Raw genomic sequence first — 54,290 nt, 5'->3', positions numbered from 1 at the left:
CGTTTTTGAACTTTTTTTTTTAATTCTCTTGGGGTAGTGGGGAAATGGTGCCAATGAGTGAGAAAACAATCATGACAAAATTTGAGATTCGTAACAAATTGTCTTCAGCCTCCTCATGGGGCCCAAAAATCGAAAAATGGGGTCAAAAACGCAATTTTTTTCAAAAATATTTTTAGTTTGGGTAGATACAATATTGTTTAGATATATCTAAATAACCTAAAAAAAAAAAATTGAAGTCATTTGAACTATTCCTTCAGCTTCCTCACAGCTTCTGAAAATTTTCATTTTGCTGAAAATTCGCATTTTAGTTTGTGGTTACATAACTACAAACTTCGTCAGTGACGTAAATTCAAATAAAAGACGTCACTTTTTCCTACCGAATTAACCCAATTTCATTAAAAAATGACGCAACAGCTCAGGGCAGGTCTATAAAGAGAAATACGATGACGTTTTATAGCTGGCAAAATGTCTAACGCAATTATGTATCATGTAACCACCCACAAAAATGCGAAATTTTCAGCAAAATGGAAATTTTCAGAAGCTGTGAGGAAGCTGAAGGAATAGTTCAAATGACTCCAATTTTTTTCCTTAGGCTAATTAGATATATCTAAACAATATTGTATCTACCCAAACTAAAAATATTTTTGAAAAAAAATGCGTTTTGGACCCCATTTTTCGATTTTTGGGCCCCATGAGGAGGCTGAAGACATTTTTTTACGAATCTCAAATTTTGTCATGAGCATTTTCTCACTCATTGGCACCATTTCCCCACTACCCCGAGAGAATTCAAAAAAAAGTTCAAAAACGAGCCACCCTAGTGCTCATAGATGTGCTATAACGAATGATGTTGAAGTCAGTGGGTAGTTGTTTTATGCGATTTTTTTGTTTGGCTTGAGGCTGCTGTCTGTTGAGTTTCTGTGTTATCAGACGTTATTGCTGAAAACTTTTGTTGAATCAGTTAGTTAATAGATTAAGTGACGTAGTTCTCCCCTTTCGGCACGTTTTTTGATTTTTGGATTCTGTCTACTTATGAAAATGGCCTCTTTGAGCCTAATTGTACCGCGTCGTTTTCTCTGGCAATGATTGTAAATTCAAAGTAGGCGAGGCACTGTTGTTGATGATTAGACAGACCTTTTATCTATGCTGAGGTGTTCTTTCAGGCGGGAGTGCAGTGGGTGGATCCGTTGGATCGTACTGCCAAAGTTGCTTTCTCTGCATTTCTTGCATATGATCTTGTAAACACAGTTCTTGGTGGTACACATGTCGTCGTTCCGTAATGGGCAGTCTTGTAGCCGGCAAGGTTCGCTTTTGTGTCGTTTTTGAAGGGCGCTTCGGAGGGTTCGCGAACGTCGAAAGAGACGGACTGGCAAATGCAGATGTTGAAGACTTTCTTTACGATCCCCGTCATCGTTCATAAAGGAAATTCAAAATTCATTGGGTTATTTGATATTTGGAGGGTTTTGTTTATTTTGCTGGTGTCGTCGTCGTCTGGGTGGTTGTTTAAGAAAGTTGTTGGGGTATCCGTTGTCCTCGATCGTCTTTTCGAATTCCATCTAATGTGGTGTTGCTCTGTTGGGTGCAGAACAGCTATCCTTTCCTCTGTGTATTTCGTTTAGGAATATTGTCTTCTTGGTAGGCTACTTGTGGGTAGGGCCGAGTAGAAGTGTGGAAGTTTTTTTGCCTATGATTTTTTCTGGTAAAACTCGTAGTGGATTGCACCGTTTTTATGGTGAAGTTCGGTACTGAGATGGCGTTGTCTGCTGTTGGTAGTTCTGTTTCGAAGCTAATAGCTGGTTGCGATTGATTGAAGGCGTTTTGCATGGTTAGAGCTTCTCTGTATTTGACTGGCAGCAAGAATGTGTCGTCAACGTATCGTCTGTAGAGGGTGAGGTTTGTCTAATTCAGCGGTGTCTTCTTTTCAAGGGTGTCCATGAAGAGGATGATGAGGATTTCAGATGCGGCGTTTCCCATTAATAGACCGTCAACTTGGCTATATGGATCTTATCCTTAAATGTGAAAATGTTGTTCTGAAGGGTAATTTTGAAAAGGGAACCGATCTTCAAACTGGCGCTGGCTGCAAAGCTATGATCTTTCTGTCGACATTTTTTGAATTACATTGTTTATCGCTTCCCTAGGAGGGACGGAAGAGTACATTGCTGTCACATCCAGGCTAAAGGGGGAGTTAAATTTTCTCATGGTGTCTCGTGGCATGTCTCTGAGTTGGTTGAGTAGCTAAGGTGGTTGACTCAACAAACTCAACTCACTCAACAGACAACAACAAACTCAACAGAAAACAACAAACTCAACAGACAGAAGCCTCAAGTCAAACAAAAAAGTCGCATAAAACAACGACCCACTGACTTTAACATCATTCGTCATAGCACATGACTAGGGAAGTGTGTTCCAAAAGCTAGTGCAAATCGCTATTACCACAGCGAACTCGCAGCATCAGGCTAAAATATGTTGTTAGTATCTACATTTTGAAGTAACATGAGTGGTCCCCTAATCAGTCGTACCCCCCCCTTCGGCTGGGAGGTACGGAGGCAGGTATTCATGTCTCCTGCTAGTTTATGACGTGTTAGAGGCGAAGTATCTAGGCTACGCTGCGCCTAGAGGTTAGATTATGCTTTTATGTATAGCCTACAGTAGGCTGCACCTACTTAACCTTTGCATCATCTGATGTTTAATAGGCATGTCGGCTCAAGCTCTCGTTTACAAACGTGACGGCATTTTTCTTTTTGCTTAAATATTAAACTGGTTAACGAGTAATTAAGAATAGCTACGTAGCTTATGGTAAGAGTAGGTAGAGGTAAGAGGTAAGGGTAAGGTAAGTATAGAAGTAAGAGGTAGAGGTAGCAGGTAGAGATAAAGTGGGTTTATTGAAGAGCTTTCCTGTATCCTCTCCAGCTGTGCCATCCTGGTGGAGGCCATTTATTTACAAGTTTTGTCTCGCATCTTTGAAAATGGTGGACTACTTACGTCTTACTGTGTGAGCACGACAAGTCATGCGTCACCCAACCCCTAATTTTATATGTAGAGTTATACTGTATAGACAATTGTAATTACAAGTATATTAAACTGTAATGATAGTTATTACAAAATAAGTGTAATAAAGACATATAGCCTACACTACAGATCTGAAAAAAGCCTCCAAAGCATTAAATCCAGTTAGATTCATCTCTATTAACAAGGAACAAAAATGCAAAAAATATATCTCAGTAGTTTTTTCTCATTTAGTAAATTCCTACAATTGTCAAAATTTTCTCTTTTGTTAATCAAAACCTCTTATGTTACCTTTCCGGCCACTGTAAGCTTTTGAACATTTGTTATTTCATGTCAGCAATTTGTACAACAGGAGAAGCAAATCATTAACTACCTCAATTACTGACAAGCAGCGTGAACGTCATAAGTTGTAATGATTTACTTATAGAAGTTTCGCTAATACCAAGTAATTCACATTCTTACTCGTGGAGATAGTGCAATATAAAAGTTGCAGCAATGTAATTTATTGGGCTGATGAAATAACTTTGGGTTCTGTAACAATGACAAGCTGCTCCCCAATACAAATATTTCTATAAAAGGGAACAATTGAAGAAGGAAAAATTAGTATGTTAATAAAGAAAAGATATATGTAGCTTACTGCTTTTTATCAAAAAGAAAGAGTTATCTAAAAAAAGAATCTGGGATACATGCAAACGCATTATACCACACAAGATTCAAAGTTTTCTTTAAGTTTTTGGGCTCCCCGAAAAATCTCCGACCCTAAAATTATGCAGGGCTTGGGTATTTTTGGGTTTTTGTTAAGGCTAATATTAATTCATATCAACATAGCACAACAGTCCGCCTCGATAGCTCAATTGGTTAGCGCCTAACTTCATGAACGAAAAAGCTTCAAGATCAAGCGGCGCTGGTTCGAGTTTCGGGGTGTGCGCTTGAGCAACGACATGGATGGAGAGCTTTCTAAGCGGATCCTAATGGATAGAATAATTCCCCACCAATAACACTTCAACAATCGGAAATTTCACTCTGTCAATCTCGGTAATCGGCCTTGCGTCAAAAGCCTCTACAAGTATGCGAAACTACCAGGAATAACCTATCAAGGCTTTGTCAGTCCGAGGAAAAATATTCAAAACCAACGAACCAACCTAGCATCCATTAAACACAATTAACGTTTTCAAGGTTTATGGTAGCTTGCAAAAAATGATGATTATATTGCAATAGTTAAGTTCTGGAAAAAACAACCTTTGTCATTAAAAAGACTATTTGGCTCCACAGTAATATAAAATCTATTCAAGATCACAACGTCTGTTTAAAATCAAAATAAACTTTATTTTATGGAAACTTTAATCAATGTTGTTTATTGAGATAGGCTACAGGATATTTCACAATTTTTTCCGAAACCTTAATAATAATAAATAAATATTAGTTTATCAGTCAGGCGTAAAATAATGTCAATAAATAGCGGTTTCCAGCCAACTGAGATATCATCAGTAAAAAATTTTAATTTTTTTGAAGAGTTTGTTCTGAGCTTTCTTGCTTTCGTTTATCTTGAGCTTTATGGGTTTAGGCAAAACCATGGCCACCTAAAGATACGGCCTGATTTGTCACATTTTGCATAAATTTCCAAGTTTTTCTAACTTTGGATGAACGTTTAAATAATATTTTCCAAAAATTAGATTTTTACGCTTTCTTTATTCTTTTCCCCAGATGACACAATTGGTTTTAACATCCTCACATGTTGAAAAACAAAGAAAATTTGATTTTGTAGATTTTAGTAAGACTGTTACTTTTCAAGAACAGTCTGATTTTGCGTTTTTCAACTTACTTTTTCTCATTTGCCACTGCTTCCCCAAGGCAACAAAAAAGTTTTTTGTCATTGGGAAACCGCAAAAAGTAAAAACATCTCAAAAATGTCAGTCAAGCACTAGCAGTAGCTGTAATCAAAATCTGCAAAATGTGACAAATCAGGCCACATCTCCAGGTGGCCATGGCAAAACAAAGACACACATTTAAAAAAAAAATTAAAACCAAAGTTAGATAAATGATAAAACTATATAAAAGCATAAAACATAAGCGTAAGCCTACTCAATTTGTAATAAAAAACATACACATTTAAAATTTTCGAGAAACCGAAAGATTTCAATACAGGTAAGATTTGTTGAAGGTTTTTAGCCTATAGTGCTGGGTAGGTTTTCAGTAAAATTTCGAAAATCCATCTTTGGTGTCCCAAACGTCCAGTAGTCTATATAGCTTATAGCTTATGCAAGACACATTTCACCATATCCTATTATTACTGAAACAAATCAATTTATTTGTTTCCTAGTTGAGTGAGCAATGCGCTTACTTTAGAGTTTAGACTATTGCATGTTTATGTTAGTTTTTAATGGGCACATAATTTTTTTTTTATTCCTTAAACCCACAACTGAAACCATGCGTTCCAAATGCGAATCACTGGGTTATTGAAGTGGGACGGAGCGAGCTAAACAAAAGAGAAACGTTTCGCAGAAAAGTAGAATGTTTTTTATTTTTTATGTTTAGAGGGCGCGTGACCAAGTGGACAATGGGCAATGAACGTAACAGACAGAAGAAAGATTGACGCATTTGAATTGTGGTGTTGGAGAAAGTTATTGCGTGTTCCTTGGACAGCCAAAGTAACAAATGAGAAAATTCTCGAACAAATTAAACCGGACATATCCCTATAGAAGCTAGAATCGTCAGGCAGAAACTTTCATATTTTGACCACATAATGAGAAGCAAATCAATGGAAAAAGACATCTGCTTGAGGAAGGAAGGAAGAGGAAGGGGGCGCCCAAAAACAAGATGGCTTGACACAATTGTAAATGACAGTGGTATGGGAGTGCATGAATTGAAGAAGGCTGCGTGGGATCGAGAGATGTGGAGAAAGATGACGTATAGAGTGGCCGAGAGTCGTAAACGACTGAACGGATGAAGAAGAAGAAGACCAAGTGCTCTTGGATCCACTACTGGCGACATAACGAAAGACACGCACGATTATTCAGTTTTTAGTTCTGTTGTTTAAATGATCAACGCATCATGCATATTATACATCTGTGTTTTATTTAGTGTGTTTGTTTACTAAACGTTGACCTACAAGAGTTGCGACCAGCCTCTAATTTTTTAAAAAAGTGCATGCATAGAGCCCGCTGCTGAGTCGGAAGAAGTAAAAGCAATCTTTTCCAATGGAAGATGACCCTCGGTCCAATGTGCGACTGTAACTTAACCCTTTATCCTGTGACGTATTTTGGCCAGTTGACTTGCGGACGGGGGGGTCGGTTCGACACTATCACTTTGAGCTCGTGTAACTCAAAAACTACGCAAGATAGATCAATCAAATTTTCACATGGTGTAGATAATTTATCTGACAACATAACATCAAAACTCTTTTGCAATTTGTTCAACAGCGCAACTTGAAAAATCAAATAATTTGATGGTTGGTCATATTTTTTTATTTGACTTGAGAAATTGTTTCGTAATTAACTTATAATTGAGTGTGACGGGTTAATTCCATTGTGTAAATTTTAATCTCTTACGCGGAGACGTCGTCCACGCTTCAATGAAATCGTAGTTGGCGTCCTACTCGCGTTTGCTTGTTGTTTTGCCGGAGGCATTGTAAAAAAAATTTGCTTTGTTTCAACATTTGCAGAGAATGAGACAAAATCACCACAAAAAAACTATTTCAAGTTCTTTTTGAGCCACATGTTTATAGTCTACACTTTTTCAAACGTACTGTCATTACTTGATATTGGAACTAAATCAAGCAAATTTTTTTTCACATTCACACTGTCGAATTTGGTTATGCATGATCAAGAAACACTTTGTATTTCACAGCACATCTCAGGAAGCTATTTATTCGTTTTTAACATTATTTCAACGTCTAAAGACGTTGAATCGATGTAAAAAGTGTCTGATTTGCTGTCTGGGTAGCGGTTGAATACAGAAAAGTAAGGTAGCCTGTGGTGTCACGTGGTATTTGAACAACAACCTATCCAAAGGTAGTGACTTGCTTCGATAGAAGCTTGTTCCATTTTAGGCCATCATGCACTCCAAAAACAAAGAGCGTCTAAAACTCCTGACTGATAAACTATGTCACGATGCATTCCAAAGTGAAATGTTTCAATACTTACCAACAATGATCACTTTGAATGAAACAATTTTGCAAACAGTTGTCACAAAATGTAGTGATAATAATCGTTTAGTCAAATCGTGTTGGTGGGCTATAGAAAAGGTCGTTTGCCAAATGGAACTCCCGTTCTGCGTGACAAACTCAAAGTCGTGGCATAACGATACGAAAAATAGAAAAAAATTATTTTTCAGGCCGAGTGCTATTATCGTAAAAAAACAAAAAATCACTAAAGTGTTGACTTTTTCCTTGGGAAAAATTGAAGGTTATTGATATTTTAAAAATGCCTGTTTGTGTCAATATGATTGAAGTGTTTTTTTTCATGTTGTTAACTAGATTTGCAAAATAACGTTTTCTACATTTTTTTTCTGATTTGTTGGACATGCATTTTGTGTCAAGTTATTTATTACGCATTAGAAGATTTCTTTCTGTTCAAATTTTGAAATAGCATTTTAGATGCAGTTTGCGGTTGATGGCGTTACTGCAAAAACCATCTTTTGTAATTGACACACATCCAAAAACAAAAGACGCATAAACTACTGCTGGCTGATAGACCACGTCACAATACATCATAATGATGTTTTTCCGAACCGAAGACCCAGAAAACCAATTTTGTCGTATATTAGATTAGACGTCTGCAGACGTTGAACCAATGACAAAAAGTGATTTGCTGATTTGAAACAAAGTGATTGCTGTTTCCAATGTGCAAACATTTTGATAAAAAGTAATCAAGTTTTGGCCACAGCATTTTGGTCCATTTAGGCTACTATGGTCAATCAACTCACGTTGCAAATAACTTGTTTTGTGTAAAGTCTTGCTTGTGAAAAAATCGAAGTAAAAACGCAAAAATGAAGTAAGCTATATTTACAAAGTATTATATTCTTGAATGAACCATAGTTTTAAAAAAATAGTTTGAACAGGTTTCATCTGATAGAAACTATAATTGATATCATCGCGAAGGATCAAATAGCTGCAAAAATCACTTCTAGCAATTCTTTGGGGTGATTTTCATTATGCAAACCAAGGTGAACCTCAATATACATATTTTTATGCCAAACGATAAAAATCGTTCTTTATTTTTTTCAAGGACAAGGAAAACGATCCGTATAAAATATAATTCAATTCAACATATTTCCTTCTTTTGTCAGATATGCATTTTGTGTAACAATGCTTTAGAAAAATTGCTGAGTATGGCATAGCGTTTGAGATGCAGTCAGAGAATACAACTCTATGGTTGATGGCGTTATTACAAAAGCCAATCTTTTGTCACGGAAATGTATTCGAAAACAAAAAGGCACAAAAGCGCTGACTGATAGATTACGTTACGATACGTTACACAAACGAGGCATTGATTTTAGATTCTTTCATCCCAACAAACAACTTTGCTCCAAATGACACAAACGTCTAAATTTATGGAGAAAAAGATATAGGCCTACACCGTTTTGTGAAAACAAGCTTTTGAAGACCAACATTTGAATGAAAAGTTTGAAATTATTGAGTTGGTCCTAATAGTGTTTCTGCTGAGATATATCAAAACTTTTCAATCCTCGTATAAAAAAATAATTTTGTAATCTCTCAAGCAACTGCAAAATTACCATTTAGGTAAAGATTCAGTGATGATACAATATGCACAATGCTTGTCAAAGCACAGTAATTTAGCTGAGCGGGTTTTTCCACAAAAGCCAAGCAGTTTAGATAGTCTGTGTCAAGTTCTTTTCAATATCCATCAATCTCTCGTTTTCATAAAACATTTTCACAACATTCATGTGAATATAAGTGTACAGGTACATGGAAAAGTTTATTGGCGGGTCAAGAACGCACTCCTTGCTTTCCGACAAGAAATCAAGAAACTTACCACATCAGTCTGTTTGTTTTATGAGATAAACAGAGTTTTGGCAAGAATTTTCCTACTGCTTCTTGTTATAAGTTAGAAACAAAATGTATTCGCCATAGAAAACAACGTAAAATTACATTTTTTCAGTATAGCTTATCGGATGCTCTCTGATAATTTCAAAGCAACTCAGATGTAATTAAAAGATTAATCAAAGCAACTCAAAACTCGAGTTTGCAAACAAAAGGCGGAATCATTACGGTTGAATGCTTTACAACAAAGCCAACTCATGAGATATCTGCGTCGCAGTTCCACGCAAGGCGGCGCTCAGTAATCCTATTAATCCGTATAATTTGAAAACAAAAGGGCTAGCTAGTAGCTAGCTAAAATATCAGAGTATGTTATGAAAATCATGCCATATTTCTAAAACTATAGACAATAGCAACGTCATTTAAAAGGGAATAAATACTTGAATAATTTTTAGGAAAAGTCAATAAATTTCAAAGCTGTGGATCGCGTAGTTCTTTAATGATATTGCTTTGAAAAGGAGCAAGTCCCCACCGACCCCCCCCCCACAGGAAATAGGACAAAAGACAAAGAAACACATCCTCACCAACTGCGTCCTTGGCCTTTCCTGTGGGGACAACGACTTAATTACTTGATACAATTTAAGAAACAAAGCCCCATGATTGACGGTATCGTAAGCACCGGATAAGTCCACAAACACAATCCCAGTGACCAGTTCCTGTTCGAATCTATCCGCTATGCTGCAGGCTATTGCACTTAGAGCTAAGACTTGTTCACAGTAAGAAGGTTTTAGTTGAAAACCTGCTTCGTCAGGTGTAAGTTGATCATCTATCTATGACATACTAGTACTTGCATTGATATTCTGTAAGTTGATCGTATACTTCATGAGAATGCATAAAATGGATAGGCCTGCCGTATTGATCTATATAGCTCTTTTGGGAAAAGGGATTCTTCTTCAGTTTTAAAAAAAAAGTCACTACTTTTGCTCTTCTCTATATCTTTATGATTGTTGAACAGGAAAGACAGTTGTTGAAGAATTCTAAGAGCAAATATTTTTCTTTTGTATTGAAATGGAGAGTTTATCCACTTATCCAGTAGCTAGTTATTTTGTCTAGGTCAGCTGCTTTGCTACTTTTCAAGTCTTTGAAGGATATTTGAAGGTTTGCTGCCGTAAAAGATTGATCATTAATTTTACCATCTAGCGAGGTGTCATTTTGGTGTTTTGTGTTAATAGTTTTTAGGTTTTATTATTCTCTTTTGAAGAAGTTAATAGATGACTTACTTGGGAGTGACTGCTGCCAAGTTATTTTACGGTTATAAAACATCTACAAAACCGAGTTTATTTGCATTTTTGCTTTGCACCGGTATGGGAGTATTAACATTACAGGAAATTTTGGATGTTTAAACATAAAAGAATACAAATGTTTTCTTTGAATACTTCATATTATTTTATCAACATCCTTCGTTTGTCATTATTTTTTATTTACTTAAATGTTTGTGTAAGTTGCTTCACCATCATAATATTTACAATAAGTTCAAATAAAGGAACACTGCCTTATGATTAAAATTTGAAAAAGGACTTCTATAGGTTATATTTACAATGTGACTTGAAGTTGGCCGCTTGTCAGCCATGGTCAAACTCTTGCAAGCATCCACTCGCAAGGCATTACCACTCTGGACTGCACATAGACAATGGGTATGATAACAAGCGACACCAGTAGCGTACCTAGGGTATGGCAGGCATGGCTCGAGCCATAGGCGTCACATTGATATGGGCGCAAAATCGGTTGGTAAAAATTAAAATTTGTGACTACACTTTCTTCAAAATTTAATTTGCGCCCAATACAATATAAAGATCGAAAAAGAATCTCTCTTTTACTGTATAGCCATTCTTAAACAATGGAATTGTGACGTTGCAAAAGCAACATTGTGCTTCTCTTGGTTCATTTTGCCTCTCTTGGCTCATTTGTCAGCAACAATTGGAAGTTTAGTAAAATCGCTAAGCAGCGATTAGTTGAAGCTTAAGTGTTAAGTGTTGTCCGCCCCGATAGCTCAGTGGTTACGCGCCCTGCTCAAGATCACGCGGCGCAAGTTTGACTCTCGGGGTGTGCGCTTGAGCAACGCATTTCAGGACTGCTCTCCATTCAGCGGCACCTAGTGAATGAAATAATTCCCCGACTGCAATACTTCAACAATCGAAAAACTTCACTCTGCCAATCTCAGTAACCGGCCCTGCGTCAAGAGCCTCTACAACAGCGGTTCCCAACCTTTTTGGTGCCGTGACCCTTTTATAACATGTGCTAAGTTGCGGTGACCCCAAGGATAAAATTAGTTGGGTTGATCTTGCTTCACTGCACTTTTGGAGCTAACTAGTAGGCTACTAGGCTATATATTAAATTCAGTGATGTACGCGCATACAAAAAATATTGACGCCGTCAGCGCAAACGCAAACGTTCGAAAAACTATTCGCCGCATGCGTCAACGCAACTTGTAAAAAAAGTTGGCGGCGTCAGCGTTAGCGCATACACTAGCGCAAACTCATTTTGTTTGCTAGGTGCCAAACATTCACACGGTATAAACCACTCGAAACAAATAAGTTTTATTTTGAATTTCCACGAAGAAACACAAGCATCTGAAAGTGTTCATCTGACATTTTGCTGCGTTTTGGTTTCAATATGTCTTTGCCCATTGAAAACATTCTTTCCACCGCAGCACTGGAAGGTATTGGCGTGTTGTAGCGAAAACAAGTATTTTGGAAATCTTTCGTTGGAAAAGCGCCCACGGTTAATGGTCCTTTGTGTGGCCTCTCTTCCAAGTACGTTTTTACAACCTCGTCTATGCTGTCTTCGCCAGTGTCCTCATAAAGAGCATGGAGTAGCCCACGGGGTTCGTTGTAGCTGGCTTCCTTCGTCTGGTTGCAGTGGCTCTCAGCCTCAGAGTTTTTTAACAACTTTGATATGTGGCGAGTGGCCATTTTTCGAATTTCCACTGGATTGACATCAGGCAACCAATCGAGCCACCGCGAAAGCCTGTAATTCGGATGTGTGGCGCTGGCGAGTATGGAATCCGCATCAGTAAACAACCGTCCAAACCTGTAAAGTCAATGGTAACTTTTTCACAAACGAAACTTGCTTACATTAATTTTACAGTACAGTGTAATTCTGTTTATGCAATTTAATTGTGGATTAAAACTATTGCTCAGTACTCACCTGTTTTTTATACCCTGCACAAGGCTTTTATGAAGCGGAGAACAGTGTTCGAGGCCACTTATTCCAGCAAACGCATTTAGCAGACTTGCTATTGTGGGCAGAAGAAGACCCATATATGCTCTTACTACGCTACATAGCCTACAACAAGAATAACCGGCAAAGGCAAAGTAATGTACTACATATAACATACAGACTACAGAGTACAAAATCATGCAAGCAATCACGGTCGGAGACCAAATATTTGAGTTTGTTTAGATACATAGGCTGCACTGCTTATTGCCTGAGAAGTTTCTGATTTGCCCCAAAATACAAGACTTAACTAATATAAATTAAAGTGCTCACAATTGCTTACAAACGCCTTCAACACTGCTTGACTAAAAATACTTCACACTACGAAGCCAAGTCATTGTTTACATTTTACATGGATGACATTACCAACCTACCTACTTGCTTGCTTACATTACATTCCTGTTCTGACCCGTAATTTACTAACTTCTCAGTAGGCCTAAGTTGTTTTAACTAATTCTTTCTTTTTTTCTGCAAGGCTTCAGTCTCCACGTGGGACTCTAGCGTCAAAGGCAGAAGTGCGATATACAAACAAACTCCAGCTGACTGAACAATAGATGACACTGTGACACAACACTAGAACAATGGGCAATTGCAAGAGTCAACATATCGCAGTTTGACAAAAAAAATTGCAAACAACAACCAAGACATTAAAAAGTATGCGTTGACGCTATGCGCTAAAAAACCGCGAAAACTATACGGCGCAGCCTCAAGCGCAAACTATCCAAAAAAATGTGGCCGCAAGCGTTAGCGCAAACAAAAAGTCTACACCGCAAATATGCGGCGTAGAATTTGCGGCGCATACGTACATCTCTGATTAAATTTGACTTCTAAATAAATAAATAAACAACACAACAAATCAACACAACAATTTGTTCAGTGAGAAGGCTGTGCTTGCTTCTTTTTAGCCAGATTTGAAATCCTTGGAGCAGTCTTTGCCAGAGCACAACGCAGATCATCTTCTGCATCAAGTCTGTTCCTGTATTTAGATTTGATAACCAACAAGCTTGAAAAGCCTGTTTCACAAAGGTATGTTGTTGGAAAAGGAAGAATCAGGCGCAATGCCATCTCAGACAGAACGGGATATGAGCACTGTGCAGCCTCATTTTGCCGCCCCCATGCAGCCTGCCGCCCCTGGCGCAGAGCCAGAACTGCCAAGTGGCTGCTACGTCACTGAGCCTACACTGGCTTGCCTAGGTTATCAACTGATGCAGAAGTAATAGCCTAGCTCTCAACTTGCGTCCTAGCTGCTCAATGTTTGCAAATTTAACTTTTTTCTCACAAATATCAACAAAAATCGCGACCTCAAGTCCAACTTTTGTTTAAAAAATGCATTATTTTTGCCCAGGGTGTTCTGGTTTGTCTAGTTACTAGTAACTAGACAAACCATGGTAAAATGGCGATTTTTACTAGACTCTAGTAAAATCGCGATGCACTCTGTGGTGAGCTGCCCATTGTTAAGAGTTAACTTTCTAAATTTCTGAACTAATAAAATTTTAAACTTCTCAGAAGGCGTCAGGTGACCCCAGGCAAATTGTCAGGCGACCCCAGTTGGGGTCGCGACCCACAGGTTGGGAACCGCTGCTCTACAAGTATGCGAAACTACCAGGAATAACCTATCAAGGCTTTGCCAGTCCGAGGATAAAGATTCAAAACCAAACCAGCTTAGAAGTAAGTTAGCACCAGAACTTACTTATTCATTTTATAAGAATTTATAAATCTAATCCGTTGTATGACTTCAATTTGGCCTGACCAAAGTACTCAGTTTGTTCTAGGAAGAAATTAGCATTAAAGTATTATTGAGCTTATAAGCATGATTATATGAATTTTTGGGACCATGAATTGGGTTAGGTATGCTTTATTTTTACGTGCTGTGCTGGCGCTGCCTAGCACATAGCAGTCTGAAGTTTTGAGGTTCATTTACAACTTCACAAGCTGTGCTTTATGAATATACGGTACCGTACTTTTACCTAACTTCCTCAAGTTATCAAACGGATAAAAAGAACTCAATTCGTTGTAGAACACATCAATGTTGGGATTGGGAATGATTCGCTATTAGTTTCTTCAATCTTTAGTAACCATACAACCCAACAGTCACAAAACCCGTCGACACGCCAACAAATGTCGGCAACAAATTAAATTAGTTAATATTAGTTTTCGAAAAAATCTGCCGGAATTGGGTCGTTTTATTTTTTTATCCACAGTTATCCGACAAAAATACCCGTATCTATAGGTCGGTCACCGCTGGTCGCATCTACATAGCGCTCTATTGAGATGAATTTTAAGTAGGCCTATACATAGGCTAAAAGACTATGAAAACATTTTTTCCATGTAGGCCTATATATTATGATTATAGACCAAGCTTATTTTTTTCATTTAACTTTTATTTGCCCTTTTTAATTCCAAATAATAATTATAAAATAATTATAATTTATAAGACACAAAGCGCAGCATTCTATCAAAATGATTAGCTCCGCAGACAGAACAAAACTTCCACGACGAAACGATCTCACGTGACTGCCTGTGAACTTAACAAAACGGCAATAACACATTTATTTTTTTCGTGATTTGTTCATAAAAGACTTGTATGCAATTTTTAACTTAGATTGTTAAAAAGAGCGCACGTTTAAACTTTGCCATGAGCGCCATTTTGCATAGGTACGCCACTGATTCTATCCACCAGGTTTTGCCAAATGGAAAGCAATCCAGCAATGCGTTGCTCAAGCGCACACACCGGAACCGAACCAGCGCCGTTTGATCTTGAGTTGGGCGCGTTATCACTGAGCTTACGAGACGGACGTACACTAAACAAACAAAAAATAATCCTTTGGAATGACCACTAAATCCCCAATATTTTCTGAAGACTAAATCTGTCTACAGGTCAGATAATTGAAAAAATAAAAAGAAAGCACATTTTTTGTGTAGATTTAACCATGACTTTGGTTGAACAACAAGATTCTGAAAACGACAAACAAGAAAGTCCAAAAGAAGCAGCCTACCCCGAAGTAGCGAGAAACGAACACAACAATGAGTTTGCTACAGCGAATCCGATGATAGCTTCCATTGAAACTCACACCACTTCCGATCATGACAATGGATCTGATGTTTAAAAAAGCAAACCAGCCAAAAACAAAGCCGAAAAGAAGCGTAAAAGCTGTTGTGTTGTCCTGTAAATTATCAATCTTATTAAAAATAGAGTTGGAAAAGATTGTACAAAGAGATAGGCTGGTACAATCGAACCATTTTCTTTAGTTTCATTTGTTTGTTGCAAGCATGTGAAATGCAAAAATCCTTGAAAAGTTTTCTTTTCAACACACGTGCTACTGATTTGCTATGATACATGAGGCTTGTGACTCACGCCATGTATGCCTTCAACTACTGAGAAAATGTAGCCTACTGTAAAACAGCAACATTTGTAACAACCCCATATCATCAGCTACTCATCTTCATAAACACAAACTAATGTGTTAACATAAACTAATGGCTAAACATAAACAGATGTGTTTCATAAACAAATGGGGGCTTAGTGAAAATATTGTTGATGCTCCGGAAATGCATGCGAAGCGTGGCCCAAAGCCTATACACACACAGTGTTGTTATTTCCCCCCGATCTTTTATCAGAATTTTACGATCGGCGATATCGTGTTTGAGATGTTGGATCGTTTTATATATGTCGAAGCTTCCGTAAGCACATCGGACCATACACGATTCACCACAGGATGTTATGACAGCGTCAGATAAAATTACTTAATTTCAGAATGATAAAATATATAAACTGTAGCAGCTGAATTATCTGATTGGTAGAAAAAGTGTTTATGTGGACAAAATCGACTATTTTCATTGGCTGAACCAGACATATAAGCAGGTATTTGCTTGCCAGATGTTAGTGGGGTTTAGTTGGATTTTTGATCTAGACCAGCTCAGATGCGCGGCAGGCATCGACACATGCTTGTATGGCTGGTCCTAACTACTTTGTGTCAGACTATTTCAATGTATTAAAATAATTATAACCAATGTAGGCTATAATATAATATGTGTTGTGGCCTTGTCCAGAAAAGTTTAGCCAGGGCAATAATCAGGACTCGCGAACAATTTGAATAAAGAACTCAAACCCCGACCCTTTAAGGGATATAATATTTCTAAGACAGTTTTTTTCTAAATAAATATGTTTTGTAGTTTAAAATGGCAACTTAAATTGAATTTAAGAATTTTTTTTTAAATTTGTTTGTTTGTTTATTATAAAACGGTATGGTACATATGTGTACCATTGCCCCTTAGGGGAAATTTTATTGATAACTCTTTTGATTATAGTTGTTCCATATTAGGATCCCTATTGTTTTTCATAAGCACTTTCGCTTTACATTCTTGCGATTTCAAAGATTTTACCTACACGACTATTCAATGTTAGGTATGTTGGGGGTCAACCCAGCCCCATATTTGCCCCTTTTATTATAAAAATGTAGTTTCCACGCAATATAACTTGATGATGGAAATAAGAAATTCCCACATTCATACAGAAACATCTTCCAAGTATAATGGTTGCAGTTCAGTAAAGTCAGCCACACTCATGGTACAATGAGAAGAAATTTCTACCATTTACATAGCACAGGTGGACATTGCATTCAACACATATTGGGGGTCAACTCAGCCCCATATTCACCCCTTTTATTATGAAAATGTTGTTTCCATGCAAAATAACTTGATGATGGAAATCAGAAATTACCACAATCATACAGAAACAACTTCCAAGTTTAACGGTGACAGTTCAGTAAAGTCAGCCACACTCATGGTACAATGAGAAGCAATTTCTACCATTTACATAGCACAGGTGACCATTGTACTTAACACATATAGGGGGTCAACTCAGCCCCATATTCACCCCTTTTATTATGAAAGTGTTGTTTCCATGCAAAATAACTTGATGATGGAAATCAGAAATTACCACATTCATACAGAAACAACTTCCAAGTATAATGGTGACAATTCAGTAAATTTAGCCACACTCATGGTACAATGAGAAGCAATTTCTACCATTTACATAGCACAGGTGGACATTACACTCAACACATATATTGTTTGTTCTGTTTTGGAGTGTTTTTCTGGTGCAATGTTTGCATAAATGTACATTGTACATAGGCTATTAACATTCGATAATATTAAACAGCTACAAATCAGCAACAACACGAAAACACACTGCCTACAGGCATCTCAATAAGATCTGAAAAGTTATCTGATATTTCCCCTAAGGGACAATGGTACACATATGTACCATAAAATTTATATGATTTTTTTCAATACTAAAACACTTTCAACTATGGTAAAAACGTTTATATATTACAATACAACAACTATCCTTTATGTTTCGGAATGAAATAGAGCAAACTGCTGCTTGTAATTTCCACAAACATACCGTGAACAGACGTCACCGTGGTACTGCGCTAACTGCTCAAAAACCAAACAATGAAATGTGTGAAAAATGATCCAGAGTTTCAAAATTATAATTTTATATGGAACAATCAATGTAGCAGAATACCATCAAAACGTAAAATTAAAAAACAAAATATTTATTTTGGTTGCGTAAGTCCAAAATGCTTATGGTACACATATGTACCATAGTCCCTTAAAGGGTTTTAAGTCAACTTAACTAAATTACGCTAATCGAACTATACAAGATTCACATGTGCGCTCTAGGCGACATGTGGGTGTCACACATTGACCGAAAAGCTTGAAACGAAAGGAATGATAAAGCCCACGACATTGCTAATTACACTGAAGAAAGTTTTAAACTGTGGCTGGGCTGCAACCAGAGCATTTTGATTGTAAATGTGAAGTAAAAGCTCTTTAGCTTTAAAGTTTTATTGATTTTTTTTTAACCACTGATTGTGTCACAAGGCCCGTTGATAAGATAATTTGGGCCAGGCACCAATGACATTCGCGGTCCCCAAACCAAGACACTTCTAAGAAAAACGCACTATATCCAAAGACTGACCCAGCCAGCAAGCACATATGGGCCCCACATGGGGACCCATATGGGCTGATGTACGGGTCCCATGTGAGCTGCCCATATGCAGCCCATGCACATTGTGTCCGCGGGCATCACATTGAGCCAGTACGGGCTGCCCATATTCATTTATAGGTTTCATGTGGGTTGCTCACATTCAACCACATATTAATGTGGGCTGCCCATATGTATCCCATAAATCTAATACAAGCTGCTCATATGTAACCCATAAATCTAATACAGGCTTCCCATATGTATATATATGTAACCATATATGTAACTACATATATAACTGCAGACAGTTTACACCGTTTCGACCTTTCGGTCTACTCAGTGCAGGTGTTCAACTGTTTTATTCGCATCAACAGCGCACGGGTACAAAGGATTGACACGGCGAGAGAGCACAAACAAACATAGCCAGGTCGAAGACTTTAAAAAACCGGCTTACACTGGAATGGCCATGGAGGTTTTTTTCCATGAGACATTTTCCTATTTGTGGTATGTAAGCACCAGAAATAATACTACTGCCAACCTTGCCAAAGTGCTCAAACTGCAAGCAGTGAGCTTTGCTCAATGCAATGTATATATATATAACTATATACCAAATCAAAACTATACTTAATTGCCTTCAATCAATTTTTTGCTTGTTCAATTTCATTTTGTGTTTGAAAAAAAAAACTCAAATATCTCAAACTCTAGACAAATGCTGATCGAGGTGTATATCATATTAGTATGGTTGCCCACAAACCTTTGAATCACTGTGTGGGTAGCCCATGGTCTGCCCATAAACAAAGTGGGAAGCCCATCAATATTTCATGCTTAGCCCATAATCAATAATTTTATGTGGCTAAATTTATTAAAATGCATTTATATGATTTCGCATTTGAAAATTGGAAGTTTTATATTCCACTTTGTCATTTAGCAACACATTCTGCAAGAAAGCCCATATTGGGCACATATGGCAAAAACACAAAAACCCACATAGAACCCACATGCCCACAAGCCCATTAAAATAGTATATGGGGCCCATATGGGCTTGCTAGTTGGGGAGTGGTAGTTTTTTCAAGTTCCCTGGGCCCTTGGAAAGGTTACAGGCTCCTAAAATCATCACAGGTCCGAGTCCAAAAGTACCTTCTGGACGCCCCTGTCAACGCTACTGTGTGTCACAACGTCAACTTTAAAAGTGGGTTAATTTTCTGTTATGGCTTACACTCGTTTGAGTTTTGAATTCTATGCTTGTACAAAGCAATGCGGCCAATGAATAAATCAATAGCAATGGAAGAATATTTTTCTGCACGTTTGTTCTCAGCTCAAGTGAGTTGTTCTATTGATCTGCATTCCAGAAAAAAATTTAAACGCTTCGTCATTTGTTTTTGCTTTTTTGTGCAAACAATGGCAGCGTTTTTCATGTTGGAAGTTGGTGGCTCTATTTGGTGACATGTGGACAGTTTTGATGGTTGCCTAACTCTCAGTCAGTAAACTAGTGCTCTTTTACATTGATTCAACGTCTGCAGACGTTTAATTCAATACAGAAAAGGACTGTTTGCTGACTGGTTTATTTATTATGTTAGCGATGAGTTTCATATTAATTGGAGCCTATAAGCATGATTATATAAATTTTTGAGACCATAAATTGGGTTAGGTATGATTTATTTTTACGTGCTGTGCTGGCGCTGCCTAGCACATAGCAGTCTGAAGTTTTGAGGTTTATTTACAACTTCACAAGCTGTGCTTTATGAAACTTTGCCATGGGCGCCATTTTGCATAGGTACGCCACTGAGCGACACAAGCAAACTGTCTTTCCAAGCTGCAGTTATTCTCACAGACTCTGTTGTCAGTGGTTCTAATGCAAAGTACACTACTGATGTTAATTATTAACTGCCTAATTTTTACCGCCTTAGTGAGTCTTGCAAAGAAAGTCCTCTACACTGTATAGTACGTCCGAGCTGTAAATTTCTAAAGTTAAAATAAACTTAGCTTTTCCTACTTTTAAGTAATGGATTCATTGGACTTCCGTTCAAAGCATCAGGAGATTTGTGATCAAGCATTTACTAAAGGTCGTTTTCAAGGAAAGGTAGCTGTGGTAGTGGGAGGAGCATCTGGAATAGGCTTCGCTACAGCAGAAAGATTTGCAAATGATGGTGCTGCCGTTGCAATAGTAGACATAGATGAAAAGAATGGAAAACAAGCAGAAAAATACATCAAGGATGAAGGTTTTCAAAGCGTTAAGTACTATTGGGCAGATGTTACGGACAAAAACTCTTGCGAGAAAGCAACCGAAGCTATAGCTGATGAAAATAATGGTGCCATCAATTTTCTTGTCAACAGCGCAGTTTATTTTGGATCACAAGGTAAGTTGCTAATTAGACGCATTAGTTAGCTTTATTTTGTGTTATTGCACAGCCTACAACCACTCCTAATGCAACTGAGCTATCAGTTTCCCATTAATCCAATGTCATTGATCTCACTCGAAAAATATTTTCGAATGTCTTCATGCCATTTTAGATTTTACTATTCTACAAATCCCAGCCAAATATGCTGTTATTTTTGTTCGTCTAAAGTGCGCTGATGGTCGGCTACAAATTTGAGCTGGTCAATTCAATTCAATTTTACTTTTCATTGCTGATGCGCACATGTACGATAAGTAAACAGAGAACGATAAGTAAACACACGAATTCGGGACCAACATAATAAAAAGATGACAAAACCAAGGTTTAAAATATGCATCGATAAAATACTGTTTGGAAAACACCAGTGCACAGTCACCTATCAAAAATAGATCATCAAATTTTACTCGCGTTGCACTGAGTTAGCTTACTTTATCAAATTTAACAAAAGGCTACACACAGGATTTATGTTAAAAAAATAACTATGGAAATATTTTCCTCTCAAAATTTGTTTTTGCTTCCTTAACATTTTATTTTTGACTACTTCAATAAATACATTAATATTGCAGCGAGAAAAGTTTCATGCAAAAGATGTCTTTAAAGTCAATTCCTTTAGCTGCGTTAAAGAATGAACCAGTAAATGGAATTCAAGTCAATCAAGTGTCTCTGTACAATGTATAATTTGACGTCACTGGAACGTTGTGACTTCGCTGCAGAAAAAAACATAAAATTATTAAATGCGGCTTGTAGTCAGAATTTTCACGCCGTGCAGTCAAAGTAAGGTTTAGCATTTTACTGAATGCATATGTGGTCCTCGATAGGGGCGCCGGAAGCGGGGAGGGTGCAGAGAGGACGGATGCCCCCATAACCGCCCTCAAATTTTCTAAGACTTGTAGCCTATACCTTGATTGGCGTTTCTCCAAAATAAGTTTTGCTTTATTCTATACAGAAGACATGGAGGAATGCGAATAGAATGCTCTACGGTTGAAAAACCTTTCTCGAACGAGGTGCACTATGAGAGGGTTGGCTGCAGATGTAATCATTCGGAGGATCCCGAGCTGCAGAAAACGTTGCATGAGATAGCGGGCGACATGAGTGTAAACACAAAATGTCGAGATATATGTAAACACAAAAACCTCGCATATCGTAGACAAATTTGTTATATTCGTTATTGGCGAAGTCGTCGTGTTCTGCTTGTAAAATTTGATGTGCACGTGCAGCTCTTTAAGCTTATAAGAGAGCGTATCCAAATCAACAAAATTGTCTACGATATGCGAGGTTCTAAACCAGCATCAAAGACTGTCTTTCGGAAGTACACAAACTTTTGTGCATTTATCTAACAATCGCGCTCGTCTCGGTCAATGCTGAACGCAGTTTTTGCGTCATGAGGCGAGTAAAAACGTGGCTTCGTACCACAATGACAGACAACAGTTAAAAACAACAGAATGTTTCCGACTATTCACAAACACGTGATGGACACCATTATTGATTTAGAAGCTGTTGCAAATCAGTTCATTCAAGCAACCGACGCGCGTAAAAAGTAGGCTACTTCTGATCGGTTTGATATTTGTCTATATAAGTTACAGTAGGCTATACAAATTATCCCGTGGACACATTTTATACTTTGCAGCAGATTGTGACGCTATGAACGTGAAATTTATCTTTTGTTTCTTCTTGTTCAAGTTATTTCAATATATTTCATTCCTTTATGTTAATCTGTCCCACATTTCGATTTGTATGGCTAATAGCAGTGCGGATTAACCATTAGGCAAAGTAGGCACGTGCCTACAGGCCAGTCAAAAATCCAGGCCACTTTAAAATCTGTAGAAATTTATTCATGTTTTCAAAATAATTATTTTCTAAACTAATAAGTATTTATCTTAATAGCTCTGTTTTTCCAGATGAATTAAAGGTTGCAACTATCGTTAAAAAAAGACGAATTGAAACATGTTGCCTCTTCCTTTTCGATGTTTTTGAAAATTCTCATTTCCGTTGGATGACGCAACGAAGCAAACGTGACGTTGTTGTTGTGTTAAGAAATTACTAATTAGAAATAACTTTTAGTCAGATTCAGAATGATAATCAGATCAGATTGAGTATTTGGACGTAGGTAGTGCAAGATTGAGTCTCGAGTGTATTTATTGTATAGCAGGTCCTAACGATTATATTTGTAATTTTCTATAGACTAGTTTTATAGTGCAATTGAAGCTGTGAGTGTGACTTGTGAACCGTTTCTTATCGGACGTTTTATGCTTCAAATAATCTGAAAGTGAACTGTTTCTTATCGGACGTTTTATGCTTCAAAGAACCTATGCTTCATAAATCTGAAAGTCAACGAGCACCAAAGCGGCAGAAGCATGTCAGCGATAAGCTGCTACAGATGATATGGACAGTGGAAGGAATGTCGGGCCAGCAAAAATTTAAAATCAACACGTTTTATGTGATCATCGACCAACTGAAGAGTGCACTACAAAAACGTATCGCTGCACATTTCATGGTGCTGCAGAGGTTTGGGGTTTTGACGAAGTACGACTCCATGTCTGCTAAAGACATCGATGTTGCTGTTGCAGGTCTGCTTGGTGTGTATTCAAAGGACCTGTCTTCCGACTTCCAATCAGAATTTCGTCAGTTTATGTGCTGGTATAAAGACTATAAAGAGCAAAGACGCGATGAAACAACAGCAAGTGCCCAGAAGATGTTTAAAATGCTGCACACTACTACGGATATTTATAATGCATTTCCGAACACTGAAGTTGCACTTAGAATGTACTTGTCTAATGGCTACGAATTGCTCGGAGGAACGCTCGTTTTCACAACTGAAACGAATTAAAGACGTTAAACGATCAACAATGTGTTAACAACGTCTTGGTACACTGGCACTTTTGTGTATTGAAAGCGATCTACTCCGTAAGGTTGACCTCCAAACACTAGTTAACGCGTTTTCAATCGCAAAAACGCGCAAAGTTGTTATTTAGTTAGGCATATGACCAAGTTTTTGCACGGTACCCTGTGTTATAGTTGCTACAACGATCTTTGTAACAATGATTTGGCAACAATAATAATTCTAATTTTTTAGTTGGTAACCCTGATTTTCGGGCCACTTATAAAATGTGAATACAGGCCAGCAGACCCTTAATCCGGCACTGGTTAATAGGGGGAAAACGATAAACAAACTGCCAGCATTATCGCTATATCTTATCTTAAAACTTAAAAAAATTGGCTTTTCAGCAACAAAAGTGTCCTTTTTCAATAATCTTGCCCCCAGTCAAAAATCGTTCCGGCACCCCTGGTCTTCGACGATAACTCAGTTGGATAAATCTCTGCTTGTGAAAGCGAAAGTACAAAATCTCTAGCATCAGTGGTTCAACTCCCGGTATGAGCAGCTTAATTATGAACAACCCATTTCAAAGACAGCGCGTGCAAGTTAAATCATCACTAGCAATGAACAACTCGCATCCAAAACATCATACTTTTGTACTTCTGCAATCTAAACTGCATTAATGATGTTTACTTCTTAAAATATATTTTTTATGCTATCTTCTATTGGAAGAATACCACGAACAAACGTGACAAAAAACGTTTATACAACGTCCAACAAAAATTATACATCCATAGTTAATGAACACCAAACCAACCTTTGTGAAAAAAATGCATGACATAGAGACTAAATATCACGTTCAGGGCTGCAATTTTTTCTTTCTTGTCAAACGACCAAAAATTCTGCGTTTGTTTGTCGAATAGTAATATGACATTACAAGAGTCAGATAAAGCGTTTGGCCGCGAATTACTGTACAAGTTGTGTGGACGTACGTCAGAGTCACTTAGCCTACTTAAGTTTTTAATCGCACGCTGGTTGAATGATTGCAAAGGAGTAACAAGCACTAAGATAGCTCAATTGGGTAGTGAGTCACTTCTGGAACGAAGAAGCTTCAAGATCAAGCGGCGCTGGTTCGACTCTCAGGGCGTGCGCTTGAGCAACGCACGTTAAGGATTGCTCCCATTCAGCGGCATTTAATGGATGGAATAATTCCCCGGCAACAATCTTCATTCTGTCAATCTCGGTGACCGGGCCTGCGTCAGTGATTCAAAGCCATCTACCAGTATACGAAACTGCCAGGGTTAAGCTCTGCAAGAAGCTTTCCCAGTCCGAGGATAAAGATTCAATCAATCAATCAATCGATATGTATCTACCGGACGTGTATATTACTTGTTTTGCTCTAGGAAAAGAAATGTTGTAAACGCGAAACTGAGGATCGCAAGAAAAAAGCCCTTACGCTATCTTCGTCGTCGTCGGCTCCAGCTCGTGTCCGAGCATGGGTTTTGTCTTTAAATCGAATTTGGCTTTGGACGGTGATGTCGTATGTGGCTGTGGAGGCCCAGTCTATGATGGAAAAAACGTGGGCAAAAGTCACATTGTATGGAGGGTGGGGGATGTGGTAGTTTTAGCTTTTTTAGTGTTTCGTTTTTCTTTGGCTTTTTGTATCCTGTTTTTTTTTTCCCCAAAATTTCCGTGCCTCCCCTAGTTTTTTTTCTCCAAAGTGATCTGTCACTAGCAACTTGTTGCCATGAATACAGATCAATGTTTGCATGGTTGAGGGAAGCTTTTAGCTGATTTTTGCATCTCATTTTTAGTCTTTCGGGGGGGTCTTTTACCTGTCTCTAGTACACCATAAAGCATTATTCGCGGAAACCTCGTTGGGTCCATTCGTATGACATGTCCTGTCCAGCGAAAGCAGTGTTGCAACCTGGCGCGATCAAGGATTGCATCGTTGGTGAGACAAGCTTCCCAACGAGTGCCTTGCATTTGCCTCAGTTTCCTCTGCTGGAAATTTTCAAGACGTTTGATGTCACGGCGGTATAATGTCCCGGTTTCAAAAGCATAGAGAAGGGTGGATAGAACGACTGCCCGGAAGACCATAATTTTTTGCGGATAGATATAGCATGGTTGTTGAAAGCACGATGGTTGAATCTTCCATAGGCACAATGTGCTGCTTTTATACGATGTTCAATATCCTTTACACAACATGTTGGTGCTGTTGAAAGTATGCTACCAAGGTAGGAGAAGTAGTCCACTTAACCTAGAGGTCTTTCTTTGATATTTATCTCTGGGGAGGTGTGATCAGGTGGCGTTTGGTTGAGTATCCTAGTTTTATCAATGTTAACTTTCAAAATGCTTATAAGAGTTGTTGTATACTACTAGTGTAACCTACTGCGAGATTTTTTTCCTTTGTCATCTCTTTAGTCTCGCTTAGTACGTAAATGGTTATGCACGCACTCGCACGCAAACACGGTTAGGAGCGAAATATGCGAGTTACCAAATGTTTGAGATGTGAAAAACTTTCGTAAAAAGCATCCAACAGAGTCATTTTAACAGTGCAATATTGTTAATTGGCGCATATGGCGAAATACAGACTGGCATAGACGATACAACTAAAAGTAGCCTAAGTTATTTAATCTATAAAAGAAACTCATTGTGTCGAATAGCACGAAACGTGTATGGCGAAATGTTTGATGCCAGGCGTTTAGAACTTTGATCAAAGCATTTCCCGCACTGTTCAAAATGGCGGCGCGGATGCCTTGGGAATTTCTCGCGTGAAGCCTCGCTTTTAGGCCTTGCCTTGAAGTACCTGGCGGAAGAAAATTTACGTAAGTGGGCACTCTTATGATTGCATCATGTGATGCTCCCATCCCCCGATTGTACCTCGACCTGACTTGACGTCCTCTCTCAGTTTTACTTCTTTTTTTTAATGTTTTTTTTTCCGTAAGGCTCGGCGTTTGTCGAATAGTGACGGCGCGCGTATCGCAGCCCTGATCACGTTGTTTAGAGAAATACATGTAGCCTATATGTTAATACAACGTCGAACAACAAAGTTACCACATTAGTTACCACATTCATGTAACATGGTCCTAACGTGGTTTTGTTAGATGGGTATCTTCAACAAAGCAACCAAAAGCATCATTTGGGCAGTAGGACTTTAGCCTAAGTGTTCAATATCTAGTCCACAAGAAAGCCCTAGCAAAGCACATTTAACGGCTAGCACATTTAACTGCATGACTATTGTTGCAAACCAGGGTTTAACGTGAGTTGATATTAACGATCTTTATGATTGCAGGCTTAATGAGCGAATATTCTGATTGGAGAAAAACTTCTGATGTCAATATCTACGGCACTGTAGCGATGGTACAAGCATGTCATCCATTTATGACGAAAGGTTTATGATTGAGTTTGTACGCTATTACTTAACTTAATAACTTTCCACCATCACTGGTAGTTGAGAATTGAATTTTTCAACTTTTCTCCCACATGCAACTTGTTCTTGGCACCTGACTAAGATAAACGTAACAATACAGAAAGCTCAAGTGACAAAGCTTAGATTCTTTGCCTCTTTATCATTGAGCTTTCTAGATTTTTACACAGGATGTGAAATCAATTCGGTGGCCTCTGATGCTGTGCTTGTGGATATATTTTGTTTGTTATTTTATTGCTGTTTTTGATAGTGGCTACGGTACCTAAATATATGTCTAATTTCGTTTTTTGTAGGTTATCAACTTTTTTCATTGCAAGTGGAAAGTATCAGTCAAAGTAAATAAAATATAGTTGTGGGCCTATTTAATGATAAACTGGTTTATCGATGTAGTTATTCAGAGCAAAGGTGAGGAATGATGATAAAAAGCTTAGAATCAATGTTTTAGGTTGAAAGGGTAGGGGAGACCGGGGATAGTTCGGACGCGGGGATACCTCGGATAAGGCATTTGACGTCACAGTAGAGTATTGTTAAATCACGTTTACCAAAGCTTTGTGGCTCCATTACAAATCAGGATAAAGTTTGCAAGTATGTCTAGTTTTCTTAGAAAGTTGAGGCTGAAAAAGTAATTTTATCAGTGATATCGATTTTAAAATTGTGCGTGTAAGGTCATAATTCCGTTGCAGTTAACCAAAACAAATTATTTATTGATTGAGGTTGTAGTTAGAAAGCAATACTCAGATAAGCAAGTGATGAATTTGACCAGCAGTTAATCAGGTAGCCAAATTTTCTTCATTTACCTGCAGTCACGTGGTCGGGGATACTTCGGACACAATGGCCGAAGTATCCCCGTGGAAAAAATCAAACTTAAACAAAATCTTATTTTTAGGTCTTTTGAATAATTTATTGGATTTTAAAGACATAATGGTTTGGACATATAAAATAAAAACAAATAAGGCAAACCGGGGTGTGTTGTCACAGGTTTGGGGTTTTTCGATTTGTGCATTTGCTATAAGCCTATACAATGCAAGTGATTTGGTTATATCATTCGTACACTGTCCACTTATACTTCCTTTTGTTACTAGTTAAACTTTTTAACCGCAAAAGGATTTCAAGAAATCAAATTTTTGTAAAAAAAAAAATGTGACAACTGTTCTTTTGCACGTTTGCAGTAACTTAAAACCTGCTAACCAGTGCCGCATCAAGTCCATGTGGGGCCTCCGCCCAAATTCTAGTAAAAAGGGCCCTCTTAAAATTGTGTTAATAATATTTATGGTTTGAAATCCTAAAATGTACTTTTTAACACTTTGGCATTATGTTTTCACTAAAGTTAATAGAAAAATCCGTAAATTAAACAAGGCTTGTGTTGATGGGGGTGAAGTCCCCAGTTTTTGAAATTGTTTGGAATGTTTCAATGAAATTTATTAATATTCTTGTATTAAACTTGTACGTCGGGGCGTTTTGTCACAGCTGTGACAACTAGCCCCGACGTATGCAGTCAGACAAAAGTTTTAATGGTGGCTAGAAAAGGCACGCTATTAACTTCAAAAGTGTCAGCTAAACTCCTAACATAATAAGCTATAAAACTGATTTCATACTTGCGGTCAAACTGCTCTTACGAAAGCGTCACACAATTTTGAAAAGTTAGTGAAATTTACATCGATGAAAATTTTTGATAATAATTTAATTTAAGCTAAACCTGCTGTTTTTTCTTGACTTTGCTAACCTCAAAATGAAGATGTCTCTTAACGAAGCACGTGCTACAAATATAGACTCGAAGCAGTCAGTGCAAGTACAAAAAAAATTGCTGTGACAACACGCCCCTTGTGACAACACGCCCCGGTTTGCCTTATTCTGTATTAACTGTCAAATCAACTCAAACGTCTGCATAAAATTGCTGTCCGAGATGACCCCAGGCATGTCCAAAATTACCCCGGAACCGGGGTGACTTCGGACATTTGAGGACCGTAGAAATTATGCTTTTTACAAGCATTTCCGGTTTGCTGAAACAAACGATACTCCTACCCTTTTTTGGCAAAGCATTAAGGTTTACAACAAAATAACATTTACGAACTTGCTGTGTAATTTAAAAAAAATATGGGCTGTTTTTAAAAAATCGTCCGAGCTATCCCCGGTCTCTTCTATAGCCTTATTTCCTGTGGTAAAATAAATTGTTTTCAGCTGGCGGAGGATCAATTGTAAATGTCTCCAGCATATCAGGGTCAAGGCCTCAACCAAAACGTTGGACATACTCCGCGAGTAAAGCAGCGATAAAAATGATGACAAAAAATATGGCCTTGGATTTAGCAGAGGATGGTATAAGAGTCAATTGTATTTCACCTGGATGGACCTGGACCCCAGAAGTAAGTTCCATTTTCTTCAGTGTTTACATTAGGTAAACAGTCTAATAAAAGTCTATCAACCATCATGATTATTTTCAAATAAATTTGCTTAGAAGGATTTTTTTGACATTTTTAAATAAACACATTTTTAAATAAGAATTTGAGGTCGAAATCAACACATCCTCGACCGTTGCTTATATTTGCTTCAGAAGACACATTCAAATTATTGCTTGAACTCTTGTCTATCTATCGTAAGAGTAACATTTCTTAACAGTTATTAAACAAAATTGTTATGGACTTCAGTCATTTGAGGTCTTGAACAGAGTCACATACCCTATATAGGCTAATCTCCATGTCAAATAAAACAATATTTTTCGATTTAATTCATTGAACCAATATTAAGTTTTGCCTTGATTGAAATATGAAATCAATGTTTTTCTAAAAGTAGGTCTACTGTATCTGTAACCTCCACAATAAATTGTAATTTTGTATTCAAGTTTAGGTTGGCTAATCTAAATCAGTGTTGTATTAGATGGCAAAGGCTTCACCGGATGGCACACTGGAAACTATGCTTCCTCATGTGACCCAGTTCAACATGCTTAAACGGACAGCTGAAACTGCTGAAATAGCAGCAGTGGCAACGTTTTTATGTGCAAGGTTGGTGGTTAAATTAACGCAGTGTTTTAAAGGTACTATTGACTTATTGAAGTGTTGCCCATTCGAGCGACACATTGCAGACACATTCCTGCTCGTGTCCGAGCAGAGCCGGTCTTAGAGTATTTCGGGCCCTGTGCGGAATATGCTTTGCGGGCCCCAATGAAAATGATCCAATTCAATAGCGTAGGTAGGTATTTTGAAAGGAAAGAGGGTGGTTTGACGGTCGGCGGGCGTTGCCTGATGGTGTGTTCGCCGAAGGCGACACCCCGCGGCAGGGGGTCTGGGGGATCTCTCCCAGAAAATTTTGAACAATTACTTTGAATTTGGGGTGTTCTGAGAGCATGTTCAACAAAAATTTGGGTTTGAATATTACTGTAAAATGGTGCTGTCCCGCTGTCAACAAAATCGAATTTCAACCTATTTCGTCCCCTGAAAAGATCAAGGAAATTTTGAAATGTTTGCGGCAACTCCGATTAGCGACTTCGGCTCTGTTCTTTTTTTTCTCTCGATCTTTTCAGGGTACGAAATGATCAGGAGACGAAATTGGTTGTGTCTCTATGTTTTCTTGTTGCTAATTCTTTTGTTGCATTTTTCCATTGGAAATTACAAAAATGATTGCATTTTCTGAGTAAGTTGCGCGTCCTGTGCGATCGCACGGTTTGCACACCTCAAAGACCGGCACTGGTCCGAGCATATTGGTTTCGTCTTCAAATTGAATTTGGTTTTGGATGATGATGTCGTAGGCCTATGTGGCTTTGGAGGCCCAGTATATGATGGAAAAAACGTGGGCAAAAGTCACATTGTATGGAGGGTGGGGAACGTGGTAGTTTTAGCTTTTTTTTTTTAGTGTTTCGTTTTTCTTGGGCATTTTGTATCCTGTTTTTTTTTTTTTTTTTTAAATGTCCGTGCCTTCCCTAATTCTTTTTCTCCAAAGTGATCTGTCACTACAAGTAGTTCTCATGAATCCAGATGAATGTTTGCATGGTTGAGGGAGACTTTCAGCTGATTTTTTTATCTCATTTTTAGTCTTCCCTGGGGTCTTTTTCCTGTTTCTAGTTCACCATAAAGCATTATTCGTGGAAGCCTCGTTGGGTCCATTCGTATGACATGCCCTGTCCAGCGAAGGCGGTGTTGCAATATGGTAGCTTCTAAACTGGGCAACCTAGCGCGATCAAGGATTGCATCGTTGGTAGGACAATCTTCCCAACGAGTAGCCTACCTAGGGATTGTAGATCACAGAGATGCGAAACTTCATCCGCTTTTGGCTTATCCGCAACACTAGAAAGGTTACGTTTTTTTTCTAATTTACAACATATTTTACTTTTTATGGGTTATATAAGAAGAGTTAAGTTGGTTTTAAAGTAATTTAAGGTTTTTGGTTGAAAGCAAGCCTGCAGTAAAGCGTAAAAAAAACGTCAAATTGGCAATTGACCCTTCTAATGTTGAAGGAACAACGGAGTTGCGCGTCCCGTAATGTACCGTTCCTAAGCCTACCTAGCATATGCCTCAGTTTCGTCTGTTGGAAATTTTCAAGGCGTTTGATATCACGGCGGTATAATGTCCAGGTTTCACAAACATAGAGAAGGGTAGATAGAATATAGCCCGGAAGACCATAATTTTTGTGCGGATAGATATAGCATGGTTGTTAAAAACACAATGGTTAAGTCTTCAATAGGCGCAGCGAGCTGCTTTTATACGATGTTCAATATCCTTTACACATGTTGGTGCTGTTGAAAGTATGCTACCAAGGTAAGAGAAGTAGGCTACAGGGCCGTTGACAGGATTTTTCGGGCCCGGTACCAATTTATTTTCGGGCCCCCTTCATCGCCATTGTTAAAAATATAAAGGTTGTATACAAACTTTTGTTGATGTCGTTTAAGCATTGTCAATGGTCATTTAACAAATCTTGCACAATCTTAAAATTTCTTGAACCGCAAAACTTACTATCTCTATCTAGCGTTTGCCTTTTTGAGCTTTTGTCACATGGCGCTAGAGTATTACTTTCCGATTTCATTGATGTTTCACTGGTCATTCTAGGCTCACCAGAGAATTTACAACAAAGGTAGTGCAGACAGTCAGAAAGCTTTCAATTTGATTTGGGAAAGGTGTTTGGTCAAGCATTTGCTGATTTCAGCAATCTGAAAAGCGGTTTTGGTCTAATTTTTAGTGCAGAAATAGGGGAAGCAATCTTGTTACCTGTGCCATTTCAGTTTTTGAGCTTGAACAAATATTAGCCTGTTTATTTTGAAATTCGTGTTTCGGGTAATATTCGTGGTTAGGGAAATCACTATAGCCTACTAGACTAAATTCTTTTTTACTATTTAGTGGCTGAAGTGGCCCCGGTATTTTACCATCTGACGACTGAAATGGCTGTTTTAACCTCTGATGGCAATTTCTTTACATCTGATTATACTAAGATCTTGATAATGTTTGAAATCGCTTGGAATTTTTTAAATCCGAGCCCCTTAAATATTCCGGGCCCGGGTTCAAAAGTACCACCTAGACCCCCCTGTCAACGCCCCTGGAGAAGTAATCTACTTCACCGAAAGGTCTTTTGTTGATATTGATCTCTGGGGAGGTGTGGTCATGTGGCGTTTGGTTGAGTATCCAATTTTATCAAAGTTAACTTTCATTTCAAAATGCCCATAAGAGTTGTTGTAGATGGTGGCTACCGTTTGGAGGTCATCAGGAGTCCAAACAGGTATGACATTGTCATCGGCAAACTGTAACTCATAAATTGGATGAGCAGAGGTTTTCAACTTAGCATGGAAGCGAACAAGATTGAAGAGCCCTCCGTCCATGCGACAGCGCATGTTGATACCAGGGGGGGTTTGGCGGAAAGCGGGTGGGCACTTATGAGATAGAGGCATGTAAATGACTTGCTGATTTAGTGATACCTCATGAATTTTTGATTGGTCTTGGATCCATTTTTTTATCATTTACCTTCACAACTTGCCTAGTATACAATAGTACGGTAACTGCAAAGTAGGCTACGCTTCGGCAGATTGTCTGGCTAGCATGCATCACACATCTTCGTTGGATAATCCAGAATTCTTGGACATTCTGAATCATAAAACACATATTGTAGGCTACGCTCTCAGCATGTGTCGAGAAACTTTGTTGAACTTTGTGAAACATAACCTACCGCAGCAGCTTCATACTACAGTAGACTACTGTTGTGGTATTGCGGAAGTGGTATCTTATTAATCAGTGAGCCTTGTGTTCACTGAGGTTTTGAGATAGCCTATCACTGTGCCCGTGTAGGCCTACTGTAGGTTATATATTAAATATTTCGGTATTGTAACTGGGGGAATTCACGTTGTACTGTGCGCCCCTGCAGATCTTAATGTTTGCCTTAGCAATAGCATTGCAGTGGTGAAAGCTTTCAGATCTAAATCTTACTAATTGCAGCCTACATTTCTGACTTTAATCATGAAGTGGTTAATAATAAAACAGTGACCTAATGTCAGCAACTACTACAGAGTAGTTTGGGTGCTTTGCCCATGTAAAACTAGGTTATATTACCAGTTTTCCGAACTGAGGTAATAGGCCTATACACTTACACCAATTTATATTGTATATTTGTATGCATGTTAACTTTATTATTTTATGATCATGTTATATTTGAATGCAAGAATAAAATAAGTACAAAGGAAGTGCTGTAAAAACTATTGTTCAAAATAAAACGTTTCAAATAAAAAAGTAGGCTACGGTAGGCTACCTGCCTTCTTTACAACTTTCTAAAAATACCATTTGTAGAATTTTGACGCGAATTCTACTTTAAAGAATATCTTTCTCACTGGCGTCAAACAGTGAATTGGATTATTATATGCGTCGCTTAGTTAATACGGTTATGCGCCTACAACAGATAGAGAAACAAGCCAAGTAGATTGAATCTGAACACGGTCTTGAGATTTGTTATTTTATTATGGCAGAAAGGTTGCAAGATCACAAGGTCACACGATCACAAGTTGCAGGTCGCAGGTTCATCCACAAGTTTGCAGGTCGCAAGTCTACAGGGTTGCAGGTCGCAAGATTGTTTAACAAATTTAGTTCGCAGATATGGGCTACTTCAATCCTATACAGAGCTGGTGGGCAGTTTAGTCGACTCACCGATGCAGCAGAAGCAGGGCTTGAAGTGATAATCCGTACAAACAATAATCCAAATAATAATAAGTCGTAACAGTCATACGGCAATTGATTCTACTAGTGCATCTTATTCAAATAGAATACAAAATTTACAATTAGTAAAGGGTCAAAAAATATTTCACATAAAGTTTCTCAAGTTATGTTTAAGAGTTAAGATTTAAACATCTCGTTTTACCAAATGCAGCTAATACAAAACTCCAAGAGACTTGCTCGTCTATGTCTTCACAAGTAAACAGACTTCGCTTTTCTAAGCTTTTATGCTGATTGCAGCAAAACACAGAGGAACTGTGTTATAGACAGCGAGGAAAAGAAGTAACTTCAAATAATATGTCTAGATTGAAGCAAGCAAGCGGATAACAATCGTTCACTAACGTTGATACAACATTTTTCAAGATGCGGCGAAAGCTTCGAAGAAATATTGTGCTACACCAAATATTTACAATCACATACAGACAAACGGCATTTATACGTTGAATTAACGTTGGCCATGCTATGCCAACGTTTAAATGGATGATGAAAACACCGATTAATTTTCAGCCCACAAGATGACATAAAATTGTTTTTTAGAGCAGAAGAAGTTAAAAATAGTGCTTTAAAACACCACACCACAGATACTCTGGTGCTGTTTCATGAGTCAATCCCTTGCAAGCATCAGTTTCTCGTCTAAAAACTGACAGCAATTATTTAGACTTGTTTTTCTGAACGAATAAAGAATTGCTAAAAATATAATTGTTTTCGTACAATTCAATAGATCACCAACTTCGTGGAAAGAGATATATGGATTTAAGTAAACACAAGCTTTATGTCTGTAAAAGTAACGTAATAATTCCATCAACACACAGACACGATTAACATTTCAGAGATTTTCTTCAAACAACAAAGAATCACTTGTTCGGCTGATATACATAGACAGCTTCATAGAGTGGCTGCCACTTGACCTGATATTCAAGTCGATTATAAAATTAACACCATTCTTTTACTATTAGGTTATATTGATAACTCAGAATTTATCGCCACACGATTTTGCAAGCAAATAATCGTTTAGACCAGGGCTTCCCAAAGTGGGGGTCGCGTAACGAACTTCGGGGGTCGCAGAAAGTATACAAATTTTACACAAAGCACTGCATATTATCACTTATATGCAAAATGCTGTGAAAGTTATTAACTATTAAGAGTCGTGCACTCAATAGGCTACCCGTATTTTTAAAATTTATATAGCCTAGTGAAATATGGAATAGGAGTTTAAAATCCTCTTTTATGCATTGCAAATGTGGATTTCAAAACTAAAGCCAATGCTTTAACAGATTATTAGTGTTAAAAAATTAAGTCGTGAATTTTCCAACGGAAAAAGTGTAGCCTTTGTCCACCGTGTTTGTAAAGACGTTTTGGGAAAGGCTTTTCAAATTATGTTATTTGTCAGGTTTGCCTGAAAAACGGGTACGAATTTAATTGGTCCTTCCAAGGAGAAAACATTTATGTTTCTACATGGAAACCTAAAGTTGGAGCGTTCATCAAAAAATTAAACATCTAGAAACAAAACATTGAAAATGATTTATTTGAAATAATCTCATTTACTGAAAAGTTCTTTGGCTAACAATGGCATGGAATCAAACGTTATATTAAGCCTCTGGTTATCGACACTTCTCAAGACTGTTGAAAGAGCTTAAAAGTGTTTTCTTCCAGAATTGAACAATACTTTTAGATTTGATCCAAAACCCATTTGGTTGGTTAGTTTTGAATCTTTATCCTCGGACTGACAAAGCCTTGATGGGTTATTCCTGGTAGTTTCGCATACTTGCAGAGGCTCTTGACACAGGGCCGGTTACCGAGATTGGCAGAGTGAAGTTTTCCGATTGTTGCCGAAGATGTATTCCATTCACTAGGTGCCGTTTAATGGAGAGCTGTCCTGAAATGCGTTGCTCAAGCGCACACCCCGAGAGTCGAACTTGCGCCGCGTGATTTTGAGCTGGGCGCGTAACCACTGAGCTAACAGGGCGGATCATGCAAAAACAAAGTACCGATTACCTCTCTTTCAAATCTCAAGAAAAATTTGCAGATCTATCTTTTAACTAAGTTGTGGCTTGAATTTTTTGGAAAAAAGTTTCGCACTATTTGGCTTAGCCTAATGTTAGACCGGAATATACACCATTAGGCCTATATGGCTTAGGAGTGACCGCACTTCTGCCGTTTGTCTCCACGTATATGTGCGTGTCAGTGATTTCAAAGTTGATAAAATACTGTTCCAGCGTATATAACATTGAAGCTGCCTTGAGACCAGCATTGACAAACATCGAGCGACGGCTAGACTTGCTTTGTCGCAGAGAGCAGTCGCACCCATCACACTGAATAAATGTGTTTACTGTTGTTTGGTTTTGTTTTCAGCAGGCTACAAGGCTTAGTAAAGTAATAGGCTTCGAGTACGGAAAACTTGCTTTTAGTTTTCGTTCAAATTAAACCTTTCAATATATATCACAAACGTATATTTCGCATTGTTTATTCCTTTAACCGTAAAGGGGGTCGCGGAAAATTTTAGGAGATTAAAAGGGGTCGCGAGCAAAAAAGTTTGGGAAGCCCTGGTTTAGACTATACACCTGCTGTGAAACAATACACAGCGTCACGTAGCTTATTATTTCAAACACGCTTTTTGAATTTTCAGAGACGCATCGTACATAACTGGCAGTAATATTGCAGTGGATGGTGGATATTGTGCAATGGGACCAGAGAGACATGGGGATACTCAGCTTTTTGCTGCAAATGCCAAAGCGACATGAACAAGAATGAACACAATTTTGCGATTTAAATCAAATAGGAAGCATTTTAAACAATTTTTTTTTACATTGTGCATTTTACGTTAACTCTTTCTTTCGGTGAAATCGTGAGACTAAGCTATGCTTTACCTTTTTAAATAATCCAAACGATGAACGTTCCAACAAATACTTTGACTTATTTTTGAATAACATCAGTTCAAAAAACTTAACCCCAAGAAATTTATTAAAAATTATATTTATGACCTATTGCTTTTATCTGTATAGCCTATGCATAGCTTTCATCAGATAGTTGTAGATCAGGTACCACTACTAAGGCTGCTGCCCAGACATTGAAGTCAAATTGGAAAGTTTTGTCAATTTAAATAATAAGGTAGCTATAAAAGTTTGAATTTAACCATACTGTAGGCTACTTGGCAAATTTCAGCTTTTCAGGAAAATCAAAAGTTGATTAGTGGTACAAAATTTGATGATGAGGAGCGGGAATTTCTAGCAGTAGCCTAAGCTACGAGATGCGAAACTACTTTCTCAGAGTATGGTGCTTTATATAATATTGATGTCAGGTGTTTTTTCTGTGTAAATGGAGCACTATTTATAGGGGAAATTGGAGACTCTACCGAAGAAATTTAAAATTTCAATGAAAGACTGTAGACTAGGCCTATTTACAACAGTGTTTTTCAAGCTTTTTTGTACCATGGAGTACTTTATGGTTTATGCATTAAAATAATCTTACGGAAAACCTAACGAAATTTTATAATGATGCAATGAAATAAACAACACAACAAGAATTTTTTCAAAACAGTGGTTTGTACCTTTTTTATTTCGCAAAAATTTCATCTGCACAAACCACCATAGTTAATTTGAAGTTTTTTGTTTTCCCTGCTATTTGTGGCATGACAATTAGTGGAATGAAGGGGTGAGGGAAGTAATTGGGGAGAAAAAAGTCGCATATAAGGATTGGTGCAGAAATAGATCAAAAGAAACTAAGCTCAAGTACAAGCAATTGAAAAATCTGGCAAAGGGAATAGTTGATAAAGTTATGAAGCAAGAAGCTGAGCAGGAATTGACCAATTTAAAAAATAGTCCCAACAAAGTATATAAGTTTATGAAGGTTCTGAAGCGAGATGGGAAAGATGTGGATGGTGGACGATGCATTAAAGGAAGGGATGGAAAACTTGGTTTCAGTGAGAAAGATCGTAGAAGAATTTGGAAAGAACATATGGAGGTGATAATGAACGAGGAAAACGATTGAGATTAAAATGTGGAAGCCGACGTGGTAGCCGGTCCATTAAAGAGATTAACTCGAGAGGAGGTGACGCAAGCAATGAAGAAAATGAAATCGGGGAAGGCTCCTGGACTATCTGAAGTTACTGTGGAAATGATACGCGCAATTGGAGAGACAAGATTGAAAGCAATGCAGGAAATCAGCCAACGTGTGTTAGATGGACAAGGAATGCCAAATGAATGGAAGACGACCGTGGTGATACCCATATTCAAGGTAAAAGGTGATGTATTCGATTGTGGGTCATATAGGGGAATAAAACTGTTGGAGCATGGAATGAAGGTAGTCGAAAGGGTGTTGGAGAATAGAGTAAGATCTGTGGTGAAGCTGGACGAGATGCAGTGTGGATTTATACCTGGGAAGCGGAACGGCAGATGCTATTTTTATTTTGAGAAGGTCGCAAGATGAATGTCGGGACAAGGGAAAGAACTTGTACATGTGGTTCATGGACATGGAAAAGGCGTTCGATAGATTTCCAAGAAGAGTCATGGAATGGGCAATGAGAAAAAAAGTACCAGAGGCGCTTCTGCAAGAAATAATGAGTCTGTATGACGGTGCAACGACAAGATTTCGAGTTGGATCTGCCCTCTCAGACGAGTTTTTGGTGAAGGTGGGTGTACACCAGGATTCTGTCCTCTCTTCTTTAATTTTTTGATGTGATTACCAAATGTGTAAAAGAAGATTCATTGATGAAGACACTATATGCGTATGATTTGGTTTTGAGTGACATAATGTAAGATCTGAGAGAGAAATTTGAGATGTGGAAGGAGTCGCTTCAATGTAAAGGTATGCGTAGCAACATCAAAAAGACAAAGGTTGTAATAAGTGGAACGAAAGGGGAAATCACAATGAGTAACACTGACCCATTTGGTGTATGCGGAAGAAGAGTGATGGCAAGTTCTGTTAAGTGTACAATATGCAAGAAGTGGGTGCATGGAAGATGTGTAAAGATGAAGAGAGTGACATGCAGATCCGGTGATGGTTTTGAATGTGAAAGATGCAAGAAGATTGAAGAAGGAATGGTTGGTCCTGCTGAAAAGCTGAATGACGAAGTTGAATCTGTGAATACCTTTTGCTATCTAGGAGATAGATTGAATGCCAGTGGTGGTTGTGAAGCAGCAGTGACTGCAAGAGTAAGGTTTGGTTTGGTGAAATTCAGAGAGTGTCGAGAGTTGTTATGTGGTAGAAGATTTCCGTTGAAAATGAGAGGAAGAATTTATACTAGTTGTGTGAGATCCGCAATGCTGTACGAAAGTGAGACATGGCGCTTACGGAAAAACGAATTGGCGATTTTAAGAAGACCTGAGAGAGCGATGGTGAGAGCAATGTGTGGTGTGAAGCTGATGGAAAAAAGGAGTACTGAAGAACTTGCTTGGGTTGAATGAGATTGTTGATAAGTTGGCGAAAGCAAATGGAGTGAAGTGGTATGGGTTTGCAGCTTGTTTCAAGTACTTCCAGAGCTTTTTCAGCTGATCTGTAGTCCATTTAGTGGTACTGTTCGCGGTAAACAGTTTAGTTAAATCATTCCACGCTGAATTTTTTTTTAGGAAGCGTATTTGCATCATTTTTTTTAATTTCCACCACTGGAAGGTCTTTGATGAGGTCAATAAGCAGCAGGCCCGGATTTAAGGGGGGCAGAGGGGGGAGTTGCCCCGGGCCCCCCGCTTTTGAAGGGCCCCCTATGTGGAAAAAAATGTAATTTTGTGTTATTTTTTTCATTTTGACCTTTAAAGTTTTTGCAAAATGCTGTGCAGTACTGGACTGATGCTACTGTAGACGCAGAGGTGGTTTTTCGCGCCGTAGGCGCTAAAATTTTTTTGTACGGGAGCCCCCCAATCTAAAAGTGCCCGGGACCCCCCATCAGTTAAATCCGGCCCTGATAAGCAGTTGGCGTTCAGAATCGTTGTAATTAAATCCTCTTGGCATTTTTATTGAAATAAGAAATGATCATGCAATATATTTCAAAGGGTTACGGGAATTTGTATAAACTATGTTTATCTAAATACATGTAACACTGAATCAATAAATTACAACAGCAGTAAACTCGCTAATCAAGTTGCCCACTGAATTTAAACCAATAGTTTATATCTTAGCAATAGTTATATATGGCGTCTGAAATTACAGTACGATCAAAGTTTTTTTATTAGCTCATTTAATAAATGCGATATTTTAGAACTGCAGAGCAATTTTATCTATCAACGTGTAAAACTGAGGCAAAGAAATGTTTTGTGTATAGCTGAGGTATATTCATGCTGAATCAACAAACTATGCAATGCTGTGCCATTTAAACTCACAACTAGAAAAAAGTCCTTCCAGATTTAGGCCCCAGTTATAGGGTGCCTTGTTTTAATGAAACATGATGCGCTGCTAACAGTTAATTGTTGGTTCTTGGATATGCTTAGCAGCGTTCAGAACTCCTAGCGAGGTCGTTCTAACGAGGAAGTTGCTGTTGAAACTTCATGAGTGATCTCATTTGGGTATACCCGAAAAGCCTGCATAACGAGCCTTATTGTTTGCTGTCCCGTTTTAACCAGGCCTATGAATTCAACAGATTATAATTTCTTTATTCGTTCTGTTATTTGTATTGTTTAAATTTTTAACAAAGCGAGTGTGTTTAGAGCAGTCATGAAAACTTTTCATTGATGATGCGTTGCCATACAGTTCGTCCGGCTACTGTTGCTGGTAGTGCGGTTGTACCCCTTGGTCACAGCGGTAAACCATAATCTTCGTGGGAAAATTGTAACATAAAGTTCCCGGATCCGTTTGTCTGTACGTAATGACCGAAAAATAAACACACCTTCGAAACGTCTATTCAAAGTGTATTCCAGTAAAATTAGCCCGCGGCTATCGAAATGACTGGTGCAATGCCTACACCTCTAAAACTGTCACTACGATACAGATTACTTGGATAAAAGACGGAGAATTTGTCCAGCTAGCAAGCACCAAATAAACCAGTTAAATGTGCGACCGACTTCCAACAAACAACTTCGAGAATGAATCAGAAAAATTTGTGATAACTCAAAGGCACGAGAGCAGTTCGTGACGCAATATTTCATGTCCAAACAGGTCTCAAACTGAAACAGGTTTAAACCGGTCTGACACGAGTCTTACGGACGATGGTGCAATTTTGGCTCATGTTTTAGGAATTTCCATGACGTAATATTCAGTAGACCCGAACGGTTTCTACATGACGTTTGACCAGGCGAACAACCGTCTGTAACATAGCGGCCCCTAGTTATGACAGTCTGACATGGCATAACTAAAAAAGAATTGACGACAATTGTGAGCCAATGAATAAAAACACATGATACACAAATTGTTTGAATCACTCACGTTTAAGTTAATACGCAAATACAAAGGGCATGCAAAGAATGAACAGCAATAAGAATAAACACGACGATACATGAAATTGGTACCATAGGTAGTAGGTACACGCAAAAAATGACGCTATATACCATGGTTGCGATAATAACCGACTGTTCTGGGCTCAGACAAGTGTCGGCCACCGCAGACAAAACCAGGCTCAAACCCTAACACTTAGGTGTTCTTTACGGGGGCGAGGCACGAAATATCCCTCAACACATAGTCTACTTTCACTTTCCCCGTACTCTCATCATAGTTGCAGACGGCAACTTTAGCTCTACGAACCACAGGCTTCCCTTTCCTAATTTGTGGAACTACCTCATGCACCCTCCCAAGTTGATACTTCCCACGTTTACCAATGTCCTGGAGAGAACCTACCACTACAAGTTGACCAGGCTCCAAATTCTCGGCCATTTTTAGCCATTTTTTCCGGCCCTGAAGACCTGGCAAGTAAAAATCGATCCATTTACTCCAAAACTGATGAGAAAGTGACAAATTGAACCGATAATCCCTTCTTAGTTGGTCACGATCATGTGGTTGCCCAACAGCACAGTATGGGTCTAAGTATGGGGTCAAAAGTGAGGCAGGGGTGATGACAGTAAAATCCCTAGGGTCGTCACTCAAAGGTACCAAAGGGCGTTCGTTCACGATCCGAACGGCACTGCCTGTGTACGTAAGCAGTTCAATAAAACTGGGCTTACGTATTGAAGAGTCCAAAATGTGAAAAAATGCGATTTTAAATTGTTTAACCATTGCCTCCCAGGCGCCACCTTGCGCCGGAGCATACGGAGGTATAAATTCCCAGTTTATCTCTCTCTGTCTCAGGGCGTTGTGAAATTCAGCTGATTCTATCAACTCGGGTAACTTCTTAGATGCTGCCTGAAAGGTACTTCCATTGTCGGAATAGATAGCATTAACCTGCCCACGTAAATCTGTAAACCTTGTAAAGGCAAGTAAAAAATCACTCAGCGACAATGACGTAACCAGCTCAACATGAATAGCGCGAGATGCCATACATGTGAACAACAGTCCCCAAGCTTTTTTGTGACTTCTACCTTCAACGAAAGTTAAAGGTCCAAGATAGTCTAAGCCGCAATCAAAAAAGGGTTTCCTATGCGCAGTTGTGCGAGACAAAGCAAAGGTAAATCAGACATGAGCTGCCTTATAGGTCGAGCTTTCTCAATCGCGCATACACCACAGTCATTAAGATACCTCTTCACGGAGGCATTACCATTAGCGATCCAAAACTTCTGTCGCGTAGACAACAAAGTGTGCTGTACTCCACAGTGCGCATTTCCATTATGATGCGACAGTACAACAAGCCTAGTGAAGGGGTGCTTCGAAGGCAAAACAATCGGATGCTTTGCTTCAAGAGAGATCTCGGGAGAATTACTTAAGCGCCCTTCAATGCGGATTACACCAGCGTCATCTACACAAGGTCTGTACTTTTTAAGTGAACGTAATTCTTTCAACCGTTCCTTCTCACGTTGCGAAGCGCCAACACTACCTCGCTTTATCACTTCCTCAAGGGCATCCGGCGATCGTTTGGTCATTAAATGTACCACATCGCCATACACGCTCTTCTGAACAAACTTCACAGCCAACTCTGAAGCACTGTTAAGATAAGATGCATCCAGTTTTGGCTTCACAAAGCTACGCTTTCTCGTTTTACAGCACAAAAATTCAACAAAAGCAACCAAATAAGCGATTCTCTTTTTCATAACATACAAAGAAGGTGCGGCCTCGATCAATCTGTGAAGACCACCCTGTCCAACGTCAAGCGACTCCTCTTCGTCACGAAGATATAGGCTATGGACAGGTACTGGAGTGGCATTTTCTACAGATGGAATTTCCTCACACTGGTAGAGAAGACTAGAACCATTTAACCACAACTCTCGAAATTCTTTCTTTGTAATAAGATTTGGCCTTGTGCCAACATCAGCTGGGTTCATATCGGTAGGGCAAAAACGCCAATCCTGGGCTCCAGACAACAATAAAATATGCTCAACTCGACGCGTAATAAACTTATTCAAACGTAAATCAGGGTTTTTAACCCACTGCAACACAGTACGAGAATCACACCAAAAATACTTAAGGCAGTCTGGCATCTTCAATGCCTCGTAGGCCTGCTTCACGAGTCTGGCTGTATTCAAAGCGGCAACAAGCTCTTTCCTAGCTATCGGCCAAGAAAACTGATTTTTTACAACAATGGTAGATTTACCCAGAACGAAAGACACACTCGGAACTCCGTTAACCAGTCTACGTAAGTAAACAACAGAAGAGAAAGCTTGATTCGAAGCATCACTAAACCCATGCAATTGATATGAAACAATATCATCCGGACTGCACACACCAGAGTTTGCAAAATACCATCTCGGTAACGAAAAATCCTTAAGCAGGTCCAAAGAGCGAAGCCACGACTCCCACTCTTTAACAAAGCTATCAGGGACCTCGGTGTCCCAATCAAACTTGTCTATCGCCAATTGCTGAAGTATAGGCTAAGGCGTGCTTTTAGAAAAAATGGCGCTCCAAAGCCTAGCAGGTCAAAATTTTGTCCAAGCTGACTGAGCATACTTCGGCGCGTGTGTTTAGCTAAGGGCTTTAAGGAACATGCGATACGCATCTCGTCAGACTCGGTTTGCCACACACAACCCAATGTCTTCGCTGATGGCAAAGTCATATTTTCAGTCTGAAAGTCAATGTCACGAATCAAAGGTGAAAGCATCTCATTATCCAAATTTGACAAGACAATCATAGCCTCCTTGTTAGCACTCCACTTACCAAGTTTAAACCCACGGCTATCAAACAAAGCAATTGATTCATGAGTGATTTGCTGAGCTTCCTCTAAGCTATCAGCCGAAAATATAAAATCATCCATGTACATGTTATTTGCAATATTGCAGAGAGTCAATTCACCAGCACTGCTGGGATTCTGCTCGATCATTTTCTTTATAGCCCCAAGCAAGCGATATACGGGCTACTCTTTATTCCCCAAGGGTGTACACAAAAACGAAACGGCACCATCCTACCATTTTCAAGGTCATCATCTTCAAACCACAATATACGAAACAAATCCCTTTGCGACTCAGGTAACTTTATTTGAAAGAAGCATTTAGTCACATCAGCCATGAGACCAAATCTACCAAGCCGAAATCTAGCCAAGATATCTACCAGAGGGTTTAACAAGTCAGGACCCGAAAACATTACATCATTAACACAAGTTCCTCGAAATTCAGACTTGCCATCGTAAACAATGCGCTTTTTTAATTGTGACGTAACAAAGTATGGTAAATACCATTCAAATCCCTTGACATTTCCTGCTTCACCAGTACGCTCAATATAGCCATTTGATTTAAGATCTTTCATGGTGTCAGTAAGGAAATCACGAAGTTCAGGTTGTTTTAAAGCTTTCTTTCTTAAAGCAGCAGCTCTATCTGACGCCAACACAAAATTGTTAGGTAGATCAATATCTTCCTTCAACGGAACAGGTATCTCAAATCGACCATCTTTCAACTCAATATTCGGTTCAACAAGTTCTCTAGCCAACTTATCATTGCGAGACAATTCACAGGTTTCATTTTGCAACGTCAAATCCTGAATGACTTTATTCAGGTCTGCTATTTCCATATCACGAGACTCAATTTTACGCTGAAAGCCAGAGATGACATCCGACTCTGAAGACGTCTGCACTCTGCACACTTTAGCAACGCTTTCATCTAAGGGTGACTTACCACCACAAGCCAACCAGCCGAGAGGAGTGAGCAAAGCATGTGGTTCACTACGATTTTCACCAACACGCTCTTTATTTGCACACATCAAATAAGCGTTGTCGTTGCCAATCAGTACATCTACAGTACTACAATCATTCAAATGAAACATATTCACGTCATGAAAATGACGGAAACCATTTAAATCTTGTTTATGCGGTAAAGTTTTAACATCATCAGCCCAAGCTGGGTTAACCACCGAGGTTATATCACAAAACAGTTCATCTGTCTCTAACGACTGGATGTTGAGTTTGACAAGGTCAGCACAAGTAGCTTTCTGACCAGCCAGGGTATCCATTTTAAACGACGCTTTATCGTACGGTTTAAGATCAAGTTCACACACCAAATCACTCGAAACAAACGTCAACTGCGAACCAGGATCATGCTGACAATACACCAACTTCGATTTGCCAGTCATTGGATTCAAAACACGAGCAGCAGTAACGCGGTTAAAGGCTGCTTTAACATTTCCAATCTTAACATTAAGCACAGGAACTCTGGCACCAGCATCATCTTTCCCAACCGAATCCAGAGAATCACGTGACGTCACATAAAAATCATGCAGAAGAAAATAGTGTTTCCTATCGTTGTTAGGCCCACACTTACGACAGTTATTTGCATGAACGCAATCCCTAACCATATGCTGGCGCAAACAATTCAAGCATTTGTCAGCTTTCACAATGACATCTCTCCGATCTTTAGGTGTCAAGCGCAAAAATTCTTTACAATTAGACAAAAAATGATATTCAACTTGACCACGTGACGAACAACAAATGCATGCCGGTAGGTTTTTACGTCTGGCTTCACCACCGCGCGGTGCGCCAACAACAGTCGAGTACTGCGAACTCCCTGACATCACATCATCATGGGGTTTTACGGACGTCTGCCTAACCGGACATGAAGGCAATTTTCCTTTGCCAAACTTTTTAAATTGCTGCGACTCACCAGAATCGCCCATTAGCATAATGCTAAAATCAGTCGACTTACGCGTTTCCTCCCGTACTACAAAATCGAACAAACTCTGAAAAGTAGGCTCATTAGTGCCACCATACTGATTACCTAAAAAGTCAAGATAACGCTGCTTAGCGTCAAACGGGAGTCGCTTAGCCAAATCCAAAACAAAACGTCCTTCCAATTTATCACGCTGACCATAAGCTTGCGCATAAAGCAAACACTGCGATAATTCATCTTTAAACTCTTTCAGATCACTGGAAGAGGTCGAAGTCAATTTGCTACCATAGCGATACTTTCTAATTTCTGGTTCTGCGAAAAGACCTCCACGAACCCCAAAACGCTGGGACAAGCGAGCTAACGACATTTCTATCCTGTCTTCCTCTGACAAGCCAGGGGTGTCAGAAACCAAATTAGCAATCGTTTGCGCAGCTGTTCTAACACAAGCTGCTTGTAACAAAGTCAAACAAGTCCCCTTAAAGGGCGAAGCTGCCATTAAGGCCGTAACACGATTTTTAAAGAAGATAAATGGCATATTATTACCATCGTAACCAATCAAGGCCGCCTTATCGAAAAACGTCCTACTATTTTGGTATTCAAAAAAGCAATCCTGCTGTTGAGAACTCGATTTAGCGGGAGAAGACAAGCTATATCCCTTAAGGGGCTGAGTGGGCTCAGTCACATGCACAGCCCGATCACGATCCTCACACACGTTAAAATCAGGAGACGCGATACGCCTCTCACAACCACCCAAATTACGTGTAGCTGGGCGATCCACAACTAGCGGCGCAGAAAACTTTGAAGGGGGCAAAGCATTACTGCTAATGGCGGCCCCGTGACCTGTACGCTCTGGGGGAGGAGTTGGGTTGTAATTCGCAGACCTTGGCTCTACAGCATTCGGAAGACCCTTAGCCGCGGCCCCGAGACCTCCTGAAACAGCTGGAAAACGTGTGGATTGCCCTGGTCCACTCACAGGTTGAACGGGCGTTTGGAAAAGGTTATGTAAATTAAACTGCGATTGATGTTTATTTCTGGAATGCCTAGAAGAGCCCTTCTTAGAGCTACGCCGAGAGCCCACCTCTGATCGATATTCAGCTAAAACTACCTCTTTACGTTGTTCAGCCCTCAACTGAGCGTCTTTGAGTGCGAACTCAGCAGCTCTCGCGGCTGCCTCAGCTCGAATGGCCTCAGCTCTCGCGGCAGCCTCAGTTCGTATGGCCTCAGCTCTCGCGGCAGCCTCAGCAGCTCTCGCTTCGGCCTCAGCTCTCGCGGCAGCCTCAGCTCGAATGGCCTCAGCTTGTATCTGGAGCTCCTCTCGTCTTAGCTGCAGGTTAATTTGTGCCACTATCCGAGACGAAGTCCTAGACATCCCAGTGCTTACATTTGAGGCGCTATCCTCAGGATGTATGTCAGCATCCAACATATCTGACAACTCACTTTCTTTTTGTTCAAAGTTATTTTTTAACGAGTTAAATTCGGGATCTACCCTATCACGAAGTTCTGCCAAGATCGCAGAGTTAAAGATTTTAGTCAAAAGAGCATGGAAATGCCGTAATTCCTCTTCTAAAGTAGATAACTTAGATCTAAAAATTAACAGTTCCTGCTTATCACTCAAAGAACCTAGGGCTACAGAAAGTTTCCCAATTTGAGTCAAAATATCCCGTCTAAGATGCCGGGCCTCTCGAACTGACTTAGCCTCATCGCTACTGGGTCCCTCCCCAGAATGGCCTGCCCGACCGCAAAGAACATCATCAGGCTTAAACTCAGTCGAGTCTACGGCGGTCGAGTCCTTGTCGCCACCGAGTGTAGACATATTAAATGTTGGGGCTAAATTAACAATTAAAAAAATGAAGTTACACAAACACACAAAATTATTAGGCTACAGTAGTTATAAAAAACTTAACTGCCAAGACCGTAAAAATACAAAAAAGAATTTAAATGCACGATACCGTAGCTGTACGGGTATGAAGTCCTAAAGTCCACAAAACTTGCTTGGATTCTTCCACTTGAATCTACAAGCACAGATGGATTGTCTTTTAATCTTCTTTCTTGCCAATGATTGTCAAAGTTATTTTTCTTCTGTACCAAACTGAGAAGAATTGTCTTCACTTTTCTTTGCTTCTGTAAGAGTGTAGACTACCAACCAACAAATCTTCTTTTATTATTTCTTGTACTTCTAAGTAGTTTTTCTGCACTAGCTGACAACAAACACGTCGTTTATTTTTATGCCTTCAAGTGCTTCTTGGCCTACCAGCTAACAAATTCGTTTTTTATTTTTCTTGCTTTAATTTCTTCTTGACCTACCAACTGACAAGAACTCGTCTTTTATTTTTCTTGTTTTAATTTCTTCTTGACCTACCAACCGACAAGAACTCGTCTTTTATTTTTTATGGTCACAGCGGTAAACCATAATCTTCGTGGGAAAATTGTAACATAAAGTTCCCGGATCCGTTTGTCTGTACGTACGTAATGACCGAAAAATAAACACACCTTCGAAACGTCTATTCAAAGTGTATTCCAGTAAAATTAGCCCGCGGCTATCGAAATGACTGGTGCAATGCCTACACCTCTAAAACTGTCACTACGATACAGATTACTTGGATAAAAGACGGAGAATTTGTCCAGCTAGCAAGCACCAAATAAACCAGTTAAATGTACGACCGACTTCCAACAAACAACTTCGAGAATGAATCAGAAAAATTTGTGATAACTCAAAGGCACGAGAGCAGTTCGTGACGCAATATTTCATGTCCAAACAGGTCTCAAACTGAAACAGGTTTAAACCGGTCTGACACGAGTCTTACGGACGATGGTGCAATTTTGGCTCATGTTTTAGGAATTTCCATGACGTAATATTCAGTAGACCCGAACGGTTTCTACATGACGTTTGACCAGGCGAACAACCGTCTGTAACACCCCTATCGTAATCGTGATGAAAGAGTTGAGTATCCTCATCTGGCAAAGGCTGGCTTCTTTCCACAGCAAAATTATGCAGACAAACAACAGCTACAATAATGGTTAAAGAATTTTCCAATTTTGTTCGAAGCGAAATGGATAAGCATCGAAACCGCATTTTCAGCACTCCAAACGTCTGTTCAATAGGCTACGCGACCGAGTAGGAATATGTGAAGAGTTCGAGATGTAGCCTAGGCTACCGTCCTTCTGCATTCCCTATAGGATTAAGCAAGGGCGTCATGAGATATTTTCGGCAGGCATACCCATTGTCACCCAATAGGAATCCATCAATTTCTCCATTTTCAAATTTATCTCGCATGATGCTATTGTCAAAAACCCGCGCATCATGTGTCGATCCTGGCCATCTTGCAACAATATTCGTGATATTATTAGATACCCTATTAGCATTGCAAATTGCTTGGACATTGATGGAAAAAGTTGCCCTTGCAATATCGAAAAACCTCTGGGGTTTGACCTCCTGGTGATATAATGCTAATGTGAGTGCAATCAAAAGCTCCAACTACTGACGGAAATCCGGCGACATTGTACAGTAGAAGTCAACTTTGGTCTTCTGCAAATCTGACATTGGAAATTTAATGAACAGTGTCTAGCGTCTAGCTATGCACCGAGAAATACGCGCTACAATTCTGCAAACAGAACTTTGACTACCCCCAGCCAAGTCACCATCGCTTCTCTGGAAATGGCCAGTTGCAAAAAATCGAAGGCTTGTCATTAGCTGAAGTATGGGCGGTATTGCATGCAGTTTTGCTAAGACAAAAACGTTGACAAAACTGCTCGTCGTTAAGGTGATCAAAAAATTTTGACCTAACGACATTGTTCATTTTTGGAGGGCACAGTTCTTCGTTTAATTGATACCAGTTACCCAAACATAATATTTTGTCGATTTCAGACACAAACGTAATATTTTGTCGAAAAGTCAAGGTTTTTTTGAATTTTGAAAAGTGCGCCGTGTTTTTTGGTGAAATGAAAATCTCCACAAATCTGTAACTTTGGCTGAAGACGATTTAGCTTGCTTAGGCATTTTTGTATTAGCCGATAGAACAGGGCTACTCAACTGGCGGACCGCGGTCCGAATCCGGACCTTCTGGGTGTTGAAGATGGACCTCGGGCTTCTGGAAGAATAACCTCATTGCCACATTTTAGGGCCTCTTTAAACAAATTTCCATTAGGGAAAAGCAAGTTTTTGTGATTATCCAAGGAGCTGGGGGCTTCGCACCCAGACCCCCAACGCTTTGCCGTCTTCTCTGATGCGCAATCCACACAGCTACACTACAAAGAAACACAATACATTTTTTCCTTTTTTTATTTCTTTGTTTGAGTCAGACAAAAATCAAAGTCGTGTTACATACTACCTGAAAAGTGTTTCGGTGCTCGTAAGTAGAGATGCAAAAAAACGTTTTTTTTTGTTTTTAAAAAAAACGACCTCGTTTTTTTTTTTTTATTGTTTTTTTTTTTTATTTGTTTTTTTTTACCTATTTTGACATTAAATGTCACAATATGCAGCAATTAGGGTAAACTCATTGCAATAACGTCTCTTTCAACAAACAAAAAGTCTCATAACTCGTATAACTTATTTCAAATCAGACTATATGTCTGGTATATTGTTTCATTGCAATTTTGTAGATCTCAAATCTCAACACACAAGCCATAAAGATTTCTCATCGTCTCAAATAGTAGTAACAGTGTCCTATGGTTGGCACATCTCACGTATTGTCCGTAATTTGGTTCAGCCAGTTGTTAAATGCAGTACCACACTCGTGTACAGTTTCGAAGCCACCTGGGATTTTGGTTAATGGGCATGTTAGGACCAGGTGGGCAGTGTCCTGTTTCTCTGCTTCACAAAGGCACTTTTGACCAGCACACCACACCTTTTCCAGTATAACGTCAAGAGGTTGTTCCAGTTGATGTGCATTTGGTGCAAACTTGATGAAAACCACACAAGCGGTTCTCGAGTTATGAGTGAAATAACCTTAGCCGCTAGGTGGCTTCATAGATAAGGAGCAATAGAAAAACGGCAATATCTCAAGAACCGCTCATCATATTTGGATAATTTTTAGCTCTACCCCATGTTTTCTGGGTGGGCTATCTGTTTATGAACATTAAAACAAGTTTTGGCTACTACTTTTTGAGATAAAAAGAAATTAATCTCTTGTCGTTACGCACGGATAAAATCATGATGCGTAACTTTAAAAAAATAATTTTTTTGAATTAGGTAGAGGAAAGATAGATGAAAAATTTTGGCAAAAGCAGTGTAGTGCTAAAGTCCCAACTTTTAGCCCAAATCACATTTAAATGTATTGAGCGATGGAACATTTTGATGCTTTTTTATTTTCCCTGAAGAGGTTCAATACTCGTTTGTAATGTCATAGTCATGTTTGTTTTATCTTAATCACACCATTGTGCTGTCATACACATGTTTAAAAGAAATATGGTTGCACTTAATCCATCCAATTTGAACTAGTTTGCAGGACTTTGAGACTTTAGCACTTTTATGTTTTTGCCAAACTTTTCGTCAATCTTTCATCTACCCAATAATTTTTTTTTTTGAAGTTACGCATCATGATTTTATCGGTGCGTAACGACAAGAGGTTAATTTCTTTTTATCTCAAAAAATAGTAGTAGGCCTAGTTCCCAAATAAAATAAGTTTTAGGAGCAAAATGGTTGGAACGCCTGGTTAGTCTAATCAAAAAATAAAGAGCCCAAAATGTAGATACCAAACTTATGTTCAGCAAACAAACGTTTCGAAAACTATACTGTCTTCATCTTCAGTATTATAAATGTTTTATTACACTTTTATAACACTGTAGATGAAGACAGTATAGTTTTCGAAACGTTTGTTTGCTGAACATGAGTTTGGTATCTACATTTTGGGCTCTTTATTTTTTGATTAAAATAAGTTTTCATCTTTGATGTTTGTTTTGTATTTTTATCCTGCATTGCGGAAATATGGGTAAAACTTTATACTTGTCAGGAAAAGAATTATGAAGCATTTATTCCCTATGTGAACACTGAGCAGTGCTGAAAAACTCCACTTTAAAGGGAAAATTTCTTCATTCAGGATTGGTAGTTACTAGCAATACAGTAGTCAGCATGGGTGGTGGGCATTTAAAGGAACATTAACCTAAACCTTTTCTGAGAAATGCACGTACTTTTGACAGCTAAAAATATCAGTGATAAGATCTCTTGCATTATGTCACAAATGATCTGCAAGAAGCATCAATGACAAAGTGTCTAAGAGTGTAAGACCTTACAAGTTAGGCCTACAACACACGAAAAGAATACTTCTGTTTCAACATTTATAAAGCATATACATCGTTGTTAAGCTATCAGTTAAACATGTTTAAACAAGCTATTGGCAATAGCTTGCATTAGTAAATTACCACAAACAAGATAATGTGTGTTCTGAATACTGCCATCTTGTTTTTGCCAAAATTTCGTCAACCCATTGTGTGTGTCCAAGAATAACCAGTCCGGTATACTACAGTAACATCGTAGGCTAACTTCCATAAAAGGAAAAATAAATTAACTCATCTACATTATGTCATGTATCAAATTGCATTAATTAAATGTTTGTCAGGTCTACTGCCACAAACATGCCTGAGAATGAAGAAGAAAGCGAAACAACGTAGGACTATGCAAAAAAACATATGCTGCTGCCAAGCACAAACACTCTTGTGCAAATTTCAGCACAACCATAAAATCATTTTTACTAGTTTAATGTTTTTCAAGAGCACTATAATGAAACTAAGCTGCAAATTGTAAAAAAATTGCAACTTTTCCAGGAAAACATGAAAAAAAAACGCGTGTTTTTTTCACGTTTTTTTTAAAAAAAAAACGTTTTTTTTTTTTGCATTTACATCTCTACTCATAAGCTACTGGTTGTTTAATTTTCGTGGTTGCTTGTGAAATATTCACCGGACCGCAAAATATTCAACTTGTCAAAATGGACCTTTGCTAACATTAGTTGAGTAGCCCTGCTATAGAATGTCAGAAGGCTAGCCTATTCCTAAAATAATCCAAACTGTTGATTTTCGAAAAGACCACGTTTGTGAAGATGGAGTGTTTTAAAAAATTTATTTAAATACGTAACAATGAATAAATAATGGACAATTGCGATAAAAGCTACTGCTGATCCAAGGGCATTGTGACATATTTCCTGCGTTTTTGGGTTAATATGATTTAATTGTGTCGCAGTTCCTGATTTACAATGCTTCCACGAAGATTTTGACAAAAATTACTCTCAAGCATAGCCGTACGAGCCAGGGGGGGGGGGGACAGGGGGCAGCCGCCCCCCTGTTGTTTCAAAACGTCGCGAATTCGGGAAAAATCTTGCAATTATTAAGGCAAAAATTGCTATATGATAAGCTACAAAATTGCATGAATTAAGAAAAACTATAAATTAATATCTTTTACCTATCAAACTAAGTACAGCAAACAGCCTCTTATTTGCACAAGAAATTTTCATTTGGCACACCCGTATTGATGTATTGTATTGCATGGTGATCAAACTGTAGTACGAAATGCATTTAACCAACTGCATCATGCCAATTTGGGCAGCCACCAAAATATGTCTCTAATACTTTTGTGAAACTGCCCAAATCAAAACCCAAAATTTGCTATATAAGTTAGCTAATTTTATCAAATTTTGCAAAGCATTGTGTTGATTTGGGCAGCTGAAAACATGAAATTATCTGATGAAACTGATTAGTCTGTTTATGCAACTGCCCAAATTAACGTGAGGCAGTTTCCCTCAAATGGACAAATTCATTAATTTTTCCCATTTACATACGGTAACTCTATCGTTTAGATTTGGGCAACAAAAAATATGAAATTATCTAATCATAGTCCATTTACAGTATAAAACTGCCCAAATTGGCATGATGCGGTTGCCTCGGCATCAAAATTTACAAAGTCTTTAATTTTTTTTCATAATATCCATAAATGCATCATCTTGATTTGGGCAACTACAAAATATGAATTTATATAAATTTGGTGAATAGCCTACTTTTATAAAACAATTCAGGTGGAGAGGTTACAGTACTTTTTCAACCATAAACGGACATAGCTAAGCAACACCACAACATTTAACAAAAAATTGTTATAGGCTACCTGTTAAATTTTATGTTAATG

General features: G+C 38.6%; 2 protein-coding genes across 2 annotated transcripts; both read left to right on the top strand.

The window, feature by feature from the left end:
- Positions 1 to 20,076: 20,076 nt before the first annotated feature.
- LOC145774450 (dihydroanticapsin 7-dehydrogenase-like) lies at positions 20,077 to 37,067 on the top strand. The gene is made up of 5 exons (XM_082585704.1): positions 20,077 to 20,626; positions 26,776 to 26,874; positions 29,089 to 29,270; positions 29,782 to 29,906; positions 36,712 to 37,067. Exons 1-5 carry the CDS (start codon positions 20,272 to 20,274, stop codon positions 36,824 to 36,826), a joined length of 876 nt encoding a protein of 291 aa, XP_082441830.1. The 5' UTR covers positions 20,077 to 20,271; the 3' UTR covers positions 36,827 to 37,067.
- A 265-nt stretch (positions 37,068 to 37,332) lies between these two features.
- LOC145773736 (uncharacterized) lies at positions 37,333 to 38,072 on the top strand. Its single transcript, XM_082584871.1, has 2 exons — positions 37,333 to 37,353; positions 37,725 to 38,072. The coding sequence occupies exons 1-2, from the start codon at positions 37,333 to 37,335 to the stop codon at positions 38,070 to 38,072; spliced, it is 369 nt and encodes a 122-aa protein (XP_082440997.1).
- The last annotated feature ends 16,218 nt before the right edge of the window (positions 38,073 to 54,290 follow it).

This window comes from Aplidium turbinatum, chromosome 7, assembly GCF_918807975.1.
Source record: "Aplidium turbinatum chromosome 7, kaAplTurb1.1, whole genome shotgun sequence".
Classification (NCBI taxonomy): domain Eukaryota; kingdom Metazoa; phylum Chordata; class Ascidiacea; order Aplousobranchia; family Polyclinidae; genus Aplidium; species Aplidium turbinatum.
Note: the sequence above shows the minus strand (reverse complement) of the source record. Positions and strands in the feature narration are given on the sequence as shown.

Coding starts and splice junctions, on each gene's coding strand:
- LOC145773736 (XM_082584871.1), top strand. CDS start 37,333: ATGCGAAACTACTTTCTCAGA. Junction 37,354..37,724: donor TGCGAAACTACTTTCTCAGA/GTATGGTGCTTT, acceptor CATGACAATTAG/TGGAATGAAGGGGTGAGGGA.
- LOC145774450 (XM_082585704.1), top strand. CDS start 20,272: ATGGATTCATTGGACTTCCGTTCAAAGCATCAGGAGATTTGTGATCAA. Junction 29,271..29,781: donor GATGGACCTGGACCCCAGAA/GTAAGTTCCATT, acceptor GTGTTGTATTAG/ATGGCAAAGGCTTCACCGGA. Junction 29,907..36,711: donor GCAACGTTTTTATGTGCAAG/GTTGGTGGTTAA, acceptor TTGAATTTTCAG/AGACGCATCGTACATAACTG.